The sequence below is a fragment of the Megalops cyprinoides genome, chromosome 6, assembly GCF_013368585.1.
Source record: "Megalops cyprinoides isolate fMegCyp1 chromosome 6, fMegCyp1.pri, whole genome shotgun sequence".
NCBI classification, from domain to species: Eukaryota; Metazoa; Chordata; class Actinopteri; order Elopiformes; family Megalopidae; genus Megalops; species Megalops cyprinoides.
In genome coordinates, this window is record NC_050588.1 from 38,855,041 (window position 1) to 38,917,127 (window position 62,087).

Genomic DNA, 62,087 nt, shown 5'->3' on the forward strand with positions numbered 1-62,087 from the left:
AAACAGGTCGTGTGTACTTCTCTTCCAATGAACCCGTGTGGTGGAAAAAAACCATCTTAAACTAAAAATGCTTCCTGCAGTGTGCATGAAATTTAATAATGATGCGTTAATAATGATGCCAATGTATCGCGTGTATTGTGCTACTATAATTACATATATTTCAAGACATGTGTGAGCAGAAATGCATTTTCATTTTATGTACATTCATAGTTTTTTAACATACTAATTCAATTTTTCAATAACATAAGTAGATGTACTAATTTGTCATAATAATTAGTCTGCTGTTTTATCTACTTAGTGTATTGAGTGATTGTTCTGTCTAGATTTTCCATTAACATTTTAACTAAAAATCAATTAATTAATCACTCATCAAATAATGATCAATATACAACAATCAAACAATTTTTCACTGGTTGTGTTGAAAATAATTGTCCTGTTTCAGTTTGCAGTCATGTGATCTTGTTCATATCATGTTGAACATAGCATTTTGCTGAATAAGTTCAAAAAGAAATTTCATTCTCTGGGATGTATATTCATTCTGTAACTTAATCAATTCACAAAAAAAGAATTGGACCTGACATCATTAATGAGATGTTAGAATTATTCCTGGAATTAAACCGGAAGGTAGGATGACTTTACGGAAGGTAACAAATCAGAGTACACCATTTAAAAAGGTCTTGATACAAGCTGGCACAACTCTGTTTGGATCTAGACATCATGCCAAAGCAGTAAAAAGGGCAAATAAAAAGCTTGGATATATACCAAGAGCAATGAATGCAAATCAAGGAGGTCATGTTACTGTTGTAGAAATCTTCCATTAGACCACATTTAGACTACTGAGTCCTCTTGTCACTATAAGAAGTTTGTAGCTCTTTAAAAAGTATAGAGAAGGACAGTTCCGGGTATCAAACATATATTTAATAATAAATGACCAAAGGCTCAGCAAACCAATAGTTCAGAAAAATTTTAAAGAGATTTAAGAAGAACAAGAATAAATTCCCCAGTAATGATGTGAGCTTCCCATTGCAGTCGGAAACAGTGGAGTCACTGATCTTCCTCGATTGCAGACTGAAGAACCACCTCTTCATGTTACACTTCAGCCCCCCAGATAAAACGTGATCCCTTTCTTCCTGTTACGTGTAAATATATGTGTGGAAATGCACTTCGGGGTTAAATGTAATTTACTCTACAAATGTGGAAGTTTGCTTCGGGATGTGTGTTAGTGTCCTGTTTGGAGTGGTATAGTCCAGGGGTGTCCAAACCTCTCCTGGAGGGCCACTTGTCCTGCATGTTTTAGATCTCTCCCTGCTCCAACACAGCTGATTCAAACGATCAGTTTGTTATTCAGCAGCTTCAGGAGTTCATAACGAGTTGATCGTTTGAATCAGCTGTGTTGGAGCAGGGAGAGATCTAAAACATGCAGGACAAGGGGTCCTCCAGGAGAGGTTTGGACACCCCTGGTATAGTCCTTCCGTTGCACACATTGCGCAGCACTTAGCTGTTCATCCAGGCTTGTGATGTCAGCAGCATATTTGGCACTGATATTCACGTGTGGTTAGCAGCGTCCTGTTTGTCCTGTTTCAGCTCTCCCTGCCACTCGATTAGATTCTATTTGTGAGTTGTTCTGGATAAGAGCGTCTGCTAGACGATGATAATGACAGCGTATTTCACACAGGGACTCGCTAATGTGCGGAATAGCTTCCTCTTGGTGACAGCAGACATCGTTTTGGGTAGATTACTGCAGGAAATAGCCATGTCCCTCAGGGGCCTTGCTGGAACCCACTAGCATTTGTTAGCAATATTGAACTTGTTAATTAGAATGATCTAATTAATCGGGCTTGACACAGCGCCACCTGTAGACACACGCTAATCTATGGGCAAAATGATGCGTCCAGGTGGCCATGGATAGTCTGTTCTCCTCATTAAAATTCTTATGCTCTCTCTGTCTCTAAAAAACTATTTTATATTTCAAAATATGCAAGCACTTAAGCCTGACAATTAATTCTAGCTGTTTGGAAATGTGACATTTTTACTTTGATTAGATTATCTTTGGGTTAGCTTTGTATCAAATGAACTGGATCATGAATTACATTACCTGTGGATTAAAATACTACTTTTCTGAGTTTGGTATTGACAGCATAGTAGGATTAGTGCTCAAACAATAGTTTACAGCCATCTATTTCTTGGCTCCATCCATATCTGCATTACAGTTACAAAGGCTTTTAAATTACCATGACGATGTAACAGAACTGAGATTACCTTTTACTGTTTTACCTCTTCCAAATGTTTATGATCCTCACAACATTTGGTAAGCAGACGTTACACTGAGAATTTGCACTGTCTAAAGCCCACTCAATTTTCTTTTTATTTTTGGAGTGACTTAAAGGTGTGTGCTTTTTACATTAAAATCATCATAACTATCTGAGGAATTCATTTATGTCAAAACCTAATGACTATCTATCACTTCTTTTAAATATATTGTCTAATCAGCCAGCAGCACCGTGACATTTCAAAACTGACAGACCATTCATCTTACTCTGGAATGCTGGCTCACATTATATGAGCAAAAGTCAACAGAAATTACTCTTATTGGCTGAGACCATCCACCTGAAAATTTGAGAACCACTCAGAGGGGGCTGTTTTTTTATTTTGGCTGTTTTGCCAATACTTTTTTTCAATCACAGATTTGTTTCTGAGCTGATGGGCTTTCTGACCTAGAAGTGTTGCCTTGGCAAAGCCAGCCAGATTCTCCCAATCAGGAAACACTGACATCTACAAAGCATCAGTGTGTGACAGCATTCAGATCCGCAGGATTAAAGATAAGGTTGTCCCAAAATAATTCATTAAAAAACAGGGTTTGTAAAAACAAAAAAATGACCTCATTTTTCTCTCACATTATCTGGAGCAAAATTTTCAGCACGTAACTCCACAAATAATTTTCTTTCCTTCAAGAACAGATTAAATACAACATGTGTTACGTGAGCTAAAAGTAAGCGTATATACTACATATTTAATCCATATGTTTCACCTGTGTAAATACTGACAGTCAAAACAAATTACTCACCAGTGCTACATGCCTGTAAGGGGTAATACCTTTAAACCCAGCCTGCACGCCTGAACTCTTTCCTGATATTTGCATTGGCAGGTGGGTAACAGGATAGAAGCCCTGTTACACTGCCAGCTGTGTGAGGGCGTGGTCTGTGGTTTGAGGAGGAGGGAAATTAGGTATGAGTCGGCCGCCAGTCACCTGACTTGTGTCCTGTTGCAGGTCTGCAACTCTCAATGGGATGTGCTACCATGGAAACGATCCAGCATGGCAAGAGGTTGTGAGGCCTCACTTGAGGTTTGGAATGGAATGTACAGTTTCCTGTACGGAATCTAGTATGATATCAACATCACATTTTTCATGACTTTTTAGGGCAAGTACTTCTTTTTGACTGCAAGCACATACACTGTACATATTCGACATACATATCCATATATGAACCTTGGTTTCCATAGAAAGGGAAGGTTTTTCTGGTTTTCAGGTGGGATTATATGGATCCCGATAATAACCCATCATACAGGGGTTGGAATATGAAAAATGCACATAAATATAATAGCATAACATAGGCCCATCTTGCCTCTACAGAATAACTCCCCCCCCCACTAAACCAGAGCAACGAAAAACAGTCCTGTACTGTGGTGCCCCCCCCCCGAGCCACTGTCACTCTTTCTTGCGCAGGTGGACGTAGAGGACCCCACTGATCAGCAGGAGGGGCACACAGATCCACGCCAGGATAAAGCAGTAGCCAAAGTGCCCCGCCCACTCCTCTCCGGAGTCCTGCAGGATGTCCCTGTGCCGCAGGGTGTAGATGAGGCAGACAGCGAAATCCGTGAGACCTGGGGGGGGGGGGGGGCAGGGGGGAGAGAGAGAGGGAGGGAGGGGAGATAGAGGGGGATAAGAAGGGAGGGGGATAAAGGGAGTGAAAGAGGGAAAAAGAAGGAGGGGGAGAGGGGGAGAGAGGGAGAGAAGGAGGAGAGTGGGAAGAGAAGTGTGTCAAGGAATGAAAGGAGGGAGGGGATGGTGTCTATGTTTCCACAAACATAGCCGATATGATAAAAAAGCAGAATGCTTAGAATAATAAAAACTCATTCCACTCTTCTGACATAATACTGCTCAAAGTGCGTTGGAGAGGAGAACAATGTAAACAATTCGTCAGAAGAAAAGAAAACACGTCAAGAAACGAGTCTGTCACGGCATGCGGTTATGCAGCGGTGAACAGTGCCCTCGCGGTTGCAGTCACAGTTTCAGTCATGCTCACAAACACGGTCACGGTCGTTTACCTGCACAGACTTGGCACAGGCCGGTGAAGTAGAAGAGCCCTCCTTTAGAGAGAGTGAAGAGCTGAACCAGGAAGACCAGGAAGGAAATGGAGGAGAAGACCACAGACAGAACCATCAGGGCCTGGATACTCTGCAGCCATTCTGAGCAAGGAAGACAGAGCAAAACATCTGTCTGGCACATGGTGAGAAACATGTAACCTTTCATACAACATCAACATCAACATCAACATACAACACAAAACATGTTTAATAATAAATCCTCATTATTGGTGGTTAATCGCTCAGATTTCATGTGTTCTTGTTATATTAACAGATAATTTGCATATTCAGTATTGTCCCTTTCCTCTGACTAACATGTAACTGGTGGCATGGTGGGCCAATGTGTTTGACTGGTGTGGGAGTGGATGTGGAGATTTTACAGGGAGAAGTGCATTTCCAAACAGAGAAGGGACAGAGGTACATGCCTCTCGGTCATTTACCATTCTCTCCAGCAGACGCACACAGCCAGGATCCTGTGGTGTTATCGAACATGCAGTTATACCAGAGGTCTGAGTTCTTCACTTCATCCCAAACCCACCAGGACTGACAGGGCAGGGAGACAGAGAGAGAGAGAGAGAGAGAGAGAGAGAGCGAGAGAGAGAGGGAGATAAGGAGAGACAGGGGGGAGAGAACGTAGCAAGATCAGAGCACTGTGAAACCAGAACCCAAGAGAACCCATTCAGCAGGAAGATTCTATACCCCATCCACAGACACCTGAAAGCCAAACCCCCATTCAAAGTGCTGTAGTTTGACATCGTTCCACCGGGGATAACAAGACAATCTCTCTGGTTGCTGAAGTCCTGACCCCAGTGACCCCTGTGACCCTTGTCCATCCAGTAGTCGTGAAAGGGTTGAGGGATTGCCCAGCTGTCAATGACTCACTCTGTTCTTCAGTTACGTATAACTCACTCTGTCCCTTAGTTTCTCACTTTGTCCCTCTGTGACTCTCTTTGCCTGTAGGTGACTCACCTTCTCCATGGTGGCGATGAAGAGCATGGCCAACGTGATCAAGTGCAGCAGAGTCACAGACATGAGCAGGAACGCCATCGTGATGAAATCAAACCAACCAATCCTGCACAGAGTCACAGACACGAGAACACAGTCACAGAAACCAGAGCAGAGTCACAGACATGAGAACACAGTCACAGAAACCAGAGCAGAGTCACAGACATAAGCAGGAACGCCATCGTGATGAAATCAAACCAACCAATCCTGCACAGAGTCACAGGCATAAGCAGGAACGCCATCGTGATGAAATCAAACCAACCAATTCTGCAGCAGAGTCACAGACATAAGCAGGAACGCCATCGTGATGAAATCAAACCAACCAATCCTGCACAGAGTCACAGACATGAGAACACAGTCACAGAAACCAGAGCAGAGTCACAGACATGAGAACACAGTCACAGAAACCAGAGCAGAGTTACAGACATGAGAACACAGTCACAGAAACCAGCATATTACCATAAACATCAGAATACAGTCAGAGAAACCAGAGAAAAGTCACAGACACGAGCATATTATCACAGACACCTGCTCAGAGTCACAACCAGAAAACAGTCACAGAAACCAGAGCATAGTCATAGATACTGGTAAACAGTCACAGACTCCAACAAAAAATCAGGGACACCAGTATTCAGTGACAGACACCAGCATACAGTGACAGACACTAGTATAGAGTCACAGACACCAGCACACAGTAACAGACACCAGCATACAGTGACAGATACTTGTATAGAGTCACAGACACCAGCATTCAGTGACAGACACTAGTATAGAGTCACAGACACCAGCATACAGTGACAGACACTAGTATAGAGTCACAGACACCAGCATACAGTGACAGATACTTGTATAGAGTCACAGACACCAGCATTCAGTGACAGACACCAGCATACAGTGACAGACACTCGTATAGAGTCACAGACACCAGAAGAGTATCAGCCCATCGCGGCAGACAGCAGTGGAGTCAGAGCCATCCACAAACAGATTTTTTCCTCAGAACACTGTGTCAGAGAGGGCAGTGCTCGTACTCATGGGACAGAGTGGCTGAGCATGCAGAAATCTCCCCAGAGGAAAACACCCCTCTTTCATCTGTGCCCCTGCATCTGTAGGGGTTATCTCTGCCATATATCTGTCCATCGGCACGCCGGGATCTAAACGATAAGGGCTGAAGCTGCTTCAGAAGAGCATAGAACATCACAACATTTCCAGACATGACACCAGTTTGTTTCTACATTGGTGGAACTGAAAACATGAATGGCAGCACTGAAATAAACCTCTTCCCACAGGGGAGTGAATACGAACAGAAACTAACATGTAACTTTATCTCTGCCACACATCATCTCCCATTCAGTGAAGTAAAAAAGGAAACTTTGCCTCTGGTTTTAAACCCATCCACACGCTCCGTCAGGCACCACTCACTGTCCTTGACCATGGCCCCTCCTGCAATATGTCAGACCACTTCTGCTCTCTGCAGTACAAATACTGCAGCTGCTTACAGGCCAACATAGTAATGACCATTAAAGCTCAGACAGGACACTTATTTTACATTTGCCTGTGTGCACGCCAATTCTGGCTTCAAACGCGGAGGGCGGGGGGGCATGATGAATGGATACTATTCATAGCCAGAACCTACAGTACCCCCATGAAGCACGCTCATTCTTCCAATTCCACAGCTTGGCGGAGGGGGTTGGAGGGGGTGGGGGGCTGTACTTCATGGCTGTAACATGTTCTCTCATCCCTTTGGTCATGAATCTACCGTGACAAGCGCTCAGCCAGGTCTGGGGCTGCCTGGGTGAGTGGTGAGACTGACTCCGTTAGTTACAGTAGTATAGTTACATTACATAACATTATTTTCATTTAGCAGACTTATAAAAGTTACAATTTTACATGTTATCCACTTATACATGGATATTTACTGAGGCGAATCTGGGTAAAGTATCTTGCCCAAGGGCACAGCAGCAGCGCTCCGGTGGGGAATCAAACCTGCAACCTTTCGGTTACGAGCCCTGCTGCTTACCACTATGCTACACCGCCTATTGTTTAAGACAAATAGCAGCTCAACATCACCAGGCTAAGTCAGTGTCGGTAAACACACACTTTCTGACAAAGAAGCAACTACACTGATGGCACAATACACTGACCTGCAGTACAGTGGCTAAAAGCGACAGTTTCAGTTAATGCACAGAAACAAGCTCACCTGCCACACTCTGCACATCAATTCCCAGCTTGTGCCTCCCACCGCAGAGCTACTTTTAGAATGTGTTTACAGTGTGGTCGACTGCAGACATACTGGTTTATTCTGTGAGAAGTCACCATGCAAACGGCGGGGAGGAAGAGCTGGGTTTAGGGAAACACGCTGATGTTTACAGTAGAGAGAGGGGCTCATAGAAAGACAGGCTCTCAGTGCCTGGTTTCCATCAGGGGGATTCAGACCTTTCACATAATAACTCTTTGCCATGTAATGTCTGGTACGACCATACACTAACGGTCAGCTGGGACCTAATCACCCTGATTACAATCAGCTAAATCACCGAAAGCCCATATAATCAGACTCATATAATCAAAGTCATATAATCACACTTGTATGATCAAACTCATATAATCATCCCTGATGTGTTATTCCTCAAACAGAAAAATGTGCCACTGAGTTTACAGAAATCTTTAGGCTTTAGCATGTAGGTTTCTTTCCATCATAGGTCAGTATTACTGAATACATTCAGCATAAACCCCACATCTGTCATTCAACAAAATAAACTTTGTCAACAAATGTTAAACACTTTCTTTAAAATACTATATATGCTACTATCTTTACTATAACACCAGAACTACGCTTTATTGCATGCAGACAGAGGTAAAGCCAGCTACACAGAATGCTATATGCTTGGAGGTAATTCTGAAACATACTGCTACATTTATTGGTTGTTTAATCATATTTGATGAATACATAAACCTCTATAACATATGAATGTGTCATGTTATACTTCAAGACAATGCATACATTTGTTATTCATTAATTCTGATATTCATCCCTGATCTGATCAGTAAATTATTCGAATGTAAGATCAACAAACCCACTTTTCATTAGCTGTGACTGTTTTTACATGTATTTTTGGTCAAACAGTAAATGGAAAGGAAGACAACAAAAGTAAGAAAGGCTTAGAGATTCAGACAACTGTTGAAGTTGGACCCTGAGATCGTCACAGAACCACAGCAGTCAGCTGCACTAGACTCTAGACTCTTCCCTAAGTGCAGCAAACAGTTAAAGAGATGCTCATTTCCCGAGAGAGCCGGGCGTAGGGAAGACACAGGGCGCGCAAGGGGAAACAGAAAACGCTCAAACGTTCTGCCGATTGACAGATAATCACAGAATCCAGAGGAGCCGCTGAGATCTGCGGCGCCAGAACTCACCTTAAAACGAAACTTTCAGCTCCTCCGAGAGAAACGGCGAGTTGTGTCCCGGTGTGCTGTTCTCCTCTCGCTGGATGGTTCCTCTGACTCCCAAAGCCCCCCCACGCCTTCCCTACTCCCCCCCACCCCCACTCCTCCCTCTCACTCCCCCCTCTCACTCCCTCTATCTCCACAGTTTGTAAAAGAAGCAGGAGTGGAATGCAGAATGAGTTTGGGGGGGTGGGGGTCGGGGGATGCACTCCTACATCTGCTGGACATTTGTGCTGTACAAGGGACCCTTCCCAACTAGTTAATGGTCTATGACCGACCTGACAGAGGGAGTCAATTTAATAATCTCACAAGGAGATGAAGCTGTATGGTCTTATCTGGGGCTTGGTTTGATCACTGAATTCTACTTTTGTATATGAAAGCAAAGAGGAGCCAGAGATCCCAGACACTAGGTTAACAGTTGGTCACTTTTATTAAACTTTGCTGGCACATAAGGCCTCATAACATTAAAATTCCACAACACTGTTTCCCTGGTGTTCAAAACTCAAATTATGCATGTATGAATGTATTTATTATTTATGTATGTATTTACTTCCTTTTTTGCCAGATATTCTTTATTCCATATATTTTGCCTCCCATCAAGTCAGTTCAACAGAACTGCTCTTCTTTGCTTTTGTGGTTGGGGGAAAGGAATTGTGGTACTTTAAATAATTTAAATTCCGTGGCTACATTTTCATTAGTCTTATAATATATGGAGCCGAGGTGTTAAGAGACCCAGCAAAACAAAAAGGTTCTTAATTAAAAACGTTACATGTGATGTACTGTTATAAATACAGTGGGAGGAGTCGAAATGAGTCGAAAACGGCATAAAACGGGATCTGCAGAAATTACCGGCTGTGTTCATTCATTCTGTGGGAGGCATGTGCAATTAGCCAGATTGCTGCTCTTCACAAACCTTGACCATTTCCTGTTGACCCAGAAACTCTCAGTCTGAGCCACACAAGCAGCAGCTCAAGAATGGGTTTTTAGTTAATTATGTTGTTCTTATATGGGCTTTAAAAGTCCAGCAAAATTTTCTGCACCTTTACTGAAAAAAATACATATAGTTCTGAACTGAGTAAAGCTTCATTGTTCAAAACATGGATTTTTTTTTTCACCTCAACTTGGCAATGGAGTTAGTGCGCCCTCCAGTGTCTGTCAGATAATTGTGACGCACTATTCAACAGCACCCCCTGCTGGCCATTGTGGAAAAATAAAACTGGATGTCAACAGCAAAGCACTGCTTTGTGAGCAGAGAGTTTTGAAACCCTAAATGAGTACTGCAGTTGTCTGTTCAAGCAAGTGCCAGTCTCATAAATCTCTGTAATACATTTTCACACGGCTCATTTCGTACAAGATTAATAACAAGTGTAGGGATTAAACAATGTTTGGGTATGCTGAAAAGAGGCCGATAAATCTAAGAAAAGGAATTCAATAAGACCTGGAACTCAACAACTGCATTTCCATCAAGAGCTACAGAATATTTGGTTCTGTGGCCATTTTCCAGCTGGCACTTTTGGTTGGTTTTATATTCATTTAAATAAAAATGATAAAAACAGATAACCCCGCTGACTTTGACTTTTGGTTTCAGCCCTTTCGATGTTGTACATGAGAGACTTAGAAAGCCAGAGGCACAGCAAGGTGGAGATAAGATGAAGATAAGATTGTCTTCCTGCCAAGTCCTGTGGTAATGGCATTGCCTGGTGGCTAAATTACACCTATAAGTAACTGTTGCTTCAGTGTTACAGCTATGAGGTCAGAACTCCACATTCCTGCCAACTTATCAGCGTTGCACATTGTGCAGAACCTGGCTGATGCTTTGCCCATGAAAAGGTTTCAATTTGTAAAACACAGCAATTTAAGAAAACTTGGAATTTTTATAAACAGGTTAAAACCAGAACACACAAAAGGAAAAGAGATAAATCAGTTAAAACAAGGACTAAAATCCACGAAGACAAGGAGTAAAAACAACCCTCCCTAACTCTGTCTTTGCTTTTTTTCCCTTTTCCTTTGCGTAACCCATCTTTTACTACTTGGTGGGCATGACAAACCAATTAAGTAATTTACCTGTTATGCAATGCCACACCTGCTTTTACACACACACACACACACACACACACACACACAGACTAGGGTGAAATGTTTGACGACAAAAAAACCCAACATGCAACTCTTCTGTTGCATGATTTGTTTATGAAAACACGCAGTCCTGACAACACAAGTTCCAACCAGCAAAAACAGAAAAAAAAACAGGAAGAAAAGATGTTCACAGAGCAAAAAATTACATCCTCACACACCATGTGCTTAAAGTGAACAGACATGCTGCTGCAGGTACTTGGATGAGGAGGGTGATGACACTGAGAACATGGTAGCTATGGTTGCATAGCATTCTGAAGAAGGGCATCTTGTATTTATGTGAGTTCTGGCTCATTTCGTAGGTTCCAATTAAGTGTCTGCCCAGACAGAAAAGCTTCAACACGTCCATAGCCTGGATTCTGTTGTTGGTAATTATCACTTTAAAATGTTTCCTCTAAGAACATGTTGTACATACCATTCTGTATAACATAGACCAATTGGATCTTAAATGTTTTGACTCAGGGACCCCTGTATGTGCTTGTCTTCAGCGCAATGTCAGACAGCCACACCCTGCAGCTATCAGAGAAGAGCTATAAAAACCTCTCAGAATGTGGTGTGGCTGTGAGGGTGAGAATTTTATCGGGTGGGAGTGAGATCGCGAGAAAGGGGTTGCAAAGAGCATAGAGCATGAGCATTGTGCAGAATATGAGAGAGAGAGAGAGAAAGAGGGAGATAGATAGAGAGAGAGAGAGAGAGAGAGAGAGAGAGAGAGATGGCAGTCTGTGCGTATCGGAATTCACCATCATTACCAGTGCTGCCACAGAACTCTAAGCAGTTTGGAAGTTGTGATAATAATTGTATTTACTGATATTTCACATGGCAACACATTTCCAGTCAGCTTGTAAAACACTATTTAGATAGCTGGAGAAAATGAGAATGATGTGAAACATGACTTGTGTGGGATTGGAGGAGAGAGGCAGATTGGGCTGTGTGAGTGAGGGACCTGCTGTCCTGTGTCTCTCTGCAGCAGAGAGGCCATGCAGACCCACAGCAAAGGCTGGAGGGATGTGCTTAGCAAGAACACGACTATAAGCAGGGAGGGAGAGGACCTCGTAGGGAAGAGCTCAGTTTTGCTGCAAGTCCTAAGTTGAATTTCCAGAGCAGGTGTTTAAAAGGGCTTTTTTTTTAACCTTAGCACTGTGGTCATGCTCTGCACACAAGGATGAAAATAAAAGAAGAGCTAATATGTGTGGGTGATCCTAAAAAATCAGACTCTTTAAGTGAGGTCATTTAGCAGACTAATGAACAACCACTTTTTATTTTGCCAATTCAGGCTGTGCTGTGGTAACCCATACAAAAATTATTTAGAAATAATTTTACAGAATTTATCTAATTTGAGAATATTTTAGCTCAGTCAATATATTCAAAATAGGCAACTTATTACCATTTCTGTATGCTGTAATTTATTTCATTTGTATTCATATATTTTCACTGTATCTCCAATGTATTCTTGGCCCAAACAACATAATTCTCAGCATATAATATTTCAGAAGATACAAATTTCTATACAAGAGATGGGGTGGAGGAGGGATGCTGTGAACGGCTGACACGGAAAGGAAGTGGTGAGTGGGGTTTGTCTAAATTAGGCTAAATTAGGTTAGCTGCATAGGGATTATCCGAAAATTCTTCCGAATCTTCATTTGAAACTTCCATTTCCTTTCTGTCAGCATGGCAAGGAAGGAGAGCTCCTTACCTCACGTTGATTTGAGTCTAATCAAAGTAATTAATGATAACAAGTTATTATTAATAACAACTTCAAATGAAGTACTGTTGCACAGTGAGACATGTGGAGGGAGGCTGCGTTGCTGAAGATTTCCACTGAAACCCACACACTCCCGTTCACACAACCAAATGCTCACTGATAAAGGGGAAAGGTGACTGTAGCCTCAGGCTGGCTTTTTTCAGACCTGTCTGTCATATTGGGTAGATCTGTAAAAGGTGCCAAACTGGTCTCCACCTGCAGGAAGTTCTCCGGACAGCACAGAGCCCATAGACGAGAGCCTCAGTAAAGCCTGACCCACCACATTTCCCTGCTAACCTCTTCCTGCTGCGTGGTCAGAGGACGACAGCTACCACAGGGCTTATTGCTAACCGAGCGTGCAGCTCCAAACAGGTGGCTATTGGCTGCTCTGAGATGGACACCGAGGGGCACAGACTTTCCCTCCTAGACTCAAAACTTCCAGGAATATTTTCTCATTTCGTGCGTTTCAAGGCGAGGCGGTTTTAGTGCACTGCGCTACACGAGCGTGACGGACAGACTCTGAAGCTGGCTGAGCAGATGTGGTTCTGTTGTTTTCGAAGAGGTGAAGGTCTGTGAGATACTCAGATGTGTGAGAAACTGAAGTTGCTGACATCTGAGGGCATCTGATGTGTACACAAGCCACACAGGTACAGAGAGGCTATTAACATTCAGCTGCAGTGAAGGTGAGCAACCTGTCTCATAGCTGTAGAAGGACTGGGGAGGGGTAGAGACACGCATCCATTTCTTCCCAACAGCAGCTGTGTGGTCACTGTTGTTGTGATGTGGAGTTGTGTTTGACCCATTTAAGAATGAGATGGGGAATTTATCTCTGGTGATAAAACAGAAATAGCCCTTCCATTACGACTCATTTCCCCATTAGGTCAGTCTCTCGGGGAGAAAGTGAGTGTACAAGGGGCTGTTTGAACAAACCACTTACCACACAGCGGCTAGAATGATTCTGTTTGTGAACGCAAACTTCACATTAATGAGTACAAATCTTTCCTGATACTGCCACTAGATCTAAGTTCCCAGTTAACCAGCAATCTGGTTCCATCATCCATTTACACAATCATGAGGAAATAAAATACAAAACAAGCCTTTGTTTCTCCTGAAGTTTGCACTCTTTATCAGCAGGACTCAGATGATGTGTGATGTGTTCCTGCAAGGGGTATGAACAATATTGGAAGTCAAAATGAGTCAGGATTGTTTTCAGGATAGAGTACCGCAGTTTTATGAGCCTGACTATGAGCCAACTGACAGTGGCAGTGAAAGGACAAGCTCACTTGTCTATACGTTTCAGAATTGAAATAAAGGTAGCAGAATGCAGCCTGTTACTCCAAAATTAAACAAATAATCCAAAATGAAATAAATACTCCAAAATAAAATATGATTGCAAGCAGCAATAACCAGAGTCAAGCAAAAACAAAGGCCCAAATAAGCAGAAAATTAGTTTCTACACAAACACTACAGACTTAATCTGAGTGCAGTATACAACACTATACAATATATTAATGGCTCCATACCATATTTAAAAATAACTGAATTCTACTCCTTGGCAGGATTAGAACTGATTACATGCTTATGATGCATATAATAAGGATTAACAATAATTAAATAATAAACACAAATAAGTATAATGCTTATAGGTGTCTGCCAGAGCCCAGAGAGGCTAGAAGCCTCGCTTTGGCAATACATGAATCAACTGATTAGGCTTATGGAAGAGCTGTGACACTCATTATTAAACACATGAACAATCCACAGCAGCAAATGGATATGCCCATGTATACTCAGTTATACGTCTTTGTATTTTATATTTTGTTGTATTGTAGCCTACCACTGTAAAGGCAGTGTAAATTGCTACCTCCCTCTCCGATTGTGTTTCTTTTTGAACATCTGGTGATCGTTAGATGCACCGACTTGCAGCCAGATAACTGGGCGTTGACGGTAGTTTTCGAAATCTTTAAAATGTAATCTTTTTCACCTTGGTGCACTCCTCTTTTTGGAATCGCCAATTGGAGATCCCCGTCTCTCACTGCAACGTCTGCTGGAGCCACGCAGGAGCTCGGGGCCCGCTGAATGCAGGTCTCTCCTACACTCACAAACAAACGAGGCCATTTTTCACACTGTAGGTCACCCACTGCGCTACAGTGAGCTAAATTCCGATTGGAGGATGGATGCAGTTTGACTGACATCATCCAATCAACTTGCAAGCATCACTTGCACTCAAAGCAAGAGCCTCAGCCGCTAAGCTACTCGAGGCCCCCACAACATAATCTTTAAATTTTTAAAAATCTTTAAATATTCTGGTCCAGCAATGGCAGTTAAAATTCAATGGAAAATGTATTATTGTATTGATCCCATATAGCCAATCACCACAAAATTTGGTATGGTGATATATCCCATAGACCTGCATGGTTTACCCATAATCCACCAATAAAATGACAGTTGAAATTTCATTGGCCCATCCAACTCTTCCTTTGCAATGTAGAGTATATGCCAAAAGTCCTATGTATCAAATTTCTCATCAATCTGAGCTATGCTTCATGATTTTAGAAGAAATATAGGAGTCTGAACAACAATAATACAACACATTGTATACACCTGTGGTGCTTGCCCCCCTTATATACTACACATTATTACAGTGTCTCAGTTTTATTATTAATTTTAATGGCTTCTGCCACTTCCCACACAGACACACATATCTCTCAGGACAGGTGGGAACAGCGGAACACTCAAATGTGTACAAAGGGCTGACCCCAGAACAGCACACACCTTTTACAAAAAACATGGTGTTTGAATAACAAAGCACTCACAGGATAAATTCCTCTCGCAGCACAAAATATGGCCATGATGCATTTACATGGTTATAAAAGCAAGACCAGGCGGTGCTCCAGGTCAGACCAGGTAAAAGGCACCTGCGGAGTGGACACCTGCAGGCCACAAAGTGCAATCAAGAACAAGCAAGATCTCCAGCTCAAGGCACAAAGGAGCTCCTCACTACAGAGCACAAAGTGGAGTGACCTTTTTTCTGAGTACAAAAGTCCTGTGCAAATTACAATCATTTTAAAAAAACTGATTTTACTTTTGCACTCTATCTTGCAGTTGCAGAGCCTGAATAACACAGCTTAGACCTCAGCCACTCCCCTCTGTTGTCGGATAATCATAATAAAAAATAATTTAAATAATAATAACAATGTTATTTATGAAGGTACTATTCCTTTACTATTATTATTATTATTATTATTATTATTATTATTATTATTGAGGTGTGTATATTGGCGAGGTACGAAAGCTTTTGGAGGTTTCGTTTTGGGGGTTTGGGGGTTCACTGTCCTGCAGGGTACCTCAGCGTGTCATAGTGCTTCTCAGCCCAGAGCAGGCGGGTGACGTGGATGTCGCCGCGGTAACCCACGTGCCGTGCCCAGCAGTACTCCGGGGACAGCACTTTGCTGGGCTTGTGGAGCCAGAAGTACTTGTTGAGGTGGCTCTCATCCTGCCACAGGGCCTCCACCCCCTTGCGCTTGTCATCCACTACGCCCCTGTAGCAGGCTTCCGTCAGGTTCCTCACGCTCTGCCAGGACCCCCCGAACACGGCCGCATGGTAGTAGAAGTCGCCCGGCCCCTCCATGCGGGCCGCCGAGGCTGGGTTGCGGTCGTAGGTGTAGAAGGCCCTGGGCCGGTGGTAGTAGAATGCGTGCAGCAGGGCGACGGATTCCCCCAGCGCCTCGGAGCCGAAGCGGCCCGCAAACACCTGGTCCACGTCCAGGCAGAAGACATAGGGGTGACGGTGGCGGATGCGGGAGTCGATGGCATCGGCGATGGCCCGCATGCGCATCATCGACACGTCCTGCCAGCGCTGCTGCCGCTGCACCTGCACCACCTCCAGGACGCGGCCCGCACCCAGCCGCACCTCCGCCACCCGCTCCGGCGCGTCTGTGAACACGTAGTAGGTCACGGGTAAACCCGGCATGAAGTGCTGCTCCGCCGAGCGCAGGAACTCCGTCAGGTAGGCGTCCAGGTACCTGGGACATGCCCGTGGAGAGGTCAAAGTTAACATTACATTCCCTTAACAGATGCTCTTATCCAGACCAACTTCCAGCCCAAGCGCACAGAAATGCATCCGTTCAAGCTGAATGAGCAGTATTGTCAGATTATAGCTTATTTTTCATTTCATGCGGACCTTGTGATCACATAACCAGCATCAGATTCATCAGATCCAGGCGTCCAGGTAAACCTGAACCTGTTACAGGTACATTATATTCCTTTGGCAGACACTCTTATCCAGACCAACCTCCAGCACAAGAGAACAGAAGTGTATCCATTCAAGTTGAGTGAGCAACAGTGTCAGACCAGGCTAACAACATTCTCAAACCAGTGAATGTGAGCGCAACACGATGTGTTAACTTGTGTAACCTGACTAGACAGCCTAGAAGCTAAGGGAAGCCATGTGCAAACAGTACCATACATCACAGTCATGTGAGTATCATAGCACTGCATTTGTCTTGCCTCACCCCTCTGTGCCAGTACAAAGGTTGTTACTGTGAGACGGCAGTGTAGCACAGTGGTAAGGAGCAGGGCTTGTAACCAAAAGGTTGAAGGCTGGTTTGATTCCTCACAGGGGCACTGCTGCTGTACCTTTGGGCAAGGTACTTAACCCACAATTGCCTCAGTAAGTATCCAGCTATATAAATACACGGCATGTAAAAATTGTAACAGATGAAAGTCGTTCTGGATAATAGTGTCTGCTAAATTACAACAATGTAAAAAATAATAATGAGGTGAGCCTAGTGCACTACTGCTGGTCCCAAAACAGGGCTGCGGAAAGAGGAAAAAGCATTCAAAATATTTGGCCTTGTCGGCCTGCAATACGTTTGCCAATCTTTCACAATTGTGTAGCAAGATACTACCTGATTGTACATCTTCAGAGTTCCTGTAAACATTAGACATAATCCTCCAACGTCGCTCCCTCTGTGAAACCATGGCTCAACCTTCTGAATTGCACCATGGATATGACACATTGTGAAAATATGGTCTCCATTCTTGCATGTGCTTGGTTTTCAGTTACAGTACGACACCTGCATAACACAAGTTCCTATTACTCTTTATGCCACTGCTCTGTCTGAGAGTTTAACGCATTTTTTGGCCGTATGTTTGTTTTTCCTCTCTGTGCTCTTATATGTATTGATAGGATATTATACTGTTTAATATTTTTGGTCCAGCATGTTAACGCCAATGTTTCTCCCTCATGATTTTAAAGTTGAAGCCACACTAACATACAGAGAGGGTGACATACACATTCAAGCTCCGGCTTTCACCTTTGCCACTGACCCAGAGAGGAAGTGTGAAGAGTGTACGCGTTTTTAAAGCATTAAGCATTCAGCACTCTCACAGCTCTTAGAGATGAACTGAGAGCTCTGATCTGTTCATGCAAAAACACACACACAGCACCCTCTCTTCACAGCAGCCTGGCCTTAGCTTTAAAGGGTTAAATACTTTAGATTTTTCATATTTTAATTTAAGGCTGTGCATCTACTGCCTTTAGGTGCACAGTTACAGGTGTTATGACTCAGTAGGGGACCCGAGGCTGCAAATGCCAGTATAATAAAACAATAAACAATTACAATATTCTCAGAAATGCATTTATTATGTAGGACTGGTAAACAGTAGACTGCAGGGAGGGTTTAGCATACTGCTAGTTCCTTTTTAATGCCATTCTTGTCAAGGGTGTGTGTGTACGCAGGTAACTGCATGCGTTTTTTTATTAGCATGAAACAAGGCCCAAGTTCAGACAAACATCCAAAGTCACCGCTTAATTCTGCTGTGTTTAAAGGAGCGTTTTTTTTTTTTGTCATACATTAAAATATAGCTTCAGGCTTCTTGAGCTTCCACGCAGTTTCAGTGAGGTTTCACACATTTTTAAACCAACATTTCAAAAAAAAATTCTGCTAATCTAAAAAAAAAAAAGATGTCAACCACAGATGTCAATGTGTGACGCGGGAGCACTGTGTGAAAGGGGGGGGAGGGGGGGTTTTACGAACCTTCCAACAGCGAACACGGTCAGCGCCACAGACGAGCCCCTTTTTCTGTGCTCCAGGTCATACGCTTCGGGATCGAACATTCCCTCCCACATCACGGGGGCACCCCAGTAAGTGCAGGTCTGAACATCCCTTCTGGACCTGGACAAGAGGAAAAAACACTGACACATGCTCATTTAGCTCCACTAGCAACCACAAAAAGACAACAGAATGTAATCTTACTGGCTGTCCAAGCCCTTTTCTTTTTAAAAAGACTATGCATTGAGTCTCGCCATGTGTGTTTGAACTTTTTTCCCCATTCTTTTCATTGTCTAAATGCTCTCAGCAGAATTCCCATAAGGTGATCAGCTGAAGATTCACACTCTGTATATGCACTGAATGTATTTGTCTATGAGGAAGTTTACTATAGAGGTCAAAGAGCTGAGAGTATGCAGATTTAACTCCGCAGGTGGAAACAGCAGCTCTGCCCTTGCACCTGCTCTAAATCGGTTGGGTAAATACAGTACACACCTGTAGAAATGGGCAATGTGTAAACTGAGAGCTGGGAAAACCACTCTAACAGCATGTGTCCGGAACCACAGAGAGCAGGACCTCACCCCATCTTCCCCCACAATGAATGAGACAAAACAGAGACCCACCCTGGCCTGCACAGAAACTAGACTAGCAGATAACTAGTAGTGACTTGACCTGACAAACTCCATTATTCATCCCCCACACGGCCCCTCCCTAATCCCCCTCCGAGAACACAGTGTTACCCAACCCTGGAGCGGAGGCACATGTCATGCATGCTGGTTTTCATCCCAGCCATGCAGGCAAATGATTGGTTGAGCAGTACTGAATTAGATTTCATTGATTCTACAGCTGTTAGTTCTTTTTAAAGTTACGGGTTGGATATATGGTTGGTCTGAGAAGTGAACACAAGGTGCTTCTGCAGGTCATTTGAACCCCACTAAGCCTCACTATTTACAGATGACATTCAGAACAGTGTACATCTGGGGTGGCAATGTAGCATAATGGTTAAGGAATAGGACTTGTGACCGAAAGGTTGCCGGTTCAATTCCCTGCTGGGGTGCTGCTGTTGTACCCTTGGGCAAGGTACTTAACCCACAATTGCCTCAGTAAATATCCAGCTGTATAAATGGATAACATTGAGTTATCAATTTTTATGATACAAAAGTGTATAACCTATGTAAGTGGCTCTGGGTAAGAGCTTCTGCTAAATTATGTAATGTAACGTATTCATACACTGGGTACAGTGCACGTGGACAAAAGAGGACTTTGTTACAAAAACAGGAACATTTCTGAGACTTCCTCCTTACACACAATAAAACCAGGAAAGATTTCAGTGATCATTAAAGACTATTTTACATACTGTAAGCTTAGATCTAATAGACACATTTCCCATTAGGGAGCATACCATGCTGCCAGCGTGTCACTGATGCTACGCTGTGAGGCTGTACAGCATGCACAGTGATCATCATAATCCCAGAACATGCAAAGTCACGATCACTGTCCAGATTCTTTCCCATCTCTTTCCACCTATGACTCTATGTCATGTCTCATGACTCAACTGTCATGACTCGTCTGTGGAAGGATTCAACAAATCCCCATATACCTCAAATTATAATTCAGGCAAAATTTTACGAACGGACGCGCTACCTTTCACAATTACTACAGCGGCAGTCCACACAGGAGAGCTGCATTTCGCTCTTATCTGCTGCTCTTTTCTTTTTTTCAGGAATCAATATACCAACTAAATCTGAAATTTGTTTGTAGCTGTGTAAACAGCTGCACAACAGTCCAAACCTCATGCGAACCGCAGAATCCATTTGCTTTCTCTCTCTCTCTCTCTCTCTCCCTCTCTCCCTCTCTCTCTCTCTCTCTCTCTCTCTTTTCAGGTTGGATGAGCATAGAGAGCACAGTGGAGAATTGGGGCACTGGTCCTTTCCACTAACAGCATCCCTGTAGAAGTATAGCTATATGGCTTCTTGCATCCAGTACAACCACCTGTGCCAGTTGCTTTAACATTGCTTTAATAATTAACTCATCTTCCCTGTGTATTTTTTGCATGGCTGCCACAGCTCTCTGTTTTAAACTGCAGCTCTACAGGAAACACTAACAGCTTGCGGAAAAAGGCCCGTTGGGTGGGGACACATTATGTGATTATTGAATTATTTTTCAATTTCATTGTTCTTTTCTGGCTGCAAAAATACCGGGACAGTTCAATAAAAATCTGTTTGGAACTTGTAAGGTGTGCAGAAGAGCAATTATTTTTCCAGGCCTGAAACAAAACACTATCTCCCCCCCATTTCAGTCGATTGACATAAAACTTTGAGAAAATTCCACATTCCCACACCTGCAAGCTATATTCTAGTACGTCAGTGTCATTAAGGTCTTACCATTGACATGCTTACGAAAAATGCCAGTGTGCCAGTGCACAGTTTCTGGCTGAAACAGTTGTTGAATACTTAAAACCCATTTGAACCATTAGCTGTGGTCTTGTGAATTGTATAAACAGTGGCTAATTTGATCGTAACTGAATCAGAGATTACAGAGGGAGTAGTCTGAAGAGAAGAGAGAGCCCACAGAAAGGCCAAGGGAGAGATTCTGATTCTCTCAGCTCTAGCCCTCTATCTCCTCCGATTGTGAAAGGCTGTGAAATTTCCAGAATTTCCACAGTTTACCGATTAGAGCCACGTGGTTTACCGACAGAGTGTGACGTTTTACATCTACGTTTTACATCTACTTCTAAGTGAACCATTGTTTTCTTAGAGCAAAACTGAATTTATAATGTTTGTAGTGAAGAGATTCAGAAGCAAAAGCAATGATACTGCACTAAATGGTAAATGGACTGCATTTATATAGCGCTTTTCTACTCATTTGAGTACTCAAAGCGCTTTACAGTTATATGCCTCACATCTACCTACCAGTGGCAGAGGCTGCTATACAGGCTTACCATCTGACCACTGGGAGCTGTTGGGGGTTCAGTGTCTTGCTCAAGGACACTTTGACACTCTGCTAGGATGAGCCAGATTCGAACCAGGGACCTTCTAATCCCCAGTCGACTGCTCTATCTCCTGAGCCACTGTCGCCCCCACTAGTGACATTGATAAAATTGATCATTTTCAGGCCAGAGTTCGCATGGAGCAACACCTAAAAACAGATTCACACAGCAAGCAGAGAGGTGCAAGGAGTTTGTGCGTGTACGCACTGTAGATGCAGGCAGCCAGCCTAATTTATGATATGGAGGGTAATTATTGTATAACCAAATACATACGCAGCAGGAAATGAGATGTTAGGAGTGTTGAGCACAAATAGGGCTTCAACATCGTATTTTTCAGAGACTCATGGAAAACTCATTACAGACCCCAATGGGGTATTAAAATAGTTGCATCTGGGTTAAAACCATAGTGTTTGTAACAACCTTTAGGCAAGAGCGACCCACCAGAGGTCCAGAGAAGCATCGATAGGATCCCCCTTCTGCAGTGTCTGTCCTGGAAGTAGAGGGCATTTATCCATGGGAATTAATCCCTCTAAATACCTGGAAATAAACAGAGAACAGACACTACAGTCACCTGCATCACCAACATTTAATCAGTCAGGACTCTTCCTTTTTTATAGAATTTTCCCTCCTAGCTTTCCCACATCAGTCCATTGTCTCATTCTGTCTCAGAATTTTAAAAACTGAACGCAAGAGAAGCATGACATTTGACCTTTGATCCTTTGTGTGATCTTCTGAAGGTACATGCATTTAGGTGTGCAAATCAGATAAGCGCAATAAGATGTGATCCTTTTGAAACTGCATGTCTCACAGCAGGAACATGAATTGTGAAATTTAGATTTGGAGTTTACAGGAAATGTCTCACCATTAATCAGATCTCTGACAGTGAGCAATTGGGTTTACCCTTTCTAGATCACTGGAAGACACATTGCTTAATAGTGACAGAGCTTTGCTGCAAGACCCAATCCTTTTATAGAGTTTTGATCATGTGATCACCTGAGAAACAGGACAATGAAAGCCAGCTACAAGTCTCTGGAGGTGGTCAGAACTCAACACAGTTTTACAACGAAAAGAGCCCTACAGAAAACAGCTTATCAGCAGTGCAGTGGATACGGTGCAAGTTCAGTTCTGCAGAGCCATTTAGTGCTGTACTTCCCCCATGATCGCGGTGAAAGGCAGGGCTTACCTGACTGTTACAGGACCAGTGTAGGTAAGAAAAATCACCGCTGGGATGAACAGGACATATGGAAAGAGGCACCTCACTTTGGGCAGAAATCTGCAGAGCATAGAGAGGGGACATTTTGAAAAAGGAAAAAAAAATACGCTGTGTTAGGTCATGACTTAAAACAATCAGAACAGAGATATGAGAAACACATGTGATATGGGTCTACACCAGGAGGTCCAAACTCAAAAATCTTCAAATGGCAGAGAACGGCCATAAACATCATCAAGCCAGGGCAGCCCAAGGATCATGGGAAATTTCCTGTAGAATTTTTGAAACTGACTTTGTTATTGTGGTCATGTTTTTCATTTGACTACTGTTACAGAGTGTAATCATGTCTCAACGCACCAAGGATGAATGGGATGCATTAATTTGCCTATTACACAAACATGCTGTAATCTGATCGGTATGTGGTGGCTGTAATTTTCCTATAATAATCTGACAAATCTGATATGAGAGTCCATAAATAATGTGTAGAGAGTTCTGTAGGAATAGGACTGGAGGTTAAATAAGAGGTGTTTTCACAATAATGCAAATTTTTCAAAAAGGGCACAAGGACAGTGACGGTCCACTACACATCATTCTGACCAGTTATTAGCAGAAACTCCACACTCTCAAAAACCCCAATTTCAGTTCCCACCTTCCCATTTCAGTTCTCACCTCACTTTTTATGTATCACCTGTGGACTCTCAGTCACAAGATTTGCTCAATTCAGAACTGTGGAGTCTGCATTTTAGGGGCTTGCAGCTATATTTCCAATTACTTTTCACAAGACCCCAGAAATGTAAAATCTGACAAAACCCTCCTCCACAAATTGACCGTGTGACAATCATTGTACAAACACATTTATACAGCGTGTCGTAAAAAGTGACAACTGCATCACTGAATTCAAAGTTCACAGCCAAGAAAATACCGATGTCATTGCAGAGCCAGAGCAAGTCTGAACTTTGTGGTGACAGAAGCTTGTGGCAGTGCAAGTTTGGTGGCAGAACGCAGCGATAGCAGTGCACGGCTGTACGTCTTACGACAGCATTTGTTGTGGCAATAATTCCCACAAAGGCACTACATCAATAATTTACAACTTGCACAGCTCCACTTGCACAGCGCCACGCTTAACCACAGTTAGCACAGTCGTTAGTCACTCTGAATATGAACATCTGCTAAATGAATAAATCAGGTCTTGGCAAATGTGCGTTTTGACACTGATCTCCATTTTCACAATCGCAATAGCAAGTGTTGTGACAATGCGATCACCAGGATGAGCTTCAGAGAAGGGATGCACTGCCCGTTTGTACCACAGACAGATTGGGGGGGGGGGGGGGGCATAACTGCAGGTCCCAAAGTCAACAAAGGTGGTCAGATGAAACAGGCATAACTGCAGGTCCCAAAGTCAACAAAGGTGGTCAGATGAAACAGGCATAACTGCAGGTCCCAAAGTCAACAAAGGTGGTCAGATGAAACAGGCAAAACCTGCTGGATTCCGAAGCCACATACACACATGAGTAAACAACGCATATCCACAGGTCCATGGGACAGGAAAAAAGGAAAAGTTCTTTATACAGTAGTTTGGGACCATGACTGAGATGGCAATTTACCAAACAAATCAATATTTGACAAAAAAAAAAAACTCAAAAAAGAGGCTCTGTAACATTTTAAAATGTCTTTCTGGGTCACAGACACACGCCTTTTCAAAGTAAATCTCACACAGCTTACCTCATCGTGCTGAGCGGGATCGTGAGTCCTGAGTGATGAGTTGCTGAGAGATTTAAAAACTTTCTCCACCGCTGTGAGGAGGTGAGGCGGGAAGGACGAGCAGAGACACATCTCACGCGAAGCGGAGCGGACTGCGGACGGGCAGCACTGCAGACGGGCCACGGGGCACGGACCGAGCCTCCATCCCCACTACTCTACACACAGATGGAAACGTGATCAGGCTGAGTCATTTACTGTAATTTTACTCTGAGCGTATACATGAGAGGGAGGAGTGGAAGGGAGGGGGAGGGAGAGAGAGAGAGTGAGACTGTGTATGGGTGTGGTTGTGGGTGTGGGTGTGAGAGAGAGAGTCCTTCTTTTCCATAGGATATTTCCATTGTACCTGTCATTCATGGCTGTAACACAAAGTGCTTTAAAGACAAAGAAAAAAAAAAAACTTTACAGGAAAGGAGAGATTAAAAGAAACCAGACACAATACAGATATTATCTGACTCCCCCAACACAAGTTCAAGTTCAGGTTTATTGTCATGTGTATTAAAAATACAATGGAATACTTGTGCTCTGACACACTCTGCCGTAACATGAAGGGCACACCACCACAAAACCAACAAAGAAGGACACTACAGACCTACATAGACTAGACTATGTACACCTTGCTCATGTAGATATACATTTTATACACAGAATACAGTATACATTATATGTACAGGATACAGTATGCATTACATATTATACAACAACAATGTGCAGTGCATATGCTTGCATCAGCTATTCAGCAACCTGATTGTCTGTGGGAAGAAGCTGTTACGGAGATGGGTGGTGTGTGATCTGATGGTCCGTTGACGTTTTTTGGATGGGAGGAGCGAGAACAGAACATGAGCGGGGTGGCTGGTGTCCTTAGTGATGTTTTGGGCTCTCCTTTTGCATCGAGCGGTGTAGATGTTGTGAAGTTGTGGTAGTTCTGTGCCAGTGATTTTTGCTGCTGTCTTTACAGTCCTTTGTAGCAGTCTGCAATCCTGAGCAGTCAGGTTGCCGAGCCACACTGTGATACAGCCTGCCAGTACACTCTCTGTGGTACAGTGGTAAAAGTTCACAAGAGCTTTGGTACTTATGCCAAAACTCTTGAGACACCTCAGAGAGTACAGTCGTTGCTGTGCTTTCTTGAGGATGCAATTGGTGTTAAGAGACCATGTGAGGGTGTCCGAGATGTGTATGCCAAGAAATCTAAAACTATCAACAATTTCAACAGATGACCCATTGATGGAAATAGGAGTGTGATTGGAGCAATTCTGATGAAGGGTCACACCTGGCTGGGGACTGAGGTTGCTGCCCCCCCCCCCCCCCCCCCCCAATTTGGACATGATAAACAGGGAAAATTATGGGGAGAGAAGGGGTGGAGGAGGGCTGACACAGACAGGAGGTGGTAAGTGGTCATGGGTGGGACCAGTTTGTCAAGCCTTGGATAATTGCATAAGGATTTTTAAAAAATTCTCCCCAGTCTTTGTGTGAAACTTCATGCATAAACTGCACACAATGTTGCGGTAAGGTAGTGGTTTACCTTACTCCAGGTGAACCTTTTGACAACTCTGTGACATTAGCTAGTCTAGACATGCCATTGTCAAAACTTTTTCTGTATAAATTCAGATTCAAATTCCACAACTGTAACATTCTAATTTTATTTTAAAATTCCAAGAGGCAATATATTTTCTTACTTAAAATTTAAAATTTAAAATGCAAACAGGTCCAACACTTTCAAAATTTTTTGTTTTTAATTTTCAGATTTATTTTTTTATTTATTTATTTTTTAAAGATGAATGATTTAAAGAGCTTTCTAACTTTCCAGCTTTCAGAACAGTCTGACGTGGTATCCAGCACAGCTTGTGCATTTCTGCCTGCCCATAGGGAGGAAGCCCTTCAGGAAATTACCAGCAGTACCATCTTTCCTTTGTACTAATAGCGATTATCCTGGCCAGTGTTGTACTGTAAGCCTTCTGCGTGTGTGCGTGCGTGTGCATGTGCGTGCGTGCATGTGTGTGTATAAAGTCATCATTAAGGATAAACACATTGTTGTGGCAACATTCTAGACAACTAAAAATGGATCCTGATTTGTACATTCTCTACGCTTTGTGGGGCTATCTGACCCTTCTGCTCTGGTTGGGCAGCATTTTCTGGAGGCTTCCAGTGAGTTCCAGCTGGATCCAGGTTACTTGCTGCTCCTTTGAAGTGAATGAGTTAACTCAAGTGAACTTTACCTTATCCACAGATAAGTGTACAGATAAATGTAGGCTATGCTAAGAGATACTGTGGGTTTAAACTGTTTGTTCTAACACTTGTTACAGATTACATTTCAACATATTAATATTCAATAAGAGGTCGTTAACTTAGTGGCAAATTTAGTTTTCGTTACACTGGGTTTTAGTGTAAGGGTTTTAGTCAAAATAAAGCTGTGTAGGTTTACGAAAATATATATAATGTAAAAAAAAATTAGATATTATATTATTAGATATAGATATTATATATATATATATATATATATGTATATATATATATACGAAGAACAAGTGGTAAGCATTGAAATTTATCTCAAGACTGAAGTAACACAGTTTTCAGTGACAACACTGTAAAGTCTGACCACGTTGAAAGAAAGAAGGCTTGCACTTCCTAAAGCGTTGAGAGAATGCTGTTTTAAGACGTTGGTAACATCTTGGTCGTCGCAGAATGTTGTATCGCCACATTCTAACAACTTCACTGGCATCTTCGCTCACAGCGGTGTGGCGGCATACTGTCAGCTCGGGTGGGTATCTCCACCAAAACCCTCTCCCGTCTATAAACAGGATGTCCTGTGCGTTCACGTTTATTCGAACTGTTGCAGAAAGTACAGCTTGTGGCTAAAATCGGATTTAAGTTAAAAAAAAAAAGACACAAATTGCAATCATATATAATAGCATCTCCTTTATGAGATGAAGCTTTTAGAATATTGTTTTGTAAACACGTCTTTACTGGATGCGTGTCTGAAACGCGTTCTGACAGATTTCTTGAAGCGCAAGTAAAACGCACTACGAAACGTTTTCCCATAGCGACGCTGCTAATTGTTTATGTGATCTAAATTTGTTCCGCAGTTATTTCCAGCATAACATTTCAAACTAAACACTTAAAAATAAACCGATACTGCAATTTGTTTTGAAATTTAAGATATTTTTCTTATTGAGGTAGGGATGGTCGGTATTTAAAACGAATGGACATTTGTTAGTTTGATATCACTACATAATTTAAGAGCGTACTTGAGAACAAAAATGGGAAGGATAAACTTTACTTGCCCCGTTTCAAAACGTAAAACTCAGTTCACCGAGGTAGGCTTAACCAAGCACCATGTTTTTAGTTCTTTTATGAAAAACACAGCTAATGTCAGGTGAGTAGAACTAGGCGTATACAAACATCCCAGTTGAATGCAAGCAATCTGTGATTCAAATATCTATGTAAATACAGGTCTCACATTACCATGAAACTCCAAGCTATAAACCTAAAACAAGCCAACTGATGAAATTTATAACAATTATACAAATACTCCAAAATACTGGTAAGTCAACAATATTAAACAAACTGTTTCACTTGAGAATGTTTATCCCAGATAACTATCATGTTGTAATTCACATGTCTGTACCAGGCGTATTTTCAGCAGACCCGAGGTAGTGTGAAACAGGTTAGGTTACCTGAGAAAACTCTTGACCAAGGATGTTGAACTCAAGACGCATCCAACCCTTTCCAAACTCACCAGGCAAGACAGACTCAAACGCTCCGTTGCATCGTTGTGTTCTTGATTCTGCTCACCTGCTAGTGGACAATCTGAGAGAGGACACATTGGAACTACCGGTCAAATTCGTGGAAAATAAAATTGAGTAATTATGCAAACCACCAAATACCAAACAACAAACAAATCATTATATGGACTTCCTTACACGTAAATAAATGACTCGCAGCACCGTAGCACTTAGTAGCGGTACTTAGTAGAGTTATGTGGTGACCTCGCCACTCCCCGCCGTTATCTGCTAATGCGCCGCAAGGAAGCTATATCAAATGCAAAAATGAACAATCTCCAAAAATTAATACAAAATATTCCTCAAAGTCTGATGCAAAACGTTTATTGTACATGGTTCAAAATCACATACAGTAAACTGGGCTGGTCCGCGCGGAGCAGTAGCGTCATCAGTCATAACCCCAAGCAGTCTCCCCAAGCAGTCCCCCAAAGCAGTCAGGCAAGCAGTCCCCCAAAGCAGTCCCCTAGGCAGTCAGGCAAGCAGTCCCCCCAAGTAGTCAGGCAAGCAGTCCCCCCAAGCAGTCAGCCAAATCCCCAAATGCATCTCCCTTTTTATGCTTATTCCCTTAGCCCCTCCTGGATCTTAGACTCAGACCCCCTCCTTCAGTTTCATAACACACATTCTGTACACTATTTTTCCAAGATCACACCTGTCTAATTAAAAATAATTACCCCGCCTTGGCTGTACACTATTATTTCCAAGACTGTGCATATCTAATCTATAAAAAATAACTTTGCTATACTCCATAAAGAATCCCTGTTTTCGGCCCCCCTTTTTAGAGTCCAACTCTTATCTTACACTAAGGGTCCATCCTCCGAGCAGCGCTTGGACAGTGTCTAACTCTCATTAACAGCCCCACAACAGGCCTTACTTGGCATACAGGTATCTCACAGCTGCATACCCCTCCCGCAGTCTCCTGTACTCTCTTGACCCTTCTTTCTAGTTTCTGCTCACAGGCATACAAAGTATAATAGGATACATTATTATTTATTTAAGGCCTATAGTGTTAGGTTGTTTAATCAATAGAGTAAATGGCTCATATATCAATAACTTCAGTTAATATATCAATAACTGCAGCTAAAATGTTTGCTGGCAGTAACTTATCTCCACCAAGCAACAAGCTCAATCGCACCACCGGCGGGGCGAAAGCGGCAATGCCCACAACCTCCACATGGGGCACACACTTAAATTTTCCACAACAGTTACTATGCGGTTTTCTCAAGCAATTTCGGAGTCCATATCAATGATTTTAAAATTTTACTTCAATTGTCAAAGTTATTCTGAAATCACACTGACAGAAGGTTTGAGGAAAGGAGAGCAGGAGAGGCAAATTTGCTTTTTTAAGGGTTTAATGAGTAGCCTGAAAGCTGTCGGTAATCTAGAATGATGAAATCTCTTAAGTAATCCTGACTGGTGCACCACTGTCTACACGAAATTAAGGGTATGGAGGAAGTCATGCAACACGCCAAATATTTCTGCATTCACACTTAAAATCACAAACACCCACGAAATAAAACAAGGTCTAAATGGACACCTTTATTACAGAGTCTGCATTTATTAAACAACAAAAAGATACAAAGTGTTTCACTTTTTTTTTTTTTGCTTGTTTTTACACATATTCCTTTTTTTAGGTCTTGGCTGTGCATTTCACAGTCAAAGCAAACGTTATATGGTACCACAATGCAAGACAAAGGAAAAGCATTTTAATAATAACTAGATCTATATAATCATTTTATATAGAAAATGGGTTAACAGTTAAGTATTTTATAATTTATTTACAGTATATTCCATGCTAAGAAATAAAGATACAGTACAGGGTACAGAACAACACCAATATGGGAGAAATAGAAATGAACTGTGACAAACATACGATGATAATATAGTTAAGGCTTAAATGTGTATAAAAACAAAGTTAATTACTATTTAGACATGAGAATAAAATGATTACAAGACACAAGGGTCTTTTTGTACACAAAAACATATCTATACATATTTCATGGGACACCCAATACAGGAGTTTTCTAATTTTCAAATTTTAAAATGTAAAAGGGCATTGAGCTTGTAAGAGCCTTGCTGACCAGCTGTTCGTCTCTGGCTGTACAGTAAGGCTGCCTCACACAGACCTGGCATGCACCCAGTAAGCAAGGTAGTAAGGTTAGTTGTGTTGTAACATAAACATACTTACAAAAACAAGAGAGAGGCAGGATCTGTTGTTCTTGGCATAGAGTGTTTCAGAGGGGTGAAACTTAGGGAAGAGGCCAGAGGGAGATGTGTGTGTGTATGTGTGTGTGTGTGTGTGTGTTAAGCATACATGCATGTACACGTCTCTCTGTGTGTATGTGTGTGTATTTGTGTGTGTATGGCTTTTTTTTTTTGCCAATAGAATGCTGTGTATGTTTGTTCCTGTAAATATACTGACGTTCCACCCTTAATCACTAAGGTTTCTTTGACCATAAAGTGCACCATACAGATTAGAACTCAGACAGTGGTAAACAGAAAAAAAAAAAAATGTAACGATTTTAATCTGTATTTTTTTTTAAAAAATGTCAAGAATTAGAAACACCGCAAAACACAACACACAGATTTTGTTAGGTATGAAGAATGAGAATTTCTATTTTGTGGACTTCCTCCTGTTGTCAGTCTGTCAGTGGATACAGGGGCCCTTGAATAAGAAACCTTGATGAGTGAACAAGAGCTTTCAGTGAGGTTTTGAGTTGTGAAATATTTGAGGAGAGTTCTGGTTCTGATCCACACCTGGATTCTCGTGCACTTGGCTGGATCACCTGAAACTAACTGCTACTGAGCAGCAGGGTGACTGTGACTGTGACTGTGACCAGGAGGCTATTACTGTGACTGATCTGTCATCAGGAGGGTGACACTGAAACTGTTGTTCACAGTAGCGAACATGGATCCCAGACGACCATCTCGCACAACGGAAAGTTAAGGAGTGGAATGTACACACCGTTTGTAGGTGAGTACAACCACCAGGTTTGAGAACTAACCAAGAAATACAGGTAAGACCTGTGTTAGACTGACTTCAGCCTGAAAAAAAAAATGTTAACCTGCCACTTCATCAATTCACTATCAGTTCTGATAAGATCATGGGTGGCCCGGTTAGATTTCTGACATGCAACACTGACTGAGCATGTCACCTTTGTCAGAGAAGATGGTGAAAGATGTGTGCAAATTTCCTCACCAACACAGAGATGGTTGATGAGGACAGACTCCAGATGGATTTAGTGACTAAACCACAACAGACAAACAGACAGAGACAAAAAAAAACACACACACACACACACAGAACGGACCAAACAGAAAGACAGACAGACCAGGAGTCAGTCCCACTGGTCAGTAATACTGACATTACTGGTAGCTCTTGCCTGACGAACCTTTGGCTGTTAAAGTTCACAGAAAAACAGCTGGCCTGTTGTTTTGTGAAGCAAGGCAACCCTACACTGATTCTAATGACACAGAACAAAAGTGGATAGTGTGTCACAAGAAGTAAGCGGATTTGGATTATGACATTTCCTACTGTACAGCCACTGGTCCACCAAACGACAGACAAACTCCAGACAGAAAACCACCAAGAAGAAAAAGCTGACCAATGTGTACCTGGAACTGCCAAAAGCTCTTCTCATGGAGAGGTCTGGACAGCCAGCTCAATGTCAAGTAAACAACTCAAAGCGAGGAGAGGAGAAAGCAGAGGAGAGAGGTCCTTTCATGCTCTGTAATACCTATGGTCAAAACTTGTACAGTAGCTGCCGGAAGCAACGCCTTTTTTATGTCTTAGCAGACTAAAATCCTTTTTTGGCCGAAACCTTTAGGCCTGAAAGTGCAGTAAAATTGTCTTTGGATGTCCCAAACGTTTCCCCATCAGACCAACAGCAACATGGGGATATCAAAAGAAAATACTTTTTAAAAGCTTTTTTCTTCTGTTTTTTTTTTTTTTGTTTTTTGTTAAAGTACAAATACAGTCTGGCACATTTTTGGACCCCATATATGGGAGAAAGAAAACAAAACAAAACAAAGCAAACAAAAAAAAAGCCAAACGTGTGACTGGTGTTTGGCCTGTAAAATGGAAAGCGAATAGGGGAGACCTTATTGGCTGCACCTCCAGGGGGGAGGGGCCGATGGAGCGCGGGGCAGGGTGGCGTGGGGTCGCTCAGATGAGGGAGATCCGTATGGGTACGCTCGGGGAGTCCGTTCTCTGGGGGGAGTGGTGGCTCACCAGGTGCTCCACCACTGTGTGTTTAGACATGTGCTTCATCAGGTAAGTCTCCTGTAAGGGGAATACAGCAGGGCACGGTCAACAAGACCGTACGGTCACTGTGTGGTTCAAACCTATGACCTCTACAATGACGGTTTTCTTGGGTTGTAACAAACTGATGTTTAAGCAGGAAAATTCAGTGCATTTGCATCGCAGGCATCTGCAAGCCCTGTTTCTGAGAAAAGCACACCAGTGAAAAGTTCCTGGGGCTATTCTGTGAAAATTCTGTGAAAAAAAGTAGTTTATCTGACAAGTTTCCACTAAAGTGTAAATTTACGTGTGCATGTGTGAGGAACGCCCCTGACAAGAGACAGCAGATATCGGGGACACCAATCCTCTCCGACCCCGACCCCAGCTACTTACAGAGGTGTAGGCCCGCCCACATATGCTGCAGCAGTAGGCCTTGGCGTTTTTCACCGCATGAGCTGATAGGTGGATCTGCAGGGAGGCGGAGTCCGAGTAGGCGCGGTAGCAGTTAGGACACTTGTACGGCTTGTCCTTATTGTGCTGCCTTTGATGAGACTGAGGAGACATGGAAACATGTGATTAAAAAAAATAAATAAATAAAAAAAATAATTTAAGAGTTTCAGCCATCTCTGCCTCCCAAGAAGCCCAGCCACAGGCTTCACTTCCATGAATAATGAAAACAGTTCTTGGAAAAATTTGTCACAGATTTTTCCTAGAGAACAGCTTTTTAACCAGCAAGAGCTGGTTCCTATCATGCTACTGTGTGTACAACAGCAATAACTGAACCAGCAACTTTTTGGTCGTGAGCCCTGCTCCTTATCACTACGCCACAATGCCGTCCTTGAATACAATAATACGACAAAAATATCCGTTTTTTCCTTTCAAGAGCTTTATGCCTGGAAGAATGATTAACTATGGTAGAGGCCCTCAGTGTTGCTTCCTGTTTTGCAAGCACTGTTCAGATCAGGGCGGTTTTTCTTGGCAAAAATCAGGTAACTTTTGCTGCAGAATGTGCAACTTTCGGAAACAGACCTTTAAATCTAGTGAGCCTGACAGCGCTTCCATGTTTGATGCTGAAGTGATGCAAGGTTGGCTGTGAAACAGGGTGACCATGGAAACGGTGAGCGGACAGGAGAGTATATTTTATATATTTTAAACTTCAGAAATGCAGAAGCAAAGCACATGGTTCAATACGTACCTGTGAGGTAAACACGTTTAAACTTGAGACAAACACAGTCAAGGTACAAGGTACAAACATAATGATTAAAACAGCTCAAAATACCTAAAGTGTATTCATGTATATTTAGGTAATTACGAATACTAGGTATGGTACCGTGATACGTTTTGGCCAATGCTCAGTATAAGCATCGGTCTGTGTGGGTATTGATACACTGTCCCCTGCTGAAACAGCGGCCACGCCCATCCCGCATGACCACGCCCACTTGAGAAGCCACGCCCACCCTCACCTGCAGGTTGGAGAGCTGGGTGAAGGCCTTCTCGCACCCGGGGTGGGCGCACTTGTAGGGCCGGTCACCTGTGTGAATTCTGCAAGATGAAACACGCAGACAGACACACAGACACACACACATATTTAAACAAACACACTCGCACTCAGATTCTCTGTTCCAATGTGACATGTTCAAAGGAAACACCACACAGGGCTTAAAGCAACAAATTTTTCTGAGCCTGAAATTTTTTTTTTGGGGGGGGGGGGGGCGCATGACAAAATGGGACGCATGTACATTTAGCGTTACCACAACAGCTTTAATTCAAAATTGAGGAATGTGTATCATGCCGAGACAGTACCTTTTGCTGCTTGTCCCACACTGTATTTTTTCAAACTGACGGTGCAAAGCAGCTCCTGATCTCGTTTAATTTGTAACAACATACGCCAAACATTTGTCCGTCATTACCGTTTTCATCTAACCAAGCCTATCGCCTTCAAGTTTATTCGTCATATGCATACAAGTACAGAGTACCATAAGCAATGAAATAAAATAATGCCCTGGCACTCTCTCAGCCCAATATCAATAAATAACAATAAATACCAATAATAGCAATAAAAGTACAATAACAATAAAGACTAAAACCATAGATCAGACCTCAGCCCTCCTTCTAACTGAACTGTTGTTCAGGAGCCTTATTGCCTGAGGGTAAAAACTGTCCCTGAAGCGGGAGGTCCGCGCTGTGATGCTCTGTAAGCGCTTCCCCGAAGGGAGATAAGAGAAAAAACTGTGAGCGGGGTGACTTGTGTCCTGCATAATGCATAGTGCCTTCTTCTTGCAGCGTTTGATGTAAATGTCCTGTATTCGTGGTAATGGTGATTCGATGACTTTAGATGCTGTTTTTACTGTCCTCATCAGGAGTGTATGATCATGTGATGTAATGTTGCCAAGACCACACCAATAAGCTTCCTGTCAAAAAACTTCCATGCTCCATCTATTTGAATGCATGCTAGCCTATTATGCAGTAATCAACTGATACAGTCCACTGATACAATACTTCCTGGCACCGCCTCACAGAACGTTGAAACTAGTTGCCGACTGGATAAGAACAGTGCTCTCGTGCCAGTATGTCGCCTAAACAGGCTACCATTGGTTAAAACTCATCCGAAAAACACCATGTCACCATGTGATTGTTTTTAATAAAATTGCGTTCCGGTCTGGTAATATCAGAGCCCGTATACGCTAGTAATAGTTCACTGCCTGATCTAAAATCTCCGGCATGGGGCCGGAGATCTTTAACCCATGACCACATTCATAACTTCTAATGACTCTTGAGCAAAAAACAAAGACAAGGCTGATTTTCTCATGGCCAAGACCCATGACACATCTTTGTTATGTGCTATGTAGCTTGTTTACAAAGTGCATGACACTCTGAAGTACGGCCAAAGTTCACAAAACAAACAGGAAGACATTACTGGGGAAGGCTGCCTTGTTGTTCAACATTCATTAAATTCTGGTGACGATGCATCATATTCATACCCTCACCCTCACACAACATTCACACGCTATGGACAAGCTGATATATACTTTAAATATAATTTATAATTTATATTTGGATAATTCATGGCTCTTGACTAGGGACACAAGTGTCAAGTGAAACAGAACTCCTTTGTCGTGGTATGACGCAAACCGAGCTCATGCCATCAATTGTCTTCAATCCCTAAGCCAGAAGGGGGGCAGAGGGCATTTCAGGTGACTGCAACTGTAAACCACATTTTACACCAGCGAAATCTGAACCTGTGAAGCACAGTAGTTTACATACACCATTATGCTTCCTGACAACCAATCGAAGCAGCCCTCAGTGCAAGCAGACGCACGTGATCGGCATGTAAGAGAAGAAGGAGGAGGAAGCTGGGATGACCTGGTGTGCTGCTGCAGGTGGGAGAGCTGGCGGAAGGACTTCTCGCAGTAGGAGCAGTGGTAGGGCTTCACCCCCAGGTGTATGCGCAGGTGCTGCGCCAGGTAGGAGGCGTTGGCAAAGGACTTGGAGCAGTGGGGACACTTGTGTGGCTTGGCCTCTGTGTGGGACTTGGAGTGGATCTGCATGTCCGACTTGGAGAAGAAGGTCAGCGGGCAGACTTTACACCTGCGGGACACACAGACACACTTTACACCTGCAGGACACACAGACACACCTGCAGGACACACAGACACACCAGCGAGACACACAGACACACCTGCGAGACACACAGACACATTTTACACCTGAGAGACACACAGACACAATGTATTGCACACATACTACACTTAAAGCTTTTTTGTAATTAGGAATGTCCCGATCAAGTTTTTTTGCCCCTGATCCCGATCCGAGTCATTTAATATTGAGTATCTGCCGATACCGAGTCCCGATCCGATGCTTGTATTTTCCTAGATAATACAGTTGCACAGTGCACAGTTCAAGTACATTAAAGTTATTAAAATCAATCCAATGTATATGCTTGACAACTGAATAGCTCTGCAATGCATTAAGAAAAAATCCAAGCTGTTCCTTAATGTTTTTTTTTAACAAAATAAAGTAAACAAACTAAAAATATTCTTATATCACAATTTCACTTAGTGTAGCATTGTAAATGCAAAACTAGAACACTCAAAATTAGGAATAATTCCACTTCAAAGTGGTGTAATAGCTTAACTTTAACATTCAGAGTCACAACAAATAAAAAAATCACAGTTCTGCTTAGTGCAGCATTATAGTAAAACTAGTATACTAAAAATGAACAACAGAAATCTCAATTCCACTTAAACGTGGTATAGCAGCTTTACTTGAATGTAATCATTTTTAGTTGCTGTATCAAACTGGTAGTATTGAACGCAGCTGTTACCACCGCCTCGTGAAATGCTCGCACGGCAGACATTACAAATGGCTGTTGGATTGCTTTCGTTTTCCAGTTTAAAATACTTCCACACTGCAGACATTTTTAGCCGCGTCCTGCCACAAACTGTGCTCTCCGTTAACGACACCTGTGTGACAGCTGATGTAAAACAAAGGATCGGGCTTAGGTTCACACTCAAAAAAGCTGATACCGATCGGTTAAAAAATGCCTTGATCGGCCCCGACACCGATCTTTGAGTTCGGATCGGGACATTATTATTTGTAACACTATAAAATAATTCCAGAAGTGCCCCAACAGATTTATGACCGCTGGAATATTTTTCATTTGCAGTCTTTCAGTAGTCTGTCTGAAGATGAAAGCTCGGTCTGCGATTATGCGAGTGTGTTCACAATGATGCCAACAGCCTTGGTACTGAGTCTGACACGACAGACCACAGCTCTTCCGAGACAGACCTCTGTTAGCCTGACCACAACATTTCACCTGCAGCGGAAAAACAGGAGACACACCCGGACTGGCAAACAGTGAATCCAGCTCTGGCACACCTGCATTACCTGTTTGTGTGGCAACACCACCTGAACGCGAGCAGCACCTGCCCGCAACACTACAGGCCGACATGTACACTACAGGCTCTTTCAAACCTGCGGATTCTGTCATCCTGAATACTGAGAGGAACTCATGTTTGCAGCCTTTCAGCAGATGCCTCATGTGTGAATCTATGAGCCAGATCCAATTATTCAATTTAGACTTTCCCTCAAATCTTTGAGAGCATTCCAACAGAAAAAAACTGTGATGAGAGGAGATGGATACAGAGTAAATAATGGCATTTGGTAGCATGTAGGCAGTACTGTACTGCACGTGTTCCAACCTGTAGGTTTTCCCCTCTTTGACAGGGATGCCAGTGTTGGACTGGTCGGTTCCTGAGGCCAGGATGGGATAGGGCACCACCAGCAGGGGGCCAGAGGGGTTCTCCGCCTTGATCTTCTTGCGCCCACGTTCCATCTTGGGGGGCGGTCCTAGAAGCCCCGCCAAGCCTCCGCCACTCTTGATTGGCTCCATTCCTGGGCCGCTGGCCAATCCTGAGATGATGTTTGGAGAGGGAGCCCCACCCAGTCTGCTCTGGCTGCTGGAGGTGGGTGTGGTCGGGGTGATGACCTCTGAGGTGTTGTGACCGCCGGTTCGAGACGCCAGTGCCAGACCTGCAGGACCAAAGTGCAAGGGAACGGGCATTTTATGACAACTGAACCTTCTCATGGACACCACTGTTCGACTGACAATGGTCCCCAACAAGGAACACACTAGAAAAAGCAAAAAATTCAAACTACGTAGTATTCCATGCTGCTCAATGCTTTAGCATGTACAACAGTCCCCTGTGGGGAATAGCCTCCTGTATATAAACAATCAAGAATGAATTTAAAACGTTTGACAAATGTTTCACCAATGGGTACATCATTACAGGATTCCTACAGTTCTGAATGAATACAGCGACACAGAGTGTAAATCATTAACAGCCGAACAGCGTGAGACCCCTTTTATGAGCTGTGACTGTACCAAGAAGTGTATGCTTTCAGCACAAGAGGTTTCATGTAAAGCCAGATTTAATTACCTCTAACATTGCTAGCACTGCTAACCGTGACACCCATTTACTCATAAAGACTGAAATTAATTAATTGTGATTAATTAATGTAGAGGATGAAAAACTACACACAACAGAACAGAATATGTAAAACATTTCTAACCATCTGAGACAAAAACAATAAAAAAAAAAACAGTCATCTTTTTTCCCTGTCTCTTGGTAACAACACATCATTTTGAACCACACTACTGCAGGCACAACTAGTGATCCACACTTCAGGACTGTCTAAGAATCAGGTCTGTTGCCTGAAAAGCAGAAGCAGGTGCTGTGAGTGACAGTTCACGGGCAAAGGCGCGCCCTCACTGTGCGTAAACGTGAGGCTTTACTCACTGGGGACGACGCCCCAAATGTTCTGTTCGTGTTTATTCGTGATAAGAATCCATTCAGCCCCTGTGTGTGGCAGGCGGAGTGGTACAGAACGGTTTCAGCCGTCTGAGGACTGCCTCAAGGTTATCTGAGGTTTATAGAGGGAAAAGTGTGATTTTGTTATCTCTGGTGTATAACTCAACCCAAAGCAATCAAGCAATGTCATTATGTATGGTGTATGGTTTCTAAGGTCAATGAAATACGTGTTTTTTTTTCATGCACAAAGTGATGTGGCCTCATATGAACCCTGTTGACAGTGGTGTTGTTTTTCCAGTTGTATGAAAATTTTAATAAAATTTAAATAAAAGCAGGAATGGTTTCAGCTGCCTGCAGCTCCTGTTGTGAACATGTCATGGCTTCGGCCCACAGTCAGACAGTCTTCAGAGCTGTTTTACTCCATTTGTATCTCACACTGTTAAAGTCCTATGGCAATGGCAACTTCACTGACAGCACACCGAAGCTGAAAAGCTGCATACCACAGGTATTAAAACAGCTTTGCTTCACTCAACATTGGCTGTAGGTTTACACAGCGCACTCCAGCCAAAGAGAGCATACCCGTCTGTGGCTCTGCCTGCTTGGCCACACCCAAATGTGTTACATTTCCTGCCAGGTGTGGGATACCTGTGACTCCATAGACCCAGAACCTTGGCAAGTTTATTAATCATGTTTATGACAGGTAATGAAGAATGGCAGGTGTGTTCTGTTTAAAATGCAACTGCCATCAAGTCTTACGGTGACATATTGGTAGTTAGCACAGCGGCCTTGATCTCGGTCTCTCATGTGAGAATATGAACCATTTCACCTCCCACACTGTCAGCTTGATTTGCATATAAAAAGCACCATGTGTGTCTTTTTGTTATTATAGCTCCAAAACATTTAAATAAAACCAGTGACCTTTTGCTTTTATAAGCCTGGCAAAAAACGCACAAATATGACCTGCATGGCAGGTTTAAGGGTATTGAAAGAGCTAATCATTAGAGATGTACTGGGGACAGAGGCTGTTGAGCAGTAGTTGAGACTTGATTGTTGAACTGCAAAAGTCCATACTGTCCCATAAGGAGGCACACATAGGATGATATTCCTGCACCAAACCCAACTCAGTGCGGCAAGTCAATTACCACAGCACTGCTGAACACATGACTCGTGCAGGATGCTCTGTGATTGGACAGAAAACATATACCCATGACAACCCTGATGCTTTTACAACTCATCCAGATTCCACTCTAAAAAACAGGTCCACTCTGCCTATGTGGAGCGTCAGCTTTAAGTGGTGGAGATTTTGTGATTCTGCGTTGAGGCAAATGAGCACATATAAAGAAGGGACCAGCCTCTGTTCCTACTGAGCCAAAACAGAAGTGAAGCATAGTTAGAGGACATGGATGGTGTGGAAGGCAGGATGTGGGACAGCTACCCGGGCAGGCATCTCCGGCGTGTGGGAACACGAGGAAGTCTCCAGTGACCCCGTCTGGGAGAGGAAACGGGAGATCCTCCCGCTCACCCGGGGGGTGTGTGGGTCAGCGCCCGAGCGGGACGGGTACCTGACACGGTGCTGGACGCAGGTCGGGCGTGCAGGGCGATGTCAGGCTGGGACGGGCTGTGGGACTGCAGCCCCTGCACCTGCTGCACTTTGGGAACCGGCATCCCGTGCTGCCCGCCCTCGGAGGGCGAGGGGGGAACCAGCAAAGGCTGCTGGGAAGGGAGGGAGGTGGGCGGCAGGTGCGGAGGTCTGATCTTCTCCGCCATCAGCTGCTCCTTAATCTTGTTGATCAGAACCAGGTTGTCCAGCTGGAACACAGCAGAGGAACACAGCTGTAACAGGGCACAACACAGGGAAACAGCTAAAACTGTGCACACAGCACAGACAAACAGCTAAAACTGTGCACACAACACAGGGAAACACAGGTTAATCTGTGCAGACAGCACAGAGGAACACAGCTGAAACAGCAGAGAAACACTCAAACATTTATGAAATGAACACCCATTAGCAGTTGACAATCTGAAGTGCCACGAAACATGGGTCCCTTTTAAGGTAAATTAAACTTACTTAAATCAGCAGCCAAGTTATTGATCTAATCTCGTTTGGAAATCTACTCCATTCTCTCTATTCAAGCAGTTTTAGCTCCCTCTAGTGGACATGAAACAGAACTATGCTTTCACTGCAATGAAGTTGGGTTTGAGGAAACTCATTGTTTCAGAGCAGTGAGGTGCCATGAAAAAGGGGGGGGGGTGAACAACCAAGGTTGAAAGGTTGAGAGGTCGAAAGACGCCTCTACACTCTACATTGCACAACATATCCCTTCAGTGCCATTTCCTTGGGCTTCATGCCTGCTGCAAGGTTGTCTGTGGAAAGGATCACATCTCAATACATGTCAATATGCACACTGCAGTTTCAACTAATCGTTGATGTTTCCAGGGAATGATGGATATCCCTAGACATTTAGATATGCAGCAGAAATGTATATCAATTAGAATATTTAGCAGCGGCTTTACATTTTTTTCTTTATTTGCACGCCCAGACAGTGCATTAAAAGGCTAATTATGCCTTCTCTGAGGCCTTGGAACCTTGGATCTCAGTCTGTCTATACTCAACCTTGCCTTAACACTTTATCTCCAGCAGAGGGTGCTGAATACCGCTGGATAAGAAAATCAGCGTCCAAACAGGAAGTGCATTGAAAAGGGATTCACAGCTCCATGAAAAGGGAATGCATGATGATCATCATCCTTTCCTCCTGTTATGAAAGCAGACGTTCTTACCTGGCCTGGCATGGCAGGAGGTGGGGGCCAGAAATATGGATTATTAAAGCGAGGCTCAGCCATTCTGAGAGAAACGAGAGAAACAAACTCAGCTTTTCTGCAGAAAGCACATTACAACACAACACAGCATCAAAACATGAGCCCTCAAAAAGAGACACATAAAAATCAAACGTTTCATCTGTACAGAATGCTGCATTCTTCAAGAAGCAAGAGACAGGTCCTAAATTACATACGAAATGCAGTCCAAAAAGCCTTTCTACCATCATGGTCATTAACAACTTAACTGAAAGTGCACTGAACACTTTCAGAATGTTATTCTGCAAACATACTGCAAAGACAGTTAGAAAAAGCGGTAAAGTACAATCTTATGTGGTGGCAACAGTGTAGCATAGTGGTTAAGGAGCAGGACTCGTAACCGAAAGGTTGCTGGTTCAATCCCCATTGGGACGCTGCTGCTGTACCCTTGGGCAAGGTACTTAACCCACAGTTGCCTCAGTAACATATCCAGCTGTATAAATGGATAACATTGTAAACAACTGTAACCTATGTAAGTCGCTTTGGATAAAAAGCGTCTGCCAAATGAATAAATATAAATGTAATGAACATTATGGTGTGTTCAGGCACAGCTGATGCTTTGCTTTCGGTCCTCTCTCCGAATGTGCTCAGGGTAGCGTCTCTGTGTTCAGTGCGAAATCTCTGCACATGTTCTGCCTAATCTCTCTCAGTGTGTTCAGGGTAGCGTCTGTGTATTCAGTGCAAAATCTCTGCACATGTTCTGCCTAATCTCTCTCAGTGTGTTCAGGAACAGCTGATGCTTTGCTTTCAGTCCTCTCCGAATGTGTTCAGGGTAGCGTCTGTGTGTTCAGTGCGAAATCTCTGCACATGTTCTGCCTAATCTCTCTCAGTGTGTTCAGGGTAGCGTCTGTGTGTTCAGTGCGAAATCTCTGCACATGTTCTGCCTAATCTCTCTGTGTTCAGGGTGATCCCTGGCCGTGTGCTCAGTGTACATTTATTGTGTGCTCAGTGTAATCTAGAAAACTGGAATGTAAATGAAATTATGCAAAACACTTTGTGCTTTTAGTAGCATTAATCAAACATTAATCACTTGTTGAGTTATGAGGAGAGAGAGAGAAACAGGTGGTGGTGGTGGAAGACAGATGGACTGGTCATTGCATTATCATTTTTACAGAAATAATAACAGATTCAGTGGTGGCCATGCATATCTCACATCAGAATTCCTTATGCATTGTAACATCCAGTTGTAGTATAATATACCACTTAATCTTGTTTAGCAAAAAAATATATTTCATTCAACCAAGTCTACCTCATCTTGGTGTGAGGGGAAAAACTGCTTTGTAAATTAAACCGGGGGCACTAAAGAAGTTTTGATCACCTACAATTTCACACATTTTACCACAAATGAAATGTAATCAGGTATCAGGACTAATGATCTAGCAGCCTATCACAGGCTGAGATCTCAGGGTCAATCCCTCTGCACTGGGGGAGGTCAGAGTGTTTCTGGTTTGTAACAGACAGGTGAGAGGTCCACCCATAATGATCAAACAGCATTTTTATGGGTACCGCATCGTCCCAGTCCCCCATCACAACAGGGGATCCCTCAGATCCTCTGCCTCCACATCTCCCCGATGCTGACGGCTGGCACGCACACACACTCCACTCAGTAATGAGCTTGCACACAGCTTCACACTTCCTTCCAAACTCAACTTTTTATCTGTGGAATAAAATAAAAGTGACTTCACTGCCACTTCCTGTGGGCCTGAAAGAGAGATGTAGACTCATTCCCCAGGCCCGGTGTCTCCAAGGCCCTCTATACACACACACACACACACAGAGCGCTCAGACGAGGCCTTTGAAGCTTCTGTGCGCTCCATTCAGCCACGCGTCTCAAAGAGCAGCTTTCTGAGTCCAAACGTCTCGGTGGAGATGGAGACGCCCCCGCATCCTGCTCCTGTCTCTGTCTGTGAGCCGCCTGCCCCACGCAGAACCTCTGGCAGAACAGAGCCAGCCCACCACAGTGACGTTAGCGCCTTATCAGCGCGGCTCTCTCTCCGCAGGACACGTGGGAAGGGAGCACTGGAAAAGCTGAGCTGTCTGGTGGCAGCACGTGCCGCCACCGCTCTGCCGCCATGCGCGTACCCACACGCACCCAGACAGCTCCCATAATTCCCCAGCCACTCCCCACCACAACCCCCCGGCAATGCCCACTACGCCCACAGCAAACACCCACCACATGCCCAGATAAAGCCCACCAAGCCCAAGGCAACATCCACCAAACCCGACTATCTGGGCGCCACCCACATCACCATTGTGCCTGAAGCTCAGAGCAAACGCACTCTGACCCTGCAATGTGACACCTTCATTAAAACCCCTGAAACACGCTGGAGCACCTTTCCTTCTGTCTTACTGCATGGGTACCCACCCCTCTCCTCATTCCTTTCCTTTTCCTTGAAGGCAACTCTCTATTTCTTCATTTACAATGCGTGACCTGAAGCTCTTCAGTGCGGGCATTAACTTCAGAATCTACAGAAAACTCAAAGTGCTTTTGGACAGACTGAGGAGAATGAAAAGGGATATCAATAGCAGTCAATATCAATGAGTTGGGGAAAACACAGAAATGAATGATGATGAATATACAAATACAAAGACAATCATTAACAGCCTTTTACCAAATCCATGCGGTCCAAAATTGTTTTTTGGCCAAAACCTTTCTTGCGGTAAAAATAACACTGTGGGAGCTATGGTTATAGCTGAAGCCCTACACAGACAGAGTGTCAGCTTTACTGCACCTTGAACAAGCTCCAATCCTAGATCAGTACAGCAGTGTCAGACCCTCACAACCTGGCAAATGTGAAAGTGGATCTGCTCACTGCCAAGAGAGCAGGAGCGGTGGCAAAATGCTTCGAGATTAAAGTGCAATTATTCACATCTGTTGACAGAAAGCGTTGATCCACATCCATTAACAGCAATAATTTATTCACACACATCGACAGAAAGAGCTCACTCAAATCGATAGAGACCAAACTACAACCGCCTTCCTGAACGCCCACTCAGTGGGAAATTTAGGCAACTTACTTCTTCTTAGAGCAGATAATCATCAGGCATCACAGACTAAAAGCTGCAGGTGAATAGCACTTGAAACTTAAAAAAGAGGGTTTCATCCATGCATCTGAACATATGCTAATTGCACAGTGTCCCTAAAGAGTGCTGCAGCCAGCCTTAAAATGAGGTGAAATCTGTAGTTCTTAATCATTCTGGTAGATTTAGGCAAAATAGCAAGACAGTCTGAATGGCCTGCTTTAGTCATTATAACGTTATCGTGTTCTTGCAAAAGTGTCCTTTATTGCTCCTGGGTTTCGGTTCATGATGGTTAGGCAGCTAATCTGCTGAAACCATTAGCCAAATCCAGAGAAACGCCAAAGGTTTAAGAGAGAACATACATCTTGTCACCGTGTTCGGTGGAATTATACAAACTGAGAAGAAATTAATGACGCTGGGAGGGAGAATAAAGGTACTTATTTAATAAGGCATGAAACGTCCCCAACCAATGCGTTCTGTCTATATACGCCTGCCTGCAGTTCAAACTAAGCCAAAGGATGTTACCACTCCTCAGAAGTGCTACATCTGCAGATAATGCATCGACCCAAGTAGCTTATTCTCCTTATATCAAGGCTCCCAACCATGCATAAATATCACGGTATGAAATACAAATCTAAACTGTTACCAAGTAAATACGACGTCGCTGAATTATGTGTACATCCGCTACGTTAAATAGCCCCCTGCCTTCCCAAACGGACCCTGCAGGAATGTGGCCAGTACAGAAAGTGGCTCTAACCCTAATGATGGGTAATGACAGGGTTGTCCCGGACAAAAGATAAATACAGAGGAGAAGCTGAGAAAATTACAGCAGTGGAGAACCCATTGCTCGTTATCTTTACACTGTCAAAATTGGATTATAATGGCTAAGTAAAAAAAGATTTATCCTCTAGCGAGTCATTTAACTTACAAACTTAATTAGCTAATATTAACTAATGTTAGTTTCCTGCTAGCTAAAATGACGAACAAAACAATATATAGCTATCTGGCTAATGTTAGTTGCCAGCTAGCTACAAATATGAACTAAATAAATAGCTTTTATTATACTTGGGTGAGTTCATCTTAGATCAACCAATATACATAGGGCCTCACACTTTGGTCTCAGATTTAACATTTACTGGCAAATACTCCTTAGACATTAATCTTAACAGATTTGATGTTTAATATCTGTATTCCACAGAGAAATGTGGATATCAACATAGACATAATCAGAGACCTCATATTCAATCTTATTATGGAGGAACACCCTCCTTAATATCTCAAAAGTGGTCTTTTTCCAGACATTTTCAGATTAGAACAAAACGCTGTATGTGCCATATTATGTACATCTTAGAACTTTCACATTATAAAGCCGTTGGTATTTAATGAATATTGACTAACTCATTCGAAACACTGTGAATGAATATTGTGACACAGCTCCTGCCTTCTACACCAGAGGGCACAGAATCTACTCAGGTCCCAAGCAGACTAATTCAGGAAGATTACTGGAACTCAGCAGACAAGTAAGGACACAACAAAAAGAAATTAATGTAAAAAAAACACCTTCAATTCAGCAAATTCAATTCAGCAGAGGCCAGAAGTTTTCATTACCAATCGAAACTAGTGAGCAGTTAGGCTCTTGATTGCGCTCCTGGTTGACTGCATGCGGATCTGTTGGCATATGGTAACGGGTTTGAATTTGAGCGCTGTGTTTGGACTTGCACAAGACAACATTTCCTATCAAGCTGTAATAAGTTACAAAACAACTAGCCAAAAAAGGCTTAAGCGCCCATTTCACATTAAGACAAACTGGTGTTTGGCTAGACACCCACTTAGGTAGGCAGTTAGTAAGGGTGGTGATAAAATGTCAGTTTGCACAGGAAACTTGGACTCCTGTTTCAACACATCTGCAGTAGTTCCAGAGAAGTGTTCACATCGTATATGACTGTACAGCTACTGGTGGTTGCATAGCAATATGGAACATATTACTTATTAATTATTTAAGAATATATGTACAGTTCTGGCAATATCCGGTACACACATCAGACATCAGCCAATCATAACCAAATATTGATCCAAGCCATGGTACAAGCTAAAACAAAGTGTAGAGTCAGGAGCAAGTAACAGTGAATTAGAATAAAGGATGATGTATCCTCCTGATAAAGTACAGGGAAGTGTTGATTGCATAATCGTGATTCAACAGATGCATATCATGACTTAAAAAAAAAAAAAAACGTGTATTTTATGACTGTGCAAAACGTCAGGCATCCGAGAGATACGTAGTGGAGACAGCAGGACTACAACACGGCAAAGAAGGTAGAGCATCTCACGATCCGAGGACACCTGGCCGTACCTTGTCTGGCCACTATCTGGGGGTCCAGACTGCAGATGGCATCAGACATCCACAGCAGAGCTAGTGATACTTGGATCAATGACCTCTGTCCCCTACAAGAGGACTTGCTGTCGTTCTCTCATCAGGGCCGACCTCAGTGCAGAGAGCTGTTCTGCTGCCCAATTCCACATACCCAGGTAGGTGTAACTTTCTCTTGCTCTGACTGGTGCTCCCAGGGTACTGTAGTAATGCCCATACATGGTGATCAGGTATTAACAAAATCCTAATATGGAGCACACAGCGGAATCATTAGCAAACTCAGTGGAGACAAGAGAACAGAGAATCAATTAACAAATGCTACAGTGCATGTATGACACTATGCCTAAACGTCCAGAAAAAAAATTGTTATGTGTTACGGGGCAATCTAGATTATATGCATTTCATATATATTGTGTCTGGACTACAAAACTAAATCAATGAGAATATATCAAAACATGAACTTCTGGGGGAAAAAAACCCAACGTAATTCAACAATACAGTTTGGTTGCTGCTTATTCATCAAGGGGCCATATTTAATGCAGTAATTTAAAAACTGGAAATAGGTTTTCCAAGATCAGAAAATATACTAAACTAAATCAGAACAATAGGTCAGACATAACAATTTCATAAATCTCAAGTAATATGATATAAAAGAAAGTATTTTGACACTGAACCAGACCAAGACTTGTTAAAAAATGATTATATTACTTACGGAAAGGACCAGATGAGACACAAACAGCATATTGTAAGTCATAAGCCTTAGAAATATACCAGAGTGACAAAACGAATCTGTGACATGTTTCCTTTCCATTGTCACAAGTACAGAGGATCTGGAAGAAGCAGCCATACACAGGTGTAAACCACACCTGCTGACCTATTAAGCTACACTGCTACAGTTCTACAGTTATCCCAAGTCCAAAAATTTGCTTAGCTTGCACATATATATTTTTTTTCTACAGCTCTTCATTGTAAAACCACCCACATAGCTTTTCTCTGCTGCCAAAGCTTCATTAAGCCTCACAGTCACTTTTGGTTCGTCATTTCTACAACTGACAGTTATCAGTTGCAAGTTATTTTTGAATTCGGACTCCTTCATACGACTGGTGTGGTTTTTGGATCAGAATCAGAGCCGTGCGTTGTTCAGTCCTTCTCTCTCTCAACCCGCTGTATGTCCGGGTCAGTCATTTCAGAAGGTCTGTTTCCTTCATGAAGCTCTCTGCATATGGGCTGAACATAAGTGTGGCCTATTCACCTGTAGCCCACACTGTTGAGCAAATAAACTAATATTAACATTAATTAAGCAAGTAATTTGGGTAGCATTCTCCAGGCCCTAAAGTATACCAAGTTGGGAAAAAACCTGGAAAAAAACAGTTCATTCAGAACTGTGGACTGTTTAAAGTGATGCGCTCAGAATGGACTGTCAAATAGTTCTTTTCTGCCAAAGGTGAGATGATCAATACATTTCTTGAGGAGAAAAAAAAAACCCAGGCGGTTCTGCGAAAACCCCCACAAGGCACAGGGTTCCTCCAGGAAGTGAAACTGACTCTCTCTAACAGCACTGAGGAAATATTCTGTGGCGTTTGGGTTCAGATGCCTGAACGTATCGGTTTTGTTTTTTTTGGCTCGTTCAGACCAGCTGCGCTGCAACACGGCTCCCTTAGCCAAACACAGTACAGGATGGCTGAGAGGGCCAGAGCATGCAACACACCGTGTCATATTAACAAACCCATAACCAGCGCAAACGATACCCTCAAACCACCAAAAACCAGGGAGAGAACAATGAAGATGGAGACCAAAGATAACTAACACAGGCCCTCTGAGAGAACGTATGGTCTTAAATGTGTGACGGAGTATGAGTCTTATAGACAGAAACCAAGCTGAGCTGTAAGTACACACCTCTGTACTTACAGTTCAAGGCCAGAGGAAAAAGTCCAACTGGGAAGAGACTACGTGTTACTTAGGACAAAAAAATAATGGAAAGTTCCATTAAAACAAACATATTTCTAATGTAGACAAAACATTAAAGGTCTAGAAATGCAGGCACATCCGAGAGTAACTCCACGGTGAATGGCTTCAGTACCTACACCAAAGCAGCAAACGCACAGACACAAGGGAAAATACTCTGAGCGAAGGAACCACAAGCAAGGCCTCTTTGAAATGACCACATTTCTGTTTCACTGTTCTCACAGGTACAATCCAAAACATGTCCATCTAGGAAAAACATGCTAACGTCAGACAAAGCATTCTAGACATTCATTCCGTCAATTATGTATTGTAAGAACACCCCAAGTGACGGCAGAAAATTTAGATGAAGTATAAGCACATTATTCATTAAATTATTAATGTTTTTTTTTTGGGGGGGGGGGGGGGGTGGAAATTGTACTTAGTTACGATCCCTTGAAGGCAACTATCACAACTCAAACCCCAAAGCAATGGTAGATTAAGCGTTTGCAGTCGATAGTCTGGTTACACCTTTACGGTCTCACACCCCACGACCCTATTCAGACCCACGGGAGCGGTCAGCACGGACTGGAACACTGATGGTCACGACCAAACGTGATTATTCTGCGTGTGAGTTTCACAGCAGCGCTGCAAAAACACGTGGACGTTCATCGTCGCAGTCAGATGTCTGCATTTACTTGGCTGTTCTATTATTTAACATCAAATATGTCGTCCAGCAGTCAGAGAAACCTATTATTGCTGGACAGGACAGTTAAAGTCTCTCAAGTAAAAGGTCAATCTTATTCACAGAAAAAAACCTAACCCTTCTTGAATAGCTTCCAAACACAAGTTTACCGTTTGGAATAGCACGCCGTATCCTCGATCAATCTGAGCTGTCAGCACCGCGTGCATTCCATTGTTACATTTTATAAATAAACTGAAACCCGCAGCATTGTAGCTACATAAATCGACACGCGGTTATAGAAACGGTACGGTTAATCCGCAATCGAAGTCGTATCAAACCCTTCGTTAAAAAAATCACATCCGAACAAACAAGTCTATAATTTGGAAAAACTGGCTTTGTGAACGTACCAAATTCTCGAAACTTCGTTTTCGAAATCTATTACCTTTAATAATTGTAAAGCTAATGTAAGTGTCCCGGTAGAGAAATAACGCACTGACAGAGAATTCACTCGCCACATCTGTCAAGCAGTTCCGTTTCATTCACAACTACCGATAAAATACACAATTCCACGTAGATATTATTTACTAAGGAAAACGTAAAGCAAGCTATGTTATGAAAAACATGCCGATGAAATGTTAACCAAAATGGCAAATTACACAAAAAGTTACACACTCCACAACTAAAAGAAAAGTTACCTAACTTTTCCTTTTTTTCAACGAGGTTCCCTGTGATTGTTTCCAATTAAAACACTTCAATTTTAAAAATGAGATCGAGTGAAAAGGCTCAAACGCGAGCATTTCGGAGTAAAAGAAAGCCAGATCCCCCCGGTGCCCCTCTCTCCTGCCTCTCCCACATTCTCAGACAGTTTTATTAAAATTTTCAGACAAAAGGAAAACAAAAATGGCAGCCTGTCTTATTTTTATAAGGACAGGACGCCATATTCTGCAGATCCCAAATTTACAGACAAAATTCGGCTTTGAAATTAGATGTATCGGACTACGTGCAATTTTGTCGCCAGTTTATTTGCATTAAGTGCATGAATGATTGTTTACTAAGAATTGCAGGTTTGAATAGCCCGGCTCGAAAAAAAAAAAAAAAAAAAAAAAACTAGACACTTCCTACAACAATCATGCCTTGCAAAATTGCATTGCATTTGGTAAGGCGCTGGATTTTTTTTGCAATTCAAATTCACCATCATATAGGCCGAGGCTTTTTCAATTTTTGCATGATGTCTGCCGCACATTCCCAAATCTTTACAAACGCACCCGAACGCTGTATTTCCAAACATGCTCTTGCTTTAGTATTTTTTTTGTAATTTGCAACTTTTTGGCGACTCAAATGCCCGAAATAAATCCTTTAAAAATTAAACAAAGTGCCGCGAACGTTATAAACTTGCCATATAGAAAGGGAATTAAGATGAGAATACAGACCTGGGACCTCGATTGCAGATTTGCAATATATATTATAAAAGGTTAAGATGCTCTTTATGCCTGCCTTCAGTCGGAGTTCAGACCTTCCGGGTCGCCTACTGTTCACTTCTGGGTGCTGCAGGCAGAGAATAGCGTTCATTACCGTCTGGTGTCGGTAGATCCGTAGGAAAATATTTAATATCCAAGACAATCGGAGAGATGGAATATGTTTTAACTGGAAAATGGCCTGTACTGTACAGAATAAGTCCTTTGTTAGCGCGTCAGTACTGTAACACACAGACCATCCGGGCGAGAACGCAAACCCGTAACCAATACGGCACGTGCCGTACTGTGTGACGACGAGAAACAAAAGGGTATATTTGTGCATTTATGAGTTTTCCTCCAGGCCACTAGCCATGCATTATAAAATAATTAAATGATCCAATAATTCCGTGCTCTCACAATTCCATCCGGTACAACGCAGAATACGAAGGCGGTTCTTTTCGTCTTCCTATCTGCCTGTGTTTTTCAGCATCCTCTGCGCTATGTTGAATGTGCTGTAGGTAGCTACACCACCGTGTCCGTGCTGACTCCGGACCGGTCTGTCCGCAGGGGCTGTCGCCCGTGTGGCTCTGCTCTGCAGGTATGCAGGTGACTACCTGTCCATCCCTGCAGCAGCTTCCTGCCATCGCACGGGTCTTTTGCCTCATCTTCCTTTTTGCCTCTTCTCAAGACTTGGACCGTAAACACCGGAATAACCAGGAAGCTAAACAATAATCTTTTATCGCGCAACATTTAACAAATGTCCCCTGACACAGGCTTGTGGATGCTTTATTGGGGTTCCAGAGGTCTCCTGCATAGTAGTCGCGTGACCTGCAGGTGGACAGTTCAGGCTGGTGTCCTTAGCATTACAGGTGTGGGGTAATCTGGATGTGGATTTTACGGGGCAGTTATTTATGAATGAATGAATTCGGTTTAACTCATAAGACACACTTAAGAACCGAGAAACACAACCTGCTTAAAAACCAAAAGTTTAGTGTCCCTTGTAGCCGAACGCCGGATATTTACCGGACTGCTGTATGGACACCCCGGAATGGTGTAATTTACATATTTGAGCAACAGATGGCAGTGTTTGTCTAGACAAGATTTATTTATTTTTAATCTCAGGGACCATGAAATAATTATATAGGAATATGCAATGGAATTTGCTGTAACCGCTCAAAAATTGCCGTGTTCCCCTGTGCTGCCAAAAGCAGCCATGTAGACAAATTCAGGAAGATGTCCAGGATCTGAAATATACGTACACACACAGCACAGCTAGAGAGACGGTCCTGATCTGTAATCCGAATAAACACAGGCAGAGGTGCGGCGGCTGAATGCAGACGCACACAGAGCTCAGGCCACACCCTGCGGGGGGCACAGATAAAAGGTGAGGTGAGGAGGTGGGAGTGTCCTGTGGAGACAGGTAGAGTGAGATCTCTCACAGGCTCCTCCTGCTTGTCTCACTGTGTCTCCTCCCGGCTGAGAAGCTGCTGCAGGCCCGGGCTCTCCTCTCCACTCCTCTCTGCTCCTGTGTGCCTGCTCACCCTGGAGCGTGTGTTCTCACACCGTGGAGCTGGCTATGCAACACACCACTCCAAGTACAGGTACAAAGGGAAATTGTGTGTGTGTGTGTGTGTGTGTGTGTGTGTGTGTGTGTGTGTGTGCGTGCGTGTGTGTGTGTGTGCGCGCATGCCTGTCTGTCCGACTGTCAACTCCTATCTATCTTGGCTTCTTGGCACTGTAGCATGCAAGGAATATTGTTATATTTGTCATTTATATGCGTTATAATGATTTGCTAAGTGTTAGCAACATCAAGGCCTCTTTATTTGCCTGTGTGCCTGACTATAGAGCCCAGAGAGACTGTGGTGTGAAGAGCAAAACACTGCTGATTGATCAGTGTTTATGCTTAATGGCCTGCTTGGCGTAGATCATGTTAGCGTAATTAGCCCGTGTTTACTGCAGTAAAGGTCCTACACTGTATTGGGCAGGGTTAATAGGAGTGAGCAGACAGCTCTAGTTTTAGGTGTGATGAAAAGTACTTTTGTATTGCAACGTATTTTGGTGGAAGGAGTCTAATGAGTAACAATTTAAAAAGCCTGTATGTTCTTTCTGTATGTGTGAATTTGAGCAACCAGCAATTAACTGATGTAAAGTACTGGCACACAGACATACCCCAGTGGACACACTGTGAACGGCCTGTTCACAAACCCCAGAACAAACACTAAATTAAAGCACTGCTCAGTAACATACCGAGCAACACTCACATGGAACTCTCTTCTGTCTGAAATCCCTAAAGTAACAGGTGAAAAAGGCTTCAGAATACTACTCAACAGGTATAGCAGAAAACACCTCGCTATGTAATGTCACAATGATTTGAATATGTGTTGTAAGTAATCAGTGTTATTCTTCATTTGTATTTTATTATGCATTTTAATATTTTCATAGTTTTTCAGAGGTTTTGTGGTTTTATCTTTAGAAGTTCTCTTCTGTTGCAATTGCTATGTCTGCCATGTGCCATGTTATCTGTGACCCAAAGAGGAGCAGCTGCTGCATTTTCCACATGCAGCTCCTAATAAACTAATAAAGTAACCAACGAATACAAATACAAACTGCTCCTCCAAGGTAGGAGTTCTCCTTTGTAGTTTGTTTAAATTTGCTTTTAAACTGTGATGAAAAGGATCCTGAAATTAAACAGAAGTGCCTTTCGGCTTTAAAATAACAAACTTTCAAATAGACTGAAAAAATATGGCAGCTAAATTTTAAGATTTCTCAGACAACATGCTACCATCTGCCAGATAGGGCACTGTGAGAAGCAGTACCTGTATGAGTGAAAGTTCACAGAGTTCACTGGAAACAGGGAGCTAGCGGTCCCGAAACAAGCAAACAGAAGGCCAAACACAGGCTGTGGATGAAAGGCCCACGTCAACATACATGCAAAGTAAGCATAAAGACAAGAGGGAGACAAGACAGCACAACAAACCGCATGGATTGGCGGGCGGACTAATGACAAGCAGAGAACGTAAAACTACACGACAGGAACATGCCTCACAGTTATTAGATACAGCCACTGCTGAACTGTCAAACACAGAGAGTCAAACACAGGCCAGTCAAGAGCATGAATGAGCCACCATGTATGTTTGTTATGTACAGTATATGGGGGAGGAGGGTGAGGTTCTGACACAGTGAAGCAAGAGAACACTCCACAGACAGCAGAGAGAGAGGGGTGGGGTTCTGGGTTCTGTGGGTGGTGCACACGCTGAGTACTGATGAGTTTTTCTGTGCGCTGTTTACCTGCAGAGATGGAGGGTTAAGGTTAGGGTTAGACAGAGCAGAGAGAGAGGGGGTGGGGTTCTGGGTTCTGTGGGTGGTGCACACGCTGAGTACTGATGAGTTTTTCTGTGCGCTGTTTACCTGCAGAGATGGAGGGTTAGGGTTAGGGTTAGGGTTAGACAGAGCAGAGAGAGAGTGGGGTGGGGGTTCTGACACAGACATATATGCAGGGGTGGTGCACACACTGAGTGCTGATGAGTTTTTCTGTGTGCTGTTTACCTGCAGCGATGGAGGGGGTGCTGGCCAGCGCAGTGACTCTGGGCGTGTGTAAAAGCACCTGTGATCTCCTCTCGCTGCCGGCGGTTCGAGCCTCACTCAACTCCGTGTGCTTCTGCTGCTGCTGCCTGCTGATCTTCACTGACCTGGCCGTGACGGGTGAGCATCAACCGGTCTGTCCGTCTGTCCGTCTCTCCATCACATCCAAGCATCACCTCACCTGTCTGTCTGTCTGTCTGTCCACTCATTCCCTTCATCACAGCTGAGTATCCTCTCAGTGTGGGTATAAGGGGTCTGTCTCAGTTATCCTGCAGAGCGGTTGGGGTTTAGGATCCTGGATCAGCTGTCTTAACGCTGTGCTCTGTGTCTCAGCTTTCCTGGCTCTGCTCTGGTTGGCTGAGCCCTGGCTACCTCCCTTTACCGTGTCCAATGACATCATCGCCCTGCGCTTCCTGCTGTTCCTCGGCCACACCTACGGAGCCGTGCTGCTGCTGACCACTCCCCTTATCACCATGGAGACGGCTTGCACCCGGCTGTTGGAACAGGGTGGCAGGACAGGGTGGGCTCAAGGAGGAGAAAGAGGGAGATGGAAAGAGGGATTGGAAACAGGATGGGGGTGCGGAGAGAGTTTGGAGACAGGGAGAGGGTGGAGAGAGGATTTGGGGACAGGGAAAAGGCAGAGACAGGGTTTGGAGACAGAGCGAGGGTTCAGAGAGAGTTTGGAGACAGGGAAAGAGTGGAGAGAGGATTTGGGGACAGGGAAAAGGCAGAGACAGGGTTTGGAGACAGAGCGAGGGTTCAGAGAGAGTTTGGATACAGGGAAAGAGTGGAGAGAGGATTTGGGGTCAGACAGAGGGTTAAGAGACATTTTGGAGGCAGGGAAAAGGTGGAGTGCAGTGGAAGCAGGAGCAGGTGTACAGGGGAAAGGAGAGGAGTCTGCACTCACGCCCGTTCCTGGATTCCTGTGCACCCTGCTGGTGTGGGCGCTGTGTGCGGTTTGGGGGGGTCTGGGGTGCAGCTTGCAGCAGCAGGGTGTGGGGGCCTGCTTGCAGAGGGCCGGCTCCCTCTCCCTCTGTCTCCCCGACCTGGCCACTGTGACCCGGTCAGCAGGGAGTGACCCCGCCCTCACCCTGCCCACCCTGGCCCTCCTCCTGGCCCTGCCTGTGGGTCTGAGCATGCTCAGAAGAGGACAGACTCGGCCGTGGACACACCCACTGCAGCACAGAGAGAGGGAGGCGACCGGTGGCCCACTGTTACCCAAACCACACAACCGCACAGCGATGGCGACCGTCACAGAGGAAGCGTCACACGGGCACACAAGCGACACACCCATCACACAACCCCAGGCCACACCCACCATCCTGACCCGCTCCGCCCCCCTGTCTGCGGAGATGGACGAGGGGAAGAATCCGATTGGACCAGAGGAGAGCGCAAACCCAGAGACGCGCTGTGACCTCTCCCAGCGCACGGACCAAACACGCACACACCCCCAGCACAGATGCACAGTGCACAGCAAACACGTCACACATGCGCCACATAACCCAGCTCACACAGCAGTCTGCCAGGGACTCACACACTCCCCCTACAGGACGCTGGGGGTAAGGCTGCTGACTGGAGTGGGGTGCAGTGTGGCTCTTTACCTGCTGCCCCCTACGCTCGCTGTTAACCCCATTCTGATCAGCAGCGTAGTCTCACTGGCCGAGTGGAGCCTGAAACACTAACTGCCCCAGTCATCGAGAGGTGCGCTCTCTCCTACATGTTTGAAAAGACTTGAACCAAGGGATACTTATTTTGCTGCAGTTAACTTACCCCCTCCCCCACTACACAGAAATGAGTCAGGTGATTTGTCGGCCTCACTAAGGGGAGGGGCTTACAACAGGTTATTGGCATATGGCTGTGTCTGAGGGACTGAGTGAGCAGCTAGCACTGAAGACTGGACATCACACTAATATGAATTAGTTAATTTTCACCATTGTCATTAATATTATTACCATTGTTGTTAATGCCCTTATTAGTAAACACTCTTTTTATTATTATATACTTTTTCTTCAGTTTTAATTGTTTTCAGGATTGTTTGCCTTGGCAGTGCAATGCACGGTGTTTGCTGTGCCAATACAATGTACTGAATGTTTGAGAGAGACAGAGTCCTTATTAGCCACATACATTTTTTTTTGTCTTCTTCATAGAATGAGAGAGGGAAGTGAGGAAGGATGGGGGACGGGTTAGACAGTAAGGATGGGGGAGAGAAAGAGAGAGAGAGAAAGAGAGAGAGAGAGAGAGAGACAGAGTGAGTGAGTGAGAGAGAGAGAGAGAGTGTTGGACAGCGAGGATGCATATGGTGCTGTCAGGTCATTAGTTATCCGTAGCTTTGAGGCATCTTATCGTGGCCCACAGTCATTGGTACAGACATGAGAAAACGCTTGAGCTGAAATATCTATGGTATTCAAGGGAAAACAGAGTCATGTACAAACAGGTATCATAAGAGTCATGTGTAAACCCCTCCATCATGTCTACTGCTGTGCTGTTTCAGCTTCTTTTCACTCTGTCTGCTGAGACTTTTTAACATTCCTTCATTTAATCTGCTCTAAGTGTATGGGGAAAGGCATGTGTTGTTGGGTGTGTGCACTAGTGTAGTGAGAAGAAGATTGTTGTTGTTGTTCCAAATATTTTTATCAGTATCTTCCCCTTGAACAAATTTGGTGCAGGTTTTTCCGATTCAGGTTGACGAGTTGAATTGTTTTTGGTCACACTGACCGACTAATATCTCTTTAATTATTTGAAATTAAATACCCATCTGTATTATGAATATGTTGAAGGGGGCTCAGATGAATAGAAATATACTTGCTTGAATTTTTCAGTTAGAACAAAAACAGCACCTACAACATGCCCTAAGCAACACCTTTGACCAACACTGGTCTTGGCAAGAGGCCTTGATGCAATTACAAAGTTCACCACCAGATGTCTCACTACATTTTACGTGTCCTTGCAATAGGGTGGCTTGACCAGCATGTTTGATACTGTAAGTCTTACGCTGACTGTAAGGCATTCTATACACTGAAACAAGATCTCGAAACCAACAAAAGCATTCATTTAACAATAGCAAAAGTGTCACGCTTTCCATATAGCTTTCCTTCCCTGTCTGAGCCTCGGGGCACGTGCTGAATTCAGAGGCGATATGCCTTCTCCTCAGAAGCGTTCAAACCTGTTGGAACACATGTCCCCGAAATGGAGTGAGTGACTCATCCAGTAGACACAGCCTTGCTCTGTTCTCCAGGTTTACTCACAGGTAATGCATGTGTACTCAGGACATCCACTGCTCATGCAAGCTTGCGTGCGTGCGTGTGTGTTGCGGAAATATTTTACCTGAGGTTCGAGTGACTTGATATGCCTCAGAATGTCAAAATAATGGACACTTAACAAATGAATACATCCAACACAGGAATGTAGTGGTGAACTACTGTCACATCAGATATTTTTTTAGCTAATCCAAACCAACAGGTCTGTGAATCAACATCAAATTATTTTTTCTGTGGCATGAATTGATGTTTAGGTTAAATTTATATTTAACTACGATAAGCTTCCTCCTAGCTGGAGAGAGTCTGTGTGTGAAGAGAGAAAGCAGAAGAGATGAAGAGGTCTGAAATATTTATGACAATTGTGGGGGTAATAATGAAAATAAAGATTCCTGCCACATGAAGACTTCTTCTCACTCAACAGATAATTCTGTGTGCTCACACGTATACTAAAGAACCATTATGGCTTCTTTCACAGAATATTAATCAGGTCAAAAGCAGAGGTTGTATGAGTAAAATTTCTAATTTTAATGTCTAAATATGATGTGATTTTAAATTTAAAAAAATTTCAAGAGAGAAATATAGTATAATCAGAGAGGAAAAAAATGTCCTCATGCCATCTGTGTTTGTCAGAAACACCCAAAGGGGGTTTGAGGCTCTGTAAGTCTGTTTGTTTATGGTGTGTGCACAGGAGATTCTCGGAGATCACAGATCCCACTGTGCTCCGTCAGCTGCATTTAAGCCACTGTAGCACAACCCTCTACAGAACGGAATATTTTTCTTTGCTGAAAATATGAGCTCATGCTAAATAAATTACTGCCCTCTGGAGCAGTTGGTTGTTCCTGTCTATGGTAGGATCTCCCAGCATTTCTCATTATTGACTCATGCCAGACTTACAGCGGTCCTAAAGGTCTGTGGCACCATGGGACTGGGAAAATGATCTATATCTGCTTATCGCTGCACTGAACCCCTCTCCAGATCCCCAGATATCCCCTGAGATCACTGCTGAGCTGCAGGTCGACATCACCAGCCTCTCTCGTATTTAACCGAAATGTCAGGTCCACTTGTTCTTATTCTGATCCCCGAGAATCTGCGAAAGCCACACTTACTGTAGAAACAAATGGGAGACAGAAGAGAGAAGTTGTGCCTCTGTAGGAGTGAGCTCACAAGACCCAGTGCAGACATGTCTCACAGTGAGACCAGCAGGAGAAGGTCTCCAGGACCTAGTGTAGCCCCGTCTCTCTGAGAGAAGCAGGAGTCAGCCTCCAGGCCCCACGGCAGCCTCGTCTCTGGTGACTCCCCTCAGGGTCAGTGTCTCGTGTGACACTCGACACCCCACGTCGCGCTGGGCCAAGGTACAGCCGCCCCTGACGAGGGTTTCGTTTCAAAGCCACTTGGTCCCCCAGGGGACAGGTGCAGCACCTGGGTAACACTGAGACCAGGAGTCTGCGGGAAAAAAAAAGTGCTGCAGGACTCAGTGTGGGATTCTGGCGGGAAGAGATACTGGAAACCCTCCTGAAGGTCCAGATAAAACCACACAGGTGCTCTAATCTATCATTACCATGATTTAATAGACTTCAGAAAACTTCCACCGTCTGGGAGCTGTGGTCCATAGACTTACTTCATTCTCTGTAATTAGTTATATTATGTAATTATTTATATGGGAGTTGTTTCCATGTGAGACTAAAACAACGCATCAGTCAGGGTATTGTGACTGACTGTTATGCTGTGTCCTTAAACATGACGCATCGCCCACAGAGCACACACATAATGCTCTTTCCCAAAGGAAAAACCAAACACACACAGCAGGACTTCCCATTCTTTTATTGGCTGTTAAAAATTCTCCAGACAGGATTTAGCTGAAACAGTAGATAAGAGACCATTCACAGAGCATCGTGTCTGCAGTGGCAGGCCTCCATCACCACCATTAACGACACCCCACAGGGGCGCTCATCAGCGCCAGGCCAAACACACCCCACTTCCCCCACCAGACAGACAGCGGTCTCCTTCAGCACCACTGATGGAGGGGCAACAGTGTGGTGTAGTGGTAAGGATCAGGGCTCATACCCGAGAGGTTGCTGGTTCAGTTCCCTGCTGGAATACTGCTGCTGTACCCTTGGGAGAGGTACTTAACCCAGAGCTGCCTCAGTAAATATCCAGCTGTGTAAATGGGCAACATGTAAAACTTGTAACCTATATAAGTTGCTCTGGATAAGAGTGTCTGCTAAATGACAAAGATGTAATGTAATGTTCATGATGCACACTGAAACCAGCACAGGGAATTATGGGAAGGTTTAAGGGTCCAGTCAGATGAGCTCAAACGGAACTACACCCCCAACCCCCACAAAGGTTCTAGTGCAATCCAACTAACATAAACTGGAGTTATAGACACATTCAGGTCTCCTCTAGTCCAAATGTCCTGGAGTCCAGGTGAATTTTCGGTGAGGGGTGGGTGGAGGAATCAAGCACAATAGCACTTTGATATGGAAATGAATGCCAGGGATGATTCACTGTTGAGTCTGGAAGCTTTCGTCTCGGTGCAGAGGAGACTGAAAATGTGCTGGAGAGATTCAGGCACCGAGCACGAAACAGGACAGAGCCTTAAGAACACACACGACCACAGACACACCAAAGCAGAATGTTTATGCTGCTGTAGCTGGGAACCTCATTTAGAGTGCGGTGCAGACGCAGGATCGGACACGTCTAAAATACTGAGAGTTCATCTCGGAGGGATTCTTTCTGCAATTATCATTCCCCTGTTGAAATGCGGCCCCTGGATGGGTCTCCCTGAATGCCATTACATAATTTTTTTCTGGCAACTTTATTAGGCTGAATGTTACTCTGTCCTGAAGAAAAGGCCACAGAATTCCAGCGACTGTTCATAATGAAGGAAGATGCATTAAATTCAGCGGCTCCTGACTCATTAAATCCTGACAGAGGAACATGATTAATGATATCAGCGTGACCTTTGACCCCCTGCGTATGCGGTACCAGGAGAGAGAGGAGAACAAGCGCAGAGAGCCGAGCCAACATGAGCTCGACTTCGCTGTCGAGAACAAACACTGCAGGTGGGAATAAAAGTTTACAGGCTTGTTAATGAACCATTCCAAAAGCACGGTGAAACCGGGATCACTGTAAAAAAGAAACACATACATCTAATAAACATTACAGTTCCATTTAACAGATACAGAGGGCAACTCCACCCCCTGAGCCCTTGAAGATGGACCCCCAATGAAATTTTATCCTCCGTTTTTTTTTTTTTTTTGGTTCATATATTAGAACCATGTTTATTTAATTGTTTTCCACAGGCCCATACACATAAATGACAACATAGTTAAAAAAAAATTCGGAATGCATGAAATGGCAACCATGAATTATGAATCTATAAGAAACCATGGCATCCATTTTAAATATGCCTCAGTTACTGTTAGCTTTGCCTTTAGTGTTGGTAAACATCAGCAGCAAGTAGCTGTTGCCCAGACTTCACACGCCCCAAACAGGCATCTTTCTCTCCCTGAACAGAAAACCAACACTCTGCCATTTCTGTGACATCAGGTTTCTTAGAAACCATTTCAACGGCCCTATGAAAACTATACATTCTAATACATTTTTGCAAAACGAAAAAACACTAAACCCCACAGCATATTTACTTGGATATAGCCCAGCTACCCAAAAAGCGTATCAGATTAAAATTTTCACTTGTGTACATGTCCATCTTTACGTCACACATGAAGAGGAGGCTGAGGACCACAAGCCTAGACCATCCCTACAGCAAAGCGTGGACCACTGATCGCTGACCCCACTGTGACCTGCAGACCATAAATGGACCACAATTACAGGAACAGCTGCAGGAGAAAACTCCTACCACACATTTAGGGAGGAAAAGGCACAAACAGGGCCAGTTAGACAGGAT

General features: G+C 43.6%; 3 protein-coding genes across 5 annotated transcripts; all 3 read right to left on the reverse strand.

Moving 5' to 3' along the window:
- Positions 1-3,692: 3,692 nt before the first annotated feature.
- On the reverse strand, positions 3,693-5,412 carry si:dkey-264d12.4 (epithelial membrane protein 3). Its single transcript, XM_036532255.1, has 4 exons — positions 5,335-5,412; positions 4,806-4,908; positions 4,327-4,467; positions 3,693-3,882 (listed from the first exon to the last, which is right to left on the reverse strand). The coding sequence occupies exons 1-4, from the start codon at positions 5,410-5,412 to the stop codon at positions 3,707-3,709; spliced, it is 498 nt and encodes a 165-aa protein (XP_036388148.1). The 3' UTR covers positions 3,693-3,706.
- Positions 5,413-13,123: 7,711 nt separating this feature from the next.
- On the reverse strand, positions 13,124-24,900 carry LOC118778635 (alpha-1,3-galactosyltransferase 2-like). Its single transcript, XM_036530222.1, has 5 exons — positions 24,654-24,900; positions 22,905-22,994; positions 22,163-22,258; positions 18,721-18,858; positions 13,124-16,704 (listed from the first exon to the last, which is right to left on the reverse strand). Exons 1-5 carry the CDS (start codon positions 24,656-24,658, stop codon positions 16,008-16,010), a joined length of 1,026 nt encoding a protein of 341 aa, XP_036386115.1. The 5' UTR covers positions 24,659-24,900; the 3' UTR covers positions 13,124-16,007.
- A 6,637-nt stretch (positions 24,901-31,537) lies between these two features.
- On the reverse strand, positions 31,538-51,761 carry znf362a (zinc finger protein 362a). 3 transcript variants are annotated; one of them, XM_036531617.1, is made up of 8 exons: positions 51,315-51,761; positions 41,795-41,858; positions 40,579-40,825; positions 37,907-38,237; positions 36,069-36,293; positions 34,169-34,247; positions 33,099-33,257; positions 31,538-32,747 (listed from the first exon to the last, which is right to left on the reverse strand). In XM_036531617.1, the coding sequence occupies exons 2-8, from the start codon at positions 41,855-41,857 to the stop codon at positions 32,631-32,633; spliced, it is 1,221 nt and encodes a 406-aa protein (XP_036387510.1). In that variant the 5' UTR covers position 41,858; positions 51,315-51,761; the 3' UTR covers positions 31,538-32,630. The 3 variants fall into 3 exon arrangements, with proteins under 3 accessions (XP_036387510.1, XP_036387511.1, XP_036387512.1); XM_036531618.1 differs by lacking the exon at positions 51,315-51,761 and adding an exon at positions 50,585-50,722; XM_036531619.1 differs by lacking the exon at positions 51,315-51,761 and adding an exon at positions 50,580-50,722.
- Positions 51,762-62,087: the final 10,326 nt, after the last annotated feature.

Bases quoted from the DNA above. Each gene is read 5' to 3' on its own strand.
- si:dkey-264d12.4 (XM_036532255.1), bottom strand. From the start codon at position 5,412: ATGGCGTTCCTGCTCATGTCTGTGACTCTGCTGCACTTGATCACGTTG. The intron at 4,909-5,334 runs GTGAGTCACCTA...CTGCCCTGTCAG, and splicing joins TCATCGCCACCATGGAGAAG to TCCTGGTGGGTTTGGGATGA. The intron at 4,468-4,805 runs GTAAATGACCGA...TTCCTTGCTCAG, and splicing joins TGCGTCTGCTGGAGAGAATG to AATGGCTGCAGAGTATCCAG.
- LOC118778635 (XM_036530222.1), bottom strand. The intron at 22,259-22,904 runs GTAAGCCCTGCC...GTTTATTTCCAG, and splicing joins ACTGGTCCTGTAACAGTCAG to GTATTTAGAGGGATTAATTC. The intron at 18,859-22,162 runs GTGGGTCGCTCT...CCTCTTGTCCAG, and splicing joins GATGCTTCTCTGGACCTCTG to GTCCAGAAGGGATGTTCAGA.
- znf362a (XM_036531617.1), bottom strand. From the start codon at position 41,857: ATGGCTGAGCCTCGCTTTAATAATCCATATTTCTGGCCCCCACCTCCT. The intron at 40,826-41,794 runs GTAAGAACGTCT...GCTGTGTTCCAG, and splicing joins CTCCTGCCATGCCAGGCCAG to CTGGACAACCTGGTTCTGAT. The intron at 34,248-36,068 runs GTCATCCCAGCT...TTCATCTTGCAG, and splicing joins CACCTGCAGCAGCACACCAG to AATTCACACAGGTGACCGGC.